The following is a 72,089-nucleotide window of genomic DNA, read 5'->3' on the forward strand; positions in this document are numbered from 1 at the left end:
TGCGAGAAAAGGATAGAAGCCAAGCTTCAGGTTATTTAAGCACTGAAGCGCAGGTGAGGGGATTGAAGCTCGCAGATGGGGTTTTGAAAGCCGCCATCGCCAGGCCCACAGCGCTGCCTCCCTGGTTTTGTTGTTCAGAGACCATGATGCTCGAGGGGGAGAGAGGTCCACGCGGGCGGTAGAGGGCTTCCCAGCATTTGTGGATTAACCCCTTCGCTGCCAGGCCTTTTGCCCCTCCTGTGCCAGGCCTTTTTTTGCCTATTTGGAATAGTTCTTGCTTAGGCCCTCATAACTTTTGTGTCCACATAAGCTACCCATGCCAAATTTGCATCCTTTTTTTCCAACATACTAGGGATTCGAGAGCTAACCAGACTTTGTGGGTTCCCCTGAAGGAGACCATGAAATTAGCCAAAATACAGTGAATTTTTTTTTATTTTTTTTTAAATGGAAATAAGGGTTGCAGAAGAAGGCTTGTGGGTTTTTCCCTGAAAATGGCATCAACAAAGAGTTTGCGGTGCTAAAATAACCAGCTTCCCAGCTTTCAGGAACAGGCAGACTTGAATCAGAAAACCCAACTTTTAAACACAATTTTGGTATTTTACTGGGACATACCCCAGTTTTACAATTTGTTGGGCTTTCAGCCTCCTTCCAGTCAGTGACAGAAAACGGTGTGAAACCTATACTGGATCCCAGAAACCTAAATATTTCTGAAAAGAAGACAGAATTCTGAATTCAGCATTGGGTAATTTGTGCAGATCCAACAAGGGTTTCCTGCAGAAAATAACAACTGAAATAAAAAAATATTGAAATTGAGGTGAGAAAAACAGACATTTTTCTCCACGTTTTACTCTGTATCTTTTTCCTGCAATGTCAGAGTTCAAAGCAATATACTGTTACGTCCGCTGGACTCTTCTGGTTGTGAGGATATATAGGGCTTGTAGGTTCATTAAGAACCCTAGGCATCCAGAGCCAATAAATGAGCTGCCCCTTCAGTGGGTTTTCATTCTGCAACGGGTATACAGCAATTAATTTGCTGAAATATAAAGAGTCAAAAATAGGTATCAAGAAAACCTTTGTATTTCCAAAATGGGCACAAGATAAGGTGTTGAGGAGCAGTGGTTATTTGCACATCTCTTAATTTTGGGGTGCCCATACTAGCATGTGAATTACAAGGCATTTCTCAATTAGACGTCTTTTTTACACACTGTCTTATATTTGGAAAGGAAAATGTAAAGAAAGACAAGGGGCAATAACACTTGTTTTGCTATTCTATGTTCCCCCAAGTCTCCTGATAAAAATGGTACCTCACTTGTGAGGGTAGGCTTAGTGCCCCTGACAGGAAATTCCCCAAAACACAACGTGGACTCATCACGTTTTTCCACAGCAAAGAGAGGTGTTTTTTGCAAAGTGCCAACCTGTGGATTTTGGCCTCTAGCTCAGCCGCCACCTAGGGAAACCTACCAAACCTGTGCATTTTTGAAAACTAGATACCTAGGGGAATCCAGGACGGGGTGACTTGTGGGGCTCTCACCAGGTTCTTTTCCCCAGAATCCTTTGCAAACCTCAAAATGTGGTTAAAAACAATATTTTTTCCTCAAATTTCGGTGACAAAGAGTTCTGGAATCTGAGAGGTGCCACAAATTTCCTTCCAACCAGCGTTCCCCCAAGTCTCCCGATAAAAATGGTACCTCACTTGTGTGGGTAGGCATAGTGCCCGCGACAGATAATGCTCCAAAACACAACATGGACACATCACATTTTTCTACAGAAAACAGAGGTGTTTTTTGCAAAGTGCCTATCTGTGGATTTTGGGCTCTAGCTCAGCCGGCACCTAGGGAAACCTACCAAAGCTGTGCCTTTTTGAAAACTAGAGACCTAGGGGAATCCAGGACGGGGTGACTGTGGGGCTCTCACCAGGTTCTGTTACCCAGAATCCTTTGCAAACCTCAAAATGTGGCTAAAAATACTTTTTCCTCACATTTCGGTGACAGAAAGTTCTGTAATCTGAGAGGAGCCACAAATTTCCTTCCACCCAGTCTTCCCCCAAGCCTCCCAATAAAAATGGTACCTCACTTGTGTGTGTAGGCCTAGTGCCCGCTACAGGAAATGCCCCAAAACACAAAATGGACACATCACATTTTCTCAAAATAAACAGAGGTGTTTTTTGCAATGTGCCTACATGTGGATTTTGGCCTCTAGCTCAGCCGCCACCTAGGGAAACCTACCAAAGCTGTGTATTTTTAAAAACTAGAGACCTAGGGGAATCCAATATGGGGTGACTTGCCAGGCCCTCACTAGCTTCTGTTACCCAGAATCCTTTGCAAACATCAAAATGTGGCTAAAAAAATACTTTTTCCTCACATTTCGGTGACAGAAAGTTCTGAATCTGAGAGAAGCCACAAATATCCTTTCACCCAGCATTCCCCCAAGTCTCCCAATAAAAATGGTACCTCACTTGTGTGGGTAGGCCTAGTGCCCGCAACAGGAAATGCCCCAAACCACAAAGTGGACACATCACATTTTCTCAAAGAAAACAAAGGTATTTTTTGCAAAGTGCCTACCTGTGGATTTTGGCCTCTAGCTCCGCCGCCACCTAGGGAAACCTACCAAACCTGTGCATTTTTGAAAACTAGAGACCTAGGGGAATCCAAGATGGGGTGACTTGTTGAGCTGTCACCAGGTTCTGTTACCCAGAATCCTTTGCAAACCTCAAAATGTGGCTAAAAAAAACACTTTTTCCTCACATTTCGGTGACAGAAAGTTCTGGAATCTGAGAGGAGCCACAAATTTCCTTCCACCCAGCGTTCCCCCAAGTCTCCTGATAAAAATGATACCTCACTTGTGTGGGTAGGCCTATTGCCCGCGACAGGAAATGCCCCAAAACACAAAGTGGACACATCACATTTTCTCAAAGAAAACAGAGGTGTTTTTTGCAAAGTGCCTACCTGTGGATTTTGGCCTCTAGCTCAGCCGCCACCTGGGGAAACCTACCAAACCTGTTTATTTTTGAAAACTAGAGACCAAGGGGAATCCAATATGGGGTGACTTGTCAGGCCCTCACTAGGTTCTGTTACCCAGAATCCTTTGCAAACATCAAAATGTGGCTAAAAAAATACTTTTTCCTCACATTTCGGTGACAGAAAGTTCTGAATCTGAGAGGAGCCACAAATATCCTTCCACCCAGCATTCCCCCAGGCTCCCAATAAAAATGGTACCTCACTTGTGTGGGTAAGCCTAGTGCCCGCAACAGGAAATGCCCCAAACCACAAAGTGGACACATCACATTATCTCAAAGAAAACAGAGGTATTTTTTGCAAAGTGCCTACCTGTGGATTTTGGCCTCTAGCTCCACTGCCACCTAGGGAAACCTACCAAACCTGTGCATTTTTAAAAACTAGAGACCTAGGGGAATCTAAGATGGGGTGACTTGTTGAGCTGTCACCAGGTTCCGTTACCCAGAATCCTTTGGAAACCTCAAAATGTGGCTACAAAAACACTTTTTCCTCACATTTCGGTGACAGAAAGTTCTGGAATCTGAGAGGAGCCACAAATTTCCTTCCACCCAGCGTTCCCACAAATCTCCTGATAAAAATGATAGCTCACTTGTGTGGGTAGGCCTAGTGCCCGCGAAAAGGAAATGCCCCAAAACACAACGTGGACACATCAAAATTATCAAATAGAAAACTATCTGTTTTTCAGGGGGCACCTGCGTTTTTGGTCCTGGGCTCAGCAGTCATCTGGAGAAACCTACCAAACCGAGACATTTCTGAAAACTAGACACCGAGTGAGTCAAGGGAGGTGTGACTTGCGTGGATCCCCCAATATTTACTTACCCAGAATCCTCAGCAAACCGCAAATTTAGCTAAAAAATCACATTCTTCCCACATTTCTGTATGGGATCACTGCACCAGGAAAAATGTCCTACTACCCAACGTTCCCCTCTGTCTCCCGGTAAAAATGATACCTCACTTGTGTAGGTGGGCCAAGTGTTTGTGACAGGGAAGAGCCAAAAACACATCGAAATTGAGGGGGAACCAAAGTGCAGTTTGAAAAAAAAACATTCTTAGGCTGACAAATGCAGCAGACATTTTATCAGTATAGATGAGACAATGCTGGGTGGTAGGATTTTTGTGGATTACTGCATATTCCGGAAGGTTCCATCACAAAAATGTGTGCTTTCCAGCAAAGTTGCAGGTTTGCAGGGCATTGTAGGTAAGGAATTGGTGCGGGGTGCATGTGAAGCACACCACCCTGGAATCAACTAGATGTTTAGTTTTCAGATGTTTCTAGGTCTTGTGGATTTTTATACATGGCAGCATCCCAAAGTAAAAAAAAGTGCAGCCCTCACCATTCCAAGTGGGACGATTTTGAGAGTTACCAAGCTCTCATGGCCCAAATGTAAAACAAAAACCAAAAATAATCAAATGTCCTCCTGCTTGCTATGGGATAAGATGTATTAGTGTGCAGGGGAGAGCTGAAAGACAGTTAGCCCCTTCAGTTCGGGTGGGGGCATAACTAGGCCCATACTGGTTGGTAGACACCACCCCACTATTTTCTTATATTTTTTTTTATTCCCTGGCATCTAGTAGGCTTTCTGTCCCCCCAGGGTGTGTATCGGGGGTAATTGCCCAATCTGCCCACTGGTGGGCAGAACAACTTTGGCCTCATTTATTTGGGATGGGGGTAATGTCATACCCCCAACCTCTTATTTTGAAAGAAAAAATCTTCCCTGGTCTCTGGTGGGCTTTCTGCCCCCCTTGGGGGCAGACGGGTCTTCCAAAATAGGCCAATCTGCCCCCAAGGGGGGAAGTTATGGCCAACAGTAATGTGCCCCCATGGGGAGAGACCCTTGCCCAAAGGGCTGCCCCCTCCAAACAAAACACACATGTACACACACCAATCCATGGTGTCTAGAGATTTCTGCCCCTTTGGGGGCAGATTGGCCTAACAAAAATAGGCTGATCTGCCCCCAAGGGGGGCAGAAATGGCCTAAATACAATTTGCCCCCAGGAGAGCGACCCTTGTCTAAAGGGTCGCTCCCCATACATAAAAACATAAAGTAAATAAAAAAATAGATATATCCCTGGTGTCTAGAGGTTTATGCCGCCTAGGGGCAGTTCCGCCTAATTATGTTAGACTGATCTGCCTCCGGGGGGGCAGAAAAGGCCTAAAATATTTCCCCCCCCGGGGAGTGGCCTTTGCCAAAGCGGCCGCACCCCTTATGCGTTAATATAAAAAAAAAAAATCCCTGGTGTCTTGTGGTTTCTGCCCCCGGGGGGCAGAAATGGCTTAATAATAATTTTCCCCCCCGGGAGCGACCCTTGCCTAAAGGGTCGCTCCCCAAAAATAAAAGTAAACAATTTTTTTTTGATCCCTGGTTCTAGTGGTTTTCTGCCCCCGAGGGCAGATCGGCCTAATAATATTAGGCCAATCTGCCCCGGGGGGGGCAGAAATGGCCTTGAAATAATTTGCCCCCGAGGAGTGGCCCTTGCCCAAGGGGCCGCTCCCCTTACTTGAAATAGCCCACACAAAAAAATATTCCCTGGTGTCTAATGGTTTCTGCCCCCCCTGGGGGCAGATCGCAAGGCCGATCTGCCCCCAAGTGGTGCAGAAATGGCCTAATAATAATTTGCTCCCACCCGGAGCGACCCTTGCCCAAGGGGTCGCTCCCCAAACATAAATAAAAACAAACAAAACAATAAAAATATTTTCCCTGGTATCTAGTGGATTTCTGCCCCCCGGGGGCAGATCTGGCTAATAATTTTAGGCCGATCTGCCCCCGGGGGGGGCAGAAATGGACTAGAAATAATTTGCCCCTGAGGAACAGCCCTTGCCCAAGGGGCTGCTCCCCTTACTTCAAATAGCCCACCAAAAAATATATTCCCTGGTGTCTAGTGGTTTCTGCCCCCCCGGGGGCAGATCGCAAGGCCCATCTGCCCCCGGGGGGGCAGAAATGGCCTAATAATAATTCCCCCCCCCCCCCGTAGCGACCTTTGCCCAAGGGGTCGCTTCCCAAACATAAAAAAATAAAAAAAGATGTATATTTTCCCTGGTGTCTAATAATTTTAGGCCGATCTGCCCCCGGGGGGACAGAAACAGCCAAAAAAGAAATTGCCCCCCTGGGCAGCAGAAATGCTCAGAGAAGTCTGAAAGGAGAGGAAAAGCCTTTCCTCTCCTTTCAGGCTTCCCTGACCCCCTCCACGTGATCGGAGGAGAAATGCTTTGCATTTCTCCTCCGACTGGGCGCTGGAAGCTGAGCTTCCAGTGCCGGAGGGAAGGCCTCTGATGAGGTCAGCACGCAAAAGCGCGCTGATGTCATCAGACGCCACAGGGGGGTCACAGGGGGTGGGGTGAAAGGGGAAGCGTTTCCCTTCCATCCCTGCCTAGGGGAGGGGTGTGCCTGGCCATCGGGGGGATCGGGGGCCCCTAGCAGGACGAGGTGATCTTGTCCAATGTACAGGGCAACCGGCGCCTTGGACAAGATCACCTCGCCCTGGGCACACAAGGGGTTAAGTTAAGTTCCACCCAGGAATGAAAGGCCTTTGTTTCTCTGCTCTATTATTATGATTGATTATGATGCTTGCCCTATGTTTATAATCTGAAGTATTCAGCTCATTTATATTTTGCTTCCTGAACATCTTAACGTGAGCTTGCTGCAGTAATTGAAATATGCGTTTCGTATACAGTTCATACAGTTAATCAAAGCTTATATCTGTCAATGAACTCTTTGCTCATATGTAAATAGATGTCAATGAACTCTTTGCTCATATATAAATAGATGCTCTTTATTGCTGGTTTTCGTTCTACGTCGTTGATGTGCCAAATGCATAAATTTTCCTGAAATTCTAGGAAAGCTAAATTGTGTTCATAATTGGCATGTGATCCTTCATTGAGCGTCCTTATTGACTTGTATCGAACAGATCAGGTGTCAATCAGTCACCTAGATAAGACAATTTGGTACCAGGAGTGGGGTATAAGTCAAAAATGTCTCTTTGGGGATGTAAGAAAAGCGTGCAGAGAGCGGAAGGCAGCATGGGGCAGAAGCCTGAGCCATTCCTGGGTGGTTAGCAACTGACCCGTTCTCTGGTGTGGCAGGACTCATGAACCGGTGGGTGGCGCCAATTTTATGGGAAGCACTAGATGAGAAAGTGACTCCTCTCTTAGTGGAAGATGCGGTCGAGAGTGTGAAACTCAGAGGGGTGAAGCTGAAAGCAGCAGGGCAAGTGGGATGGCTTTTCCTGTCTGCGCTCCATACGGTATACAGGAAAACAGTAACCCAAGATGCAGAAATAAGAAAGCTGCGGGATGAGGATGTAGCCTTGCAGGAAATGCAGTTACTTATGTAAGAGACTATAGAAAGTGCAGTGACTCGGGGTGATCAAATGGAGGCAAGGTGCACCACATTAGCAGTACGAGTAGGAAAACAGAAGAGTAGGCAGAAGCCTAAAATACCCTCAGCTGTGCAAGGGAGGGCATTGGTATGAAAAGAAAACTGGGATCCTTATACTTGGGATGGAACAGTCTCGGATAATGATGATGAGTGGAATTGGTAGGATGAGGTGGAAGTACGTGTAGCAGAACTAGGTGGAGTTGAAAGTGGAGAAGGAAGTGTATGTGAAGTTGAAGGTGGAAGGGGAAGAGTAGTGGAGGTTTGCCCACTCGTGCAAAACAAATCAAAGGGAGTGAATGGTGGGCAAATACAGAATTCTTATTTGGTAAGAGATTATACACAGAGTGAGTTGTTGGAGATAACCCGTATGTTTAGGCAGATGCCTGCAGAGCCTTTGTTTAAATGGTTGGTGAGATTGTGGGACACTGGAGCAGATGGTACATATTTGTCACCAACTGAACTTTTGAAAATGGGATCAGTAACTACACATGCCATGTTAGGGCAACGGTTATGAGGTGCACAGGGGCAACAAGCTTTCTCTCTAATGGGTTGGTTGATGGAAGGAGTGAAGCAATTGTACCCAACTGCTATAGATGTGGAAGAGAGTTGGGTGACCTTGGCATACAATTTCAGAGGCAAATGAACAACTGCAAGAAATGGGGATGCAGAACGCAGTGTATTCTCAACAGTTTTTAGGGCCTGACGTTGAACCTGTGACAGCAGGGATCAGGGCACGGTTGATCAGGAATGCCACTCCACATATGAAAGGTGCCTTGTTGGCTCTTCTAGGACCCGCTCAGGGAAGACCAGTGGAGGATGTGGTATTATTAATGGCACAATTGGAAGGGCTTGACAGGCAAAAATCAGAAAGAGCCGTGGGGCAAAACAATAAGTATAAGGGAGGAGAGTCTACAATCAAAGTGACCAGATGACAGATGTGGATAGATGTATTGAATGCTGGGGTGAAGAAAGAGGAGATAGACGGGAAGCCTACCCCTTATCTGCTTAATAAATGGAAAGAATTGCAGCGTTGGCAGAAAGAAAAGGAGGCATTCGATGAAAAGCAGCCCTCAGCACCACCAATGGAAGAGTCTGTGAAAGAAAAAACAGAGTCAGGGAAAAGTAGGAAGGTGCCTGTCTTAACTCTATATCCCGACTTGTCCTGCAATGGCTGGGAAGTCCCAGACCCCTTATTATGAAGGTCAGGCCAAACCCCAGGAGTCAGAGCAGTGCCAGAGGTAAGCCCCTGGGACAGGCGGCCATATGTACCTCTCATCATTTATTGGCAAAAAAAGGAACACAACATGTTATGGCACTGCTCGATACAGGTGCAGGAGTAACTTTGATTAATGGAAACCCTAAGAGGCTGCCAGGAAAGGGTGTGATCATTAATGGTTACAGGGGTGCTGAGACAAAGGCCAAACCAGTTAAACTCAAATTGTCAATTGGTAAAGGACCCCCGTTCTTGGCAGAGGTATTAATAGCTGAAGTACCAGAATACATTATTGGCATGGATTTGTTACAAGGCAAAACTATTGATACTCAATGGGGAACATTTACTTTTGGTGTGAGGAGCGTGTGTAGGAATTGAGCCTCTTTCTAGCCTTGTTACCCTCACTTTTGGCCTGTTTGCAAGTGTGTGTCAGTGTGTTTTTACTGTCTCACTGGGATTCTGCTAGCCAGGGCCCAGTGCTCATAGTGAAAACCCTATGTTGTCAGTATGTTTGATATGTGTCACTGGGATCCTGATAGCCAGGACCCCAGTGCTCATAAGTTTGTGGCCTGTATGTGTTCCCTGTGTGGTGCCTAACTGTATCACTGAGGCTCTGCTAATCAGAAACTCAGTATTTATGCTCTCTCAGCTTTTAAAATTGTCACTGCAGGCTAGTGACTAATTTTACCAATTCTAATTGGCACACTGGAACACCCATATAATTCCCTAGTATATGGTACCTAGGTACCCAGGGTATTGGGGTTCCAGGAGATCCCTATGAGCTACAGCATTTCTTTTGCACCCATAGTGAGCTCAGACAATTCTTACACAGGACTGCCACTGCATCCTGAGTGAAATAACGTCCACGTTATTTCACAGCCATTTTACACTGCACTTAAGTAACTTACAAGTCACCTATATGTCTAACCCTCACTTAGTGAAGGTTAGGTGCAAAGTTACTTAGTGTGTGTGCACCCTGGCACTAGCCAAGGGGCCCCCACATTGTTCAGGGCAAATTTCCAGGACTTTGTGAGTGCGGGAGACCATTACACACGTGCACTACATATAGGTCAATACCTATATAATGGTGACTCTGAACATGGCCATGTAACATGTCTAGGATCATGGAATTGTCACCCCAATACCATTCTGGTATTGTGGGCAACAATTCCATGCATTCCCGGGTCTCCAGCATAGAGCTTGGGTACTGCCAAACTAACTTCCCGGGGTCTCCTCTACAGCTACTGCTGCTGCCAACCGCTCACACAGGTTTCTGCCTCCCTGGGGCCTGGGCAGCCTGGTTCCAGGAAGGCAGAACAAAGGATTGCCCTCACACCTCTGCATCCAAGATGGCAGAGGTCTGGGACACACTGTAGGATCTCTGGGCACCTCCCCTGGGGAAGTGCTGGTCAGGGAAGTGGTCAATCCCCTTTCCTTTGTTCAATTTCATGCCAGAGCAGGGCTGGGGGGATCCCTGAACTGGTGTAGACTAACTTATGCAAGGAGGGCACCATCTGTGCCCTTCAAAGCATTTCCAGAGGCCAGCAGAGGCTACTCCTCTCAGGCCTTTAACACCTTTTTCCAAAGGGAGAGGGTGTAACACTCTCTCTCAGAGGAAATCCTTTGTTCTGCCTTCCTGGGACTGGGCTGTCCAGGCCCCAGGGGGGGCAGAAACCTGTCTGAGGGTTGGCAGCAGCGGTAGCTGCAGAGAAAACCCAAGAGAGTTAGTTTGGCAGTACCTGGGCTCTATGCTGGAGCCCCTGGTGATGCATGGAATTGTCCCCAATCCCATGATCCTAGACATGGTACATGGCCATGTTCAGAGATACCATGGTGACGCTACATATATATATTGTCCTATATGTAGTGCACGCGTGTAATGGTGTCCCCGCACTCAAAAGTCCGGGGAGATTGCCCTGAACAATGTGGAGACACCTTGGCTAGTGCCAGGGTGCCCTAACAATAAGTAAATGTGCACCTAACCTTCACTAAGTGAGGGTTAGACATATAGGTGACTCATAAGTTACTTAAGTGCAGTGTAAAATGGCTGTGAACTAACGTGGACGTTATTTCACTCAGGCTCCAGTGGCAGTCCTGTGTAAGAATTGTCTGAGTTCCCTATTGGTGGCAAAAGAAATGTTGAAGCCCATAGAGATCTCCTGGAACCCCCAATACCCCTGGTACCTAGGTACCATATACTAGGGAATTATAAGGGTGTTGCAGTGTGCCAATGAGAATTGGTAAAATTAGTCACTAGCCTGCAGTGACAATTTTAAAAGCAAAGCGAGCATAAACACTGAGGTTCTGGTTAGCAGAGCCTCAGTGATACAGTTAGGCACCACACAGGGAACACATATAGGCCACAAACTTATGATGACTGGGGTCCTGGCTAGCAGGATCCCAGTGACACATATCAAACACACTGACAACATAGGGTTTCCACTATGAGCACTGGGCCCTGGCTAGCAGGATCCCAGTGAGACAGTAAAAACACCCTGACGTATACTCACAAACAGGCCAAAAGTGGGGGTAACAAGGCTAGAAAGAGGCTACCTTCCTACAGCTGCTGATCTAAAAGGAGTGGGAAGGCCATATTTAGTATGGCCAAAATGATAATACAAAATCCTGCTTACTGGTGAAGTTGGATTTAATATTACTATTTTAGAAATGCCACTTTTATAAAGTGAACATTTCTCTGCACTTAAATCCTTCTGTGCCTTACTGTCCCCGTATGGCTAGGTTCAGTTGACAGCTCCCTTGTGCATTCACTCAGACAAATCCCAAGCACAGGATGCTCATCCTCACTTGCACACATCTGCATTTTGAATGGGTCTTCCTGGGCTGGGAGGGTGGAGGGCCTGACACTTACATGTCAAAGGACAGTAGCCTGCCCTCACACAAAGGACTGCCACTCCCCCTACTGGGACCCTGGCAGACAAGATTGAACTGAAAGAGGACCTTGTGTACTACTAAGCCACTCTTTGAAGTCTCCTCCACTTCAAAGGCACATTTCGGCATTTAAAGAGGGCCTCTGCCCCTACCAACTCAGACACTTCCTGGAGAAGGGAACCTGAACCAGAACCTGCAACCTGCCAAGAAGAACTGCCTGGCTGCCCAAAGGAGTCAACTGACTGCTTTCTGTGAAGGACTGCTGCTTTGCTGTTGCCCTGATGCCTTGCTGCTGTGCTGAGAAGTGTTCTCCAAGGGCTTGGCTAGAGCTTGCCTCCTGTTCCCTGAAGTCTCAGGACCAAAAAGACATCATCCCTACAAGAAGGGCTCCCTGTGCAGCAAAAATTGATGCACAGCCTGCCAGAAATGACACACAGCCTGCATTGCAGTGAAAAATTTGCCGCACGCCAAACCAGAACAAAGGTGCCCAACGAGAAGATCGACGCAATGTCAGCATGGCGGCCAGAAATTCTACGCACATCCCACGGGATCGACGCACAGCCAAACCGGAATGACGCAGCCTGACTTCCAGAGAGAAATTGACGCAGCGCCTGTCGTGCGGTAGAATTTTCCACGCGACGCCCACCGGATCGACGCAGCCCTTGTGACTGTCCTGCCAGTGCCAGATTTCAATGCATCGTCCCGGGGGCAACCAAAAACCCCGCAACCTGGAGATGATCCAAGACTTAGCGCCGGAAATCGACGCAAAACCTTCCCTGGGTGAAAAATAAACTACGCATCGCTGTGTGCAGCACGAGAAATCTACGCACACTTCCCTGTTTTGCACGCATTCCCCATCTAAGGTTCTTTGTAGAGATTTTGAACGCAAACCAGGTACTTTGTGCTTGCAAGAGACATTTATTGCTTTTAAGAGACTAAAGACACTTTATATAATTTTTACAGTGATATTTCAAAATATACTTATTGCATTTTAATTGTTTTGACCTGCATTTTTACCAGATAAATATTATATATTTTTCTAAGCACTGTGTGGTGTATTTTTGTGGTGTTCTACTGTGTAATTGCATGATTATTGCACAAATACTTTATACATTGCCTTCTAAGTTAAGCCTGACTGCTCACTGCCAATCTACCAGAGGGTGGGCACAGGATAATTTGGATTGTGTGTGACTTACCCTGACTAGAGTGAGGGTCCTTGCTTGGACAGGGGGTAACCTGAATGCCAACCAATGACCCCATTTCTAATAATGTCTATATACAAATACAAATGCATATATCAAGTGGTCAAGACTGAAAAATAAATTTGCAATATGTTAACAAAGCATGGATACATAAGCTAAATAATCAAGATTTAAAATTCATCACCACTTGGGTTGTTGACATCCTCCTCGCCAGTGTGACTGGGGTACCCTTGATCAGCCAAGGAAGGAGACCCCTGATTGGCATCAGAAATCAGATCCTGGGCTCCACGTCCACTCCACAGGCGAGCTGCTGTCTTAGCTCCAAATCTCCCTGTCTTTTATAGCTTAAACCACCTCAAGAAGAAGGTTCCAGGAACCCCCTCCCCTCTGTTATGAAATTAAACGCTGGCTCTACTTCGTCTGTGTCAAAAACACCCATAGAAACTGACCAGGCTCCAAATGTTTGTTCTGAGGCAGACTTGTACATTCCTCTGATAAAAACAGTCTCAGCCTTGTGAAATCGTATCTAGTCAACATCCCACATAATATGTTCCAGCACTGTCCGACTCTTCACAGGTGAAGAGAAAAACATGTTTTGTAAGGAAAAATACTTGTGCCACTCTACAGCTGAAGAAGTGCATACAATGGAGTTACTCAAGCAAAATAGAGTCAATGGCCAAATAGTGGTTAATTGTAAAAAGCATCACACTTCCCTGGCTGCAAAAGTAGAATTTTTCTCACTCTGAGATTTTGCCACCAAAATTAACAGCTTCTTTGGGATCTCATTTAAAGGCTACCCATTTATGAGGATGCTTCCCCAGGTACAGTCTGCAACCTTGCACATCTGGAAGATGTTGATTTCCATTTTGGAGACCAAGTCCGAAAACAAAATCTCCCACCAAGATAAACCTGGGTGATGTGTCTGACTCATGCTCATGACAATATACTATTATTTAAGGCTTTTTGGTGATATTTTTCCTTTAATCTTCTAAAATTCATATCTCCTGTTTACTTTATTGGATTTTTACCATTTTGGTTTCTCTATTTTCATAAACTGCAATGGCATTTTGTATTGTGATAAATTTTTGTCATTTTTGTTTGACTGGTTTGTTACTTCTAAATGTTTGACACATTTTATTTAGGTTAACCCTGTATGCTCAGTGCCATAGCTACCAGTGGTTGACCTCAGATTTAAATTACTGAAACTTTTTACAGGACTTAACAGGTTAGCAACTTTGTGGTGGGCTTCAACTTGATGTTGATTCAACTACATGTCTCGGATATATATGACTTTGTTTAGCTCAACTACTACGACTCGTCAGTGTTTACTGCAACATTGCGTTATTTATGTGAATTCATATAATTCCACTTTGAGCATATGAAGGTCCAAAATGCAATATGCAGAATTCAGACAGCGTCTTTGCTGCAAAAAGAACTTAAAGTTCCACATCAAAACTACAAACTCCCAGAATAGAAACATGGTGGTCATCAGTACTGATTTTCTTGAAATATAAACGGGCCTGGAAATTGAGCACTTTCTTCGGAATTTTAGATATCATTACAAAGTGCCACAGACAATTGACTCTATGCAATTAAATAGCATGGTGTTTAATAAGGTAATTATTCTCTGCATTTATCCTTCTTTCTTCAGAGAACGAACGTATCGTTATTAGAACAGTATTCATGAAAATTAAAGACACAAAAGAAATGAAATCACAAAATGATTGGGACATAAAAGTACTGAGAGGAAGCAATTAAGTGACCTTTCTATAGAGCCTGACTGCTGCGGACAGAGGCGCCACTACATATTGCAAACCTGCCCAATAATGAGGTTCGCTAGTAGACTACATGCTCTTCATAAAGAAAATCACAATTTAAATCCTTGAATTAGATTGGAAAATGTTTTAATATTTCAGAAAGTTTCCGAAATGCAATTAAAGGCAATGAGAATCAAAATGTTCATAGTAATGCTGCATTTTCCTGATTTTTCTACTTTGAAATAAAAACAATACAATATTGATTGTCAATTGACTCCCAGCGAATCTAGAAATTGGGATGCATTCAAACTATGAAGGGACTGCAAGTCTTTCTCTAAAGGAGAGACACCGTTTTTCACCACTTTGGCAAATATAAGCATGTATATGATCATCTGAACGATTAGAGGAAGTGGTAGGCAGGCAGCAGCAGAAACATTAGTGCGCATAACCGTAACAGTATTATTGCATATTGTTACAGTAACCAATAGAGGGCCACCGACATTCATGAAAGACGTCACTTCAACATTGCAATTGACCTGTTCCCACATAATTATGTTCCATGAAAGGCTTTTTAATACCAGTTGCTTGACAAATAATAAAAATGAATTTATTATATTGTTTTTTTTGAGAAATTGGTCTCAGAGCAATAGAGCATCTTACTCAGACACAATTGTGGGGCTGTGTAATTCGGAATGAACAAACATGACAAGAACATGAGGAAGAACGGACTTACATCGGTTACCGTTTGTGAGTCCTTAATCTCCTCTAAATAATTTATCTGATCTACTTCGGTTTATGGTCCATTATTTATCACAAATTACCACATACTGATGATTATCCAAAGATTTTGAAAATGGAGAGCCGAATTCGATGATATGGAAACATTTTAAGGTACTCTGGGGGTCATTTACAGTACTGCAGACTGGGAGTACTACTGGGAATTGCTGATCCCCGTGGTTTGAAATGTCTCTTTCTTTTTAGGGTCGAGCCTGCGTGGCATGCGCTCGTGCATGCGTATCGCTAGGGAGACGCTTTAGGTATTAGAAAAGGGCTCGGAGCCCTGTCGACGTCACGTCAGTGTCTTTCATTGGCAAGTTGGCTTGCCTGTTAGAATCCGCTTCTTTTGATTAGTGGAAGGCACGCATACGTCATGCCTTTTCCGGTGGTTAGCCCTCCTCGAGCGCAGCGACCAAGTACAGAAAACATGCAAGGCTCGCTGGGTTTGTGGACTACTTTTTTTCTATTTTCGCAGCGCGATCTCGCTGGGCAGAAGTCGAGCGCTTCGCATACTATCGACCTTGTTACAAAGTTAATTGCACTTTTGCCCGTTACGTTCATAATTGCACTTTTGCCCATAGGTATTATTACATGTGAACTGAAGCAACGCAATCGAGATGTTTTTTTTTTCTTTTAATGCAAGAAAAATCTGGTTGGGAGTTTACAACTGGGAACAGCTGTAACTCCGACAAATGCGAGACCCTAGTGCATTGCAAACGCTTGTTAATTCTTGAAATGACAGCTTGCTCACCACAGGGCCATTAGATCATGGTGAATGGCTTTGTCTTGTTTAGGGTGGGACAACCATCACTCGCTTTCCCTACTCTGACCGTCAGTGCTGATTAAGGTGGTCTGTGACAGAAAAATACACAATGGCCACCATGCATTGGAAAAAAAAAAAAACTCCTGTTATGTCAGATCCATTTTTTTTCTACAATAAACTCCAAATTTCAGAGAACTAAAACTAAGCAAAATAATTGCAGAGTAAGCACATAGTGACACTCAGAAAAGCTTCACTACCGCCATGTCCCTTGTCCTCGACCCATTAATTACAAGTGAGGATTGCCACCTCACAGGAATGAAAACAAGAAACACTTCACTAACTCCACCCACCTCGGGCTATAAGATCAGAGCCTCACCTGAGCACTTGCTGTTGCTGATTCACCTGCTGAAGGACCAATATGCAGCCATGGCTGTGTCTGCGCCCTGATTAGGCTGAGCTGTTTTGTCGACCAGAAAGTAGCTGAGACTATTTTGAATTTGCTTTTGCAGAGTTGAGCGGTTCTGCCTACCAGAAATGACCTGAGACTGCTTTGTATTTGCTTTTCCACCTCACCTGGAGAAATGATGGAAGAGAGTGCTATATCTTCATTGAGAGCGGCGTTGAGAACTTAAATGTTTTTTCCCTTCTCAGCACAGTTCAGATCCAATGATGAATTAACAATTGCTCAGCCTGCTAAATATTTCAGCACTGCTACATAATGGAGTCAATTGCAGAAGCGAGTGCACATTCTAATGACGCTACGGATGACATGGAATGGCACACAGAAACAAAGAGAAGATGCAACTTTTGCCCAGCCTTGCCAGAAAAAAGTGCTGAATCTTTCCCGTACACCACCCAAATGATTTGAAACTGGAAAGCTCTGCAACATGTAGAGGATAGTGACACCAATCTACAAAACAACAGAAGGATCAGAACTGAAACAGTTTCATGGCCCAAAAGGCGACTGCGGATCCCACCAATCATTTTGAAGAACATATCCAGTCACAGCGATCTTGTGGAACTATTGGAGTAAGACTGCACCCCCACTCCACTTTCACTATCAAGCCCCATAGGACCACACCAACATAATGTTTACAACACCAGAAGATTAGAGGAGTGTGACCAGAAAACTTACTAAGCGAAAAATGAAATATCGTACTTTCTCCTTCACCACAGTAAAAGTTCAGCACTTTGTAATATAGCAACTGCCAATAAATGCATCCCTTGGACACATCACTCGCAATTTATCAGAACTTGGAATAAAGAATAAACCCAGATGGCCATCCCTATAGACAAGAACAAGAACATTATAAGACTGTCTGCGAGCCAAGATGGAAACCTGCTGATCTTTCAGTGGTCACAAGACGTTGCAGCTGCATGGTCACCACAGAAGCATCTAAGGCGAGACAGGGCCCAGTCATGTGGTCCAACTTCCACTGCTTGGGGCACACCTCTTCATTTTGCTGTCAGAAACCAAGTGTGTATGCTGTGGAGGGGAGCATACCTCCAGACAATGCACCAGGAATAGAGAAACAGAACCAGCAATTTGTGCAAACTGTACAGGAAATCCCCCTGCAAGCTGTTGCGGCTGTCCCTACCTGCAGAAAGCAAAGAAGGACAAACCACAGAAGCAACAACTGCAATCACAAAAGGTATCTTGCCAATCACTGCCAACAGACGAGGACCAACCGAAGATAAATGCCCACAAACCAGGAACATCACACAGGATCCCAACCCACACCTCAACAAACAACCATAGGCATTCACACATGGATGGACGGGCTTACACCACAGATGTTACAAAGCTCAAGCAAGGCAATTCACCAACAACAAACACCCTAGTTTGTCTCTCGAAATAAGCACTGCTGTCAACTGGCAGGAACTCATCGCAAAGACTGTAAAAGTATTTGCAGATATGAACATCTACCCTGTGGTGACAAGAATGGAGAAACTCATTACCAGACTTCTCCATAGTGAAGAAATCAGCCATCTTGGCATCCAATACTAAGGAAAACTCTGTCTTCTTGATGTGGAATGCCAGCAGCATTCAGAGGAAAACTGACAAACTCCTGCACCTGATGGAATTTAAGGATGTGAGTGTAGCATTTATCTCTGTGACCCATCTCCAAGGAAACCAGAAGTTCAGTTTAGCACATTATAGAGTATATCATACAGACTGCTCAACTAGAGTCAAGGGCAGAGGAACATCTGTGATCATCATCACAAAAGTGAAGAATCGTGAGATTGGACTACCACCAGTGTGAAAGCATTGACACAACTGGTATACAGATCCAGACAACTGCAGTCCCACTTCATTTGATTGCTGCCTACTCACCCCCAAGCCAGTTAATCCCAAGTTACATAGATGCTTTACTGGACTCCAGTATTCTGACATTATGTAGAAGTGACCTTAATGCCAAGCACCAGTGCTGGAATTCACAGACTGTAAACAGCAAAGGACATGCTCATCTTGCCCATTCGAGAAAGAAGGACTTTGTAGTTGCTTGCCCAACTAATCCAAAACACTATCCAGGCACTGCATGGCATAAACCAGACACCCTGCTTATTGTTGTCATGAAGAACATCTCCCAGTTCATGGAGCTGGAGACTTTAATAGCACTGACATCCGAGCACAACACAACAGAGATCACCGTTGAAGATGTCATCAAAAACCAACAACAGGGCATGAGGTGCAACTTTAAGAAGGCAGACTTGTGCCACTACAAGAAGAATGTGGCTGAAAATTGGCTTTTGATCCATTATGCTGTATTGAAGACATTGAACATGTGGTGACCGTTTCACACCTGCGAATCACACTGATATCAAATGCACCATTTCTCAACAGAAGCCCCAATGCTGTTCCATCTATGTCGTTCGTTGGCATCAAGCAGTCAGTAGCCAAGAAAAACAGAGCATGAAGACTGTGGCAGAAGTATTACACCCCTGACCTACTGAAGAAGTACAACATGTTGACAAAACTGCTGACGACACAAATGAGCCAGCAGGGAGGTTAAATATGAGAAGCAGCCACAGCTAACTTGAAGTACTCAGACAACTCTGTCTGGAAAATGACCCAAAGCTTGACTGGAAAAAAGTAACCAAACCCACCGATACAAGGGAAGACGCACCTGCATGCAGCAACAGACACAAGACAGAAGTTCTTGCTGACCTATAGAGGGATCCTTCAAGCCTAGCCATGCTAAAAGCCTGCCATTTGGCCTATCAAAGCTCTTCGAAAAGTTAATTCTTGCACATCCCAGTGATGTTGAATCAAGCAAAAACCTTCTACATTCTGCAAACCATAAACTTGTAAGAGTTGTGGACAATATTAGCCATGGATGTATCATCTTCAAATCAACTGTCTTCCTGGACATAGCCAAAGCATTTGACCAAGTATGACAAAGAGGACTGATCTACAAGTATATTAAGCTCATGTTTTTAAGCTTCCTTGTAAACTTGCTGAGTAGCTACCTGTCAGAACACAGCTTTCACATGGCAAAACAAGAGAAATGTTCAACTGTATGCCCTTTTGTTGCTGGAATGCCTCAGGGATCAATTCTTGGACCATATCCCTATAATCTATTTGCAACCATTATTCATACAGACTTAAAGAAAGCAGACCTCCCTCCTTACACCAATGATGTTGCAGTCACATCCAAATTTTTCAGCAAAAAGGAACCAGCTAAAAAGCTTGAAACATCGCTCAGCAGAATCTCCAGATGGTACAGTGACAGGCAAGTAACCCTTAACACAAGCAAAGCCACAGCAATATTGATCACTGGAAAGCAGATCAAAAAACCTCCACAGATCCACCTCAAGGGAGAGCCGATTAAGTGGGAAAACAGCAGCTTCTTCCTAAGGGTAACACTAGACTCCAAACTCAGCTGGAGAAACCAAATTGAGAAGACTTGCCAGAAAGCATCAATCAAACTAGCTGCATTGTACCTGGTTCTGAGGACTAAGTCAATGCCTAGTCGGAGGAAGGTGCATGCAGTCAATGCAATTGTTTGGCCAACAATGAAATATGCTTCACCGGTGTGGAGCAGTTGCCAGCCGGAGTATCGAAAGCCTCTGTAGACACTACAGAACAAAGCCTTACAGATAGCAGCAGATGTTCCTTTCTTCACAAGAACAGCAGACCTCCACAGAGATCTAGGCACTGAGATGTTGGGCAACCTTCTCCACAAACTCAAAGAGAAATTCTACAAAAGATTAAATCAAAAGGAAAACCCACTGATCAAGAAATTTGCTGACATTTCTGCAAACCCCTTTGACAGCTATCCGCAGCCCGTCACAGTGCTGACCATGTAAACTAACCTCACCTGTGACAAAATGTCACAGATCAATAAGTAAACAAAACAACGACTTAAAATTTCAAAACAAATGCGGACTAATGAGGCTATCACCTCAGTATCCACAACACACCACTGTCAGAAGCAATCTGACAGCCAGAGAAGAAGACAACAGCACTTCCTGTTTTGTTTACTGTTTGGACTGATTTTGAGAATTGGGGACAATGATATGCAAGGTAGGCGTTCCCTCCCAAACAATTATGCTAGCCGTCCAGCGCCATATTTACAGCCTGATGCAAAAGCAGTGCACATTAAGGAACTGGTCCCAAAAATGACACATTTCCGATTAGCGTCAAATTTTAACGCCTGGTCAGACCACAAATTAAAATGAGGCTTGCACATTACTACTTAAGGAAAACATACAGAAGGAGCATTGACAACATCCTGGACAACATGGAACTATTAATGCTCCATCTTGGTACACGTCACAGATGACAGCGACAACAACAGGTCCCACCAGCACTACTGCAGCAATCCCAAACACCTCCACAGCAGCCACAAAGGCAGTGCAGAAGACGGTAGAGGATATTTCGACAGAGCACAACCATCATTGTGCTGAGGGAACAAGATGTCATCCGTCTGAAACGGGAGTCCATTGTGCACCTGCAGCACCACATTGCACCAGAGATCACAGCAAGGATGGAAACTCCAAGAACTATTCCACCCATGACCAAACTCCTGGCTGTCTCCCATATGCAGGCATCAGGATCATTCCAAGCAGTGGGCGCACAAGTGGCTTCCATCTCACAGCGATCCTTCTGGGCCTGCCTACCAAAGGCTCTGGGCGCAATCATCTGCCTCACACCCCACCACATATGCTTCCCTATCACCCAGCAACTGCAGCAGGAGACCAAGCAAGGTTTCTACCAAATTGCTGGGTTCCCACATGTGCTGGGTGCAATGGACTACACCCATGTCCACGGAACACTTCTACGGGAACTGCAAACACACTGATACTATAAATGTGCAAGCCATTGTGGACCACCATGGGCTCATCACAAACATCGTAGCCAAATTTCCCAGCAGCGTCCATGATGCCTACATATTCTGGTACTCCACCGTTAACAAGCGGTTCCAGGATGGGGAATATGGCAATGGGATACTCGTAGGTAAGTCACCATACCAATCATTACACAGACAACACACCAACCTTGCAGGACAAACAATACATGCACCACCCTAAACACACATGGAAAGGAGAACACTGATGTACAGACAACAACACATATGCCACATGCCACACTACATCACATTAATTGCGCATCACACACACATACACCCATATGTACATAATACAACCACAACCTGACTGGCACACCACATGAAGGACAGGTGGAGCAATGTCCTCTTTGCATAGAGAAGCTGGGCCCGAACCACTACATGTGTTCACTGGTTGACCACTAAATACAGATCCCACCCACATAACACCTAACAATGAAAAGCTCAGCTATGTAAATGGCATTGGCCATGTCAAGGTAAAGAAAGGCACAACTCCACATTTGTCATAGCGTCAAAGCTTTCGGCGGCACCAGTATCAAATGCTATCCAAGTGTTGCCATCACCAACTACATGTCTGGTGCATTGTGCCAAACAGATACAAATACAACATCACTAGCCATTAAAGTCCATGGGGCAGATACATGGAAAGTGGCACTGCACCTAGTCCAGTGCCACTTTTCTTGCTCCCCATAGCACCCCTCTACCACCACAATGTGTGTGCTGTATACAATAAATGGTGCACCATGGTGCAATAGTCTCAAGATAATGGATGCATTGAGAACATACCTGACCATTTCATGCACAGTACATAGGTACCCATTCACAACTATGGTGTGCCCCTCATAATGCCTAGTCTGTGCATGTTTTGGAAGTGTCTCTGATAAATCATGTCTAAAAACGTTGGAGAGTCCTCTGTACCAATTTTGCTACTCCTATTGTGTGAATCTCACCCTTGATCACTATGCGTTGCACTGCATGCGTAGTGCCACATGGCAACATGGAGGCCTGAGTTTGCCTTGTACGGCTACCATAGTGTCAATAAAAATGACACTATTGTGGTGCAAGGAGGTGGTGGGTTCCACTAACAATAGGACACAGCCTCAAATATTATCAACCCAACACATATTTTGTATGGTCGAACTGTCTGTCCAGATTTAATTTGAGAATGACCAGGTTCCTGGGTGACAACCCATGATTGTATTGTCCACCACCACACCAATGCAACCAATCAACAAAACAGGAGAACACACAAAATACCAGAATCAAGTCTGAGTCACCACTCCACCTAAAAATAACATCTGCCATGCCACATGTGAAACCAATAAAATGCATGACTGACACATGTTCTCTCATTCCTGTGCAGCCAACCAAGGTTACGGTATCCAGCCATGGGTAATGACTCCTTTTGGCAACCTGACAATGGTGGAAGAATGGGCATACAATGAAGGTCATAGAAGGAGGAAGAGGACATTTGAGCTCCTGAAGTCAAGGTTCAGGTGCCTGGCCTCTGAAGGAGGAAGCCTGTTGTATGTGCGACCCCTGGTATGCAAGATGATCCTTGTATGTGCAATCTTGCATAACATATGTATACAGACTAATGTCCCTGGGATGAAGTGTTAGATGTCTCCAATGATGAAGAGGATGGCAATGGTGCTGCACAGGGGTAGGGAGAACAACAAAACACTACTTTCACACCTAGACACTGTACATATGCCATTGGAATGTTGCTCATATCTCAGAGAGCAGTAACAATACACAACAATTACAAAATAGGTCTAGCACCCCCATGCCACACATCCGCATTACATAACTCACGCTCATGTGGCTCTCGAAGGCCCAGATCCACGCACCAGAAAAAAGTGGCATTAATTAGGCATAGTGCAATTTTCTACCCCTTTCACCACATCATGGCTGCACCAGGCAAGATGTATGCAAAGGGGGTGTCCATACAGTAGGGGCTGTTTCCAAATGGTGTATTTGAAAATAATGAAATAAACAGTGTCACATTTCAGGCGGGTAGCTGTAAAACATCACTGAGCACGTGTGACAAGTGGGAACACTATTGGTATCAATGGACCTTCATGGACTGTTAAGGGTTAGGGACAAAAGCTTGAGCCTCACCCTGCACTGTAAATCAAAGGCGTTATAAACCATGAGCGCTATTGGCCCCGGCCCTGCCACATGGTGTGCTGTACGTCAAATATAGCACAACATGTTGGTTGTAGAGTGTGCTATGGGTCGCTAGACAAGTGAAGTAGCAATGCGTGCTGATCGACTCTCCACACATTTGCCCCTTAGCCAGAAATTATCAATAAAATGAAAGAATGCACCACCACGTGAATGTGTGGTTAGACTGTAGGCAGAGTCTGTGGCACTCCCTATACACATTCTAACACATGTCACACTGTGCTGTCTTGACATATGCCTGCAGCTAATCTGGAAATACATGTGAAGACAGATGTATTCGTGTGTGGGCTATGTAGGAAAGGCTTTGCAATTACCTGCAGTATAGTCTGTATGATACCATCGCACACCATATATGAAAACACACCTCTCATTGACACTCACATGCCTGACCAAGTGAAAGTGACCTACTGGGACCAATACCCTAAAATGTCTAGGTCTCCCACATGCCAATCTGGTGTGGGATGTGGATGTAAGTCTAGCAATGTTCAAACATGTCACAGACCTACCCTAAATTGTATGGGCGAAGAAGGAGACAGATATGTTGCATGTGGCAAATCAAAAATTCATATCTGAGATGGTTTCACACACTAATAAGATACACTCATGGTGACAGTGACATAAGTTGTGGGATGCAGATGTGAGTGCATACTCATGTACACCAAAAGATGTGGAAGAACAACCGAGAGACTCCCTCAGACACTTGGAGATACAACATGGGGAGGTCACTTGGTCACTACACAAGTGCTATGGCTGGTGTACTGTCTTGTGTGTGTGGAAGTCATGTAATCTCACAAAGCCTGGAAATGAGAGGGAAACTATCCCGCAGACAGTAATAGAACATGTGTACATCTTCAAATTACACAAGTCACACGTAGCATCCTGTTCATGTATGACCGAACAATGTTGCAGTTGAAGATGTGTACAAAGTGTAAGCAGCTTCAAGAATGCCAGCAATGTATGAACAAATCAATTCCAAACAAGATATGTTGTTAATGTTATAGAAAGTACACACTTAGACCAATACTGACATCAACACAACAATGTCACCATGTGACCCTACATATGTTCACAGAGCATATCAAGGTCAGTACGTAACCCATTCACGTTTGCAGCAACAACAACAATGTAGTTTCCCATCGCATACTATTCTGACAGAAGGCAGTGACAGATGACTTCATCTGTTCCCTGGGTTGTAAAACATAAACAAGCTACACTAAAGATACATGCCATAACCAAGCTGCATATGGAAAATACTAACAAAGTATAAACATTTGTTCAGACTATGCCAAATGATGAGACACATCCTTCATGTACAAGCAGCTAGTCCCTGCAAATGGTAGTGCAAGCCTGACATCAAGTACCCCAAAGGAAATTGAAAATCCCAGGCCATGGGATCACATTTGTGCAGGTGTCTGCCTGCAGGGGACTGCGCATTGCGCTGCTGAGAACTATCATGATGAGGGTAGATCTCTGCCCAACACTTCCTAACTCCCATGCTAATACAGCATTGATTCATGGGAAAGTCAAAGCCTGATGCATGTGCACAGTGGACTGAGCTGAGTGGAGCGCTGTCAACATGCATCAAAACATGCAACCATGGGTCTCTGTGAGCAAACAAAGTCCCACAGGAGCAATGATGACTAGGGTGCCATCATTGCCTGACTGCAACCCTGTTACACAGTTGTATGCCATTGTATGTAACAGTCATATCAAACATGTTGTAGTTGATTGAATATACCTAGTTAGTGCCTAGCACACATATGTCAGATTTCTCATTACACATGTACCACTTCAGTGGCGCAGGCCCGGTATTGTGTATTGGAGTATGCACAAAAGTCTACTTTCCACTCAAGAAAATGTATTTGTATCACATGATCATGCATGGACTTAAATGACCTCCAGATGTGTTCCCATCAATGGAAACATAGGTAGCACTCATATGACTACACAGCCATCATACAATGTCTAACTTCTATCCATGCAGGAAGATAGATTTATGAGGTTTCATATTCTATTAAAACACTTCTTTGGCATTCTTTACACATTTTACACTACACATGTCTTTCCACACAAACGTCACATACCAACCTCCATTGAATTGTGAGTACACTATCTCCTGCATCATAAATGCATGGAGAACCATATGTTAAACTTGTGGCATAGCATCATGAACCCTGAACCATATAACACACCGCAGTGTGTACACACATGTAGTCACATAGCCATGGATTATGTGAAATCGACCCAGCCATAGTCCACTGTATCCTCTGAGTACAAATTGTCAATGGTATCACATGCATGAACATGTATTGGACATAGCCCATCATACCTAACGTGTTGTTGTCAAAAGTACATCTGGAAATCAGACATGACATTGTGGTAGACCAAGAAATAATGTGTTACATGACATATGTACACTCCCAGTACACATGGAGTAATATGTATGTTGAAAAAGTCTATCAACACATGCACATATGCAAACAGTATCAGTCACCACATGCATCACACACACAAACATATGGTAACACATTCCGATGTTACTGTTACAATATGAATACACATGCACACACACGTAGCCATACAATACTGACTACATACATTCATAGCCCCTGTGACATGGTATGTGAATCTGGGTGCACTGTCAGCCTATCCACGCATTCCCGTTATGCGCAAAACATTTTGACGCAAATGGCAGTACTCCATACTATGCTATTCCAAGAAATGACGCATTGCCCCTGCACATCAATTGCAAGTCAACTGGCCTTGTCAGTCTTCATGGGAACGAATACAGTGCATTCCCGCTTTGCATCTAAATTTTTGACATAAACGGCAATACTCCATACTACGCTATTACAAAAAATTATGGTGGTCATTACAACCCTGGCGGTCGGTGTTAAAGCGGCAGTGAGACCGCCAACAGGCCGGCGGTAAAAATTTGAAATTACGACCGTGGCGGAAACCGCCAAAAAGACAGCCACTTTAACACTCCTACCGCCTCGGCGGTACAAACAAACAGCTTGGCGGTCACCGCCAACATGCAGGTGGAGGACAATGTACCGCCCACAGTATCACAACCTACCAATCCTCCACCTTTTCCGAGGTGGATTCACTGCAGACAAAAACACGTCGGACACAGGACTTCGAAGGGAAAACGCTCACCTCTGCACACCCCACGAGGAATCCGGACCCCATGGAACCCGAGCTCCATGTCCTGCCAGCCCTCATCTTCTTGCTCCTCTACCAGGAGCACGAATGCCGGCGGCGAAGACAACGGTGAGTACTGCACCTACGACACAGGGGAGGAAGTAGGGGAAAAACAGGGACACACACGGGCAACACCTCCACCCCCACCCTCACCCACTACAACACACACACTAATACAGCATGATACATCACAGTTACACCCCTAAACTCCCCGGAAGAATGCAAAGACAAAAGCAAATGAGTGTAACCATTGTAATCTATTAAAATCCAGTACGCAAAAATATATATACATTATAAATAAATATATACACCAAGAATAGTAGTCCAGGTAGTGCTCCATTGAAGTCTGTGGAATACTGGGCCCATACGGTATGGGCGAGGCCCACACTCAGTCCCCGAACATGATGGAGAGAACACTGCAGGGGCATCAGATAGCAATAAAACAGGCACCTCAGGGGGAAGGGAAAGGGAAAGGGGGGGGCACCTCAGCCGGTTGAGTGCACAATGCCAAATCCACGAGGGGGCCACATGCCCACTGTTCAATCCTGGGGAGTGCAAAGCCACAGTCTCTTAAGTCTCTCCAGTGGGTGAGTTGCCCACTGAATTATCCTGGGAAGTGCAAAGCCACAGTCTCTCAAGTCTCTACAGTGGGTGGGTTGCCCACTGCTTCATCCTAGGGGGAGTGCATAGCCACGGTCTCTCAGGTGGATGCCTTTCTCCACTGGTTCTGGAGGGGGCCTTGTGCCCAGAGTGCTTCTTCCTGCCAAGGACAGAGGTAGTGGATGCATCTCTCCACTGGTTCTGGAGGGGGCCTTGTGCCCAGAGTGCTTCATCCTGCCAAGGACAAAGGAAGTGGATGTATCGCTCCAATGGTTCTGGAGGGGACCTTGTGTCCAGAGTGTTTCATCCTGCCAAGGACAGAGGTAGTGGATGTATCTCTCCACTGGTTCTGGAGGGGACCTTATGCTCAGAGTGCTTCATCCTGCTCGTCACGGACTCAGTAGTGTCAGTGCCCTTGGCGCTCATGGGCCAGCAGTGCTTGTTGCAGCGGTGTCCTTGGCAGGGGTGCTTGTTGCGGCGGTATCCTGTTCAGCGGTGCTTGTGGCGGCAGTGTCCTGTTCAGTGGTGCTTGTGGCGGCGGTGCCCTGTTCAGCGGTGCTTGTTGCGGCGGTGTCCTTTTCAGCGGTGCTTGTGGCGGCGGGGTCCTTGGCAGTGATTCAGCTGCTGGCGGTCTTGTCTGGCCCATCGAGACTGGTGCTGGCGGTCTTTCTTGGCCCAGCAGGGCTGGTGTTGGCGGTCCTGTCTGGCCCAGCTGGGCTGGTGCTGGCTGGCGGTCCTGTCTGGCCCAGCCGGGCTGGTGCTGGCGGTCCTGTCTGGCCCAGCGGGGCTGGTGCTGGCGGTGGCCTCCTGGGCAGCTGGGCTGGTGCTGCCGGTCCTGTCTGGCCCAGCGGGGCTGGTGCTGGCGTGCGCCTCCTGGGCAGCTGGGCTGGTGCTGGCGGTGGCCTCCTGGGCAGCGGGGATGATGGCGGTCTTCTCAGCCGTGCTGCTCTTCCCAGACTTGCTGACTTTCTTGTGGCCCTTCTCCACCTTGGAAGGTGTTGCAGCTGACTCCCACCTGTACCCCTGGGAGCGGCTTTGGTGGCTGGAGTCATCCCCCTCTCCTGCCGGGCACTGGCCAACTTTTGATGCTTGACAGGTGGGGACTGTCCGTGCTGTGGCTCCGTGCCACACTCGCTGCCCTGGTGGCCGGTGCACTCCAGATTCCGGTGACTACAGGCACCACCGGTCCAGGAGATGTTGTGGCTGAGGTGCTAGGTTGGGACCTGGAGAGTCGGGCCCTATGAGACGGACGGGGTGGGGGAGGTGAGGGAAAGAGGTCAAGGTTGGACAGGAAAAGTTTCTTAGGAACACTGGAACGGGTAGCTGGAGGGGGTTTGGGAGTGGAGGAAGAGGCTGTGGTTGTAGGAGGTGTTCGTTTGGTTACTTTGGGTGAAGGTGCATGCACTGTAGGCTGTTGTGAGGTGAATGGCTGTTGGGTGGGTGTGTGCCTGCGTTTGTGATTCTTGGGAGGTGGCGTCACAGACACACTGGGAGATGACACAGGGATGTGTGAATGGCAGTGGGGGTGGTGACTGCACGTGAGCGGGGTGTGGTGGTGTGTGTGCTGGTGATGGAAGTAGTGGCTGTAGATGTAGTGCATGCATGTGTGAGTGTAGACTAGACTGGGAGGGAGGAGGGAGACGAGGAGGAGGGGGACGCAGTGCAGGCAGTGGATTTTGGTGTATCTGCATGTGTGTGATACTTGCGTCAGTGCCTGTCGGATGTGTGGTGCTTATGTTTGCCAGAGCTTCCCTTGTGTGTTGACGTGTGTGCATGCTGGTCTGAAGGTGTGCTTGGGATAGGCTGAGGTAGAGGGGATTGGGTCTGGGTGGAGGAAGTTGGAGGGGGAGGCTAGAGACAGGGACAATGGCTGTCATCAGTGCTGAGGCCAGAGTTTGAAAAGCTCACTGAAGGGCTGCCTGACCAGAATGAATGCCCTCCAGGAATGCATTTGTTTGTTGCAACTGCCTTTCTACACCCTGGATGGCATTCAAAATGGTAGACTGTGCAACAGTGAGGCACCTGAGGAGGTCAATGGCCTCCTCACTGAGGGCAGCAGGGGTGACTGGGGCAGGGGCTGAGGTGCTTGGGGCGAAGGTAATGCCCACCCTCGTGGGTGAGCGGGCATGGGGCAAAGGCTGAGGGGCTGCTGGGAGGGCGGTGCTGGTAGCGGGGTGGCAGCTGCACCTGTAGATGCGGGGGCACAGATGTTACCGCCACCACAAGGGAGCTCCCATCAGAGGACGAGTCCGTATCACTGGTCTCAGCTCCTGTCCCCACCATGGAGCTCCCCTCGCATTCCATCCCACTGGTGAACTCCGAGTCCGTAGTGTCGCACTCCAGGGCCATGTGGGATGCAGCCCCGTCGTGCTCCGGTGCCACTGCTCCTCCGCCTGATGATGCTAATGCACACAAGAACAGGGAGACCATAAAAAGTGGGACAACGACAGAAGAAAGACATGTTGAGTGCATGCATTACTGCTACTGTTGGCGGACACGACAGACACAGAAGCCCCCTGCACTACGCCGCGCACTTGGGCTCCACTGTTCAATCCCTGGGACATGGCCTACAAGGCTATGGCCGACATCTGCACACATGGATGACACAGGAGCCTGACTAGGTGTAGTTGGCACAGTACACAGGTGGGGTCGGGTGCCACAGGGCCTGCCAGAACAAGGGGACCTAAGTAGCACACTCACCCTGGCCTAGGGAAACCCACAGCCCATCTCCCCCACCCAGACACCTCAACTGCACCCCATGGGGCTGCTGTGATGCCCTGAAGCATCCATCCAACTCCGGGTACGCCACCACCAGGATCCTGAACATCAGGGGGGTCATGATGCGACGGGCACCCCTCCCACGTTGGGAGACCATCCCCAGCTGGGCCTCCGCCGTCTTCTTGCTCCAGCGGTGAAGGTCCTCCCATCTCTTACGGCAGTGGGTGCTCCGTCTGTGGTAGACCCCCACGGTCCGGACGTCCTTGGCGATGACACGCCAAATATCCTTTTTCTGGTGGGCGCTGACCTACATGAATTGTACACGGGGAAAAGAAAAGTTATTACCAAATGCACCGTCACCGTCATTGGCCCCCATCCCTACCCTTGCCATGTGGCACATGCACTCACCATCGTTTAAGCACGCCTCAATCTCCCCCCCATCTTTCATCCACCCCACTCCACACAGGCATTGCCCATACAGCATGGTAACGGTGTACTTACCTGTTTGTCTGGAGGACCGTAGAGTAGCATGTACTGGGGGAGGACCCCATCCACAAGTTTCTCCAACTTCTCCGATGTGAAGGCAGGGGCCCTTTCCCTAGAAGCACGAGCCATTGTCTCTTCCAGACCGAGGTCACAGCAGCACTTGCAGTGTAGGTCCTCTCCTGTCGAAGATCAGGTATTGAGTGATTGAACAGATAGAAAATGGCGGTCACGTCCGCGCGGTGCGTACCGTCACCGCCGGCTTACATCGTCATTGGCTCCTGGGACCCATAAGGTCCAATATAAACCAATGCAGAATTGTTGTCTGCCCTACTGAAATACATGCAGAGCTACATCGTTTTCCCTCAGGTGGAGGATTTGCCTACAGTGAAAGGTGACTTCTATGCCCTGGGACATATCCCCAACACCATAGGTGCCATTGATGGGACACTTGTGGCTTTGGTACCCCCCCGCAGGAGTGAACAGGTGTACAGAAACCAGAAGAGTTATCATTCTATGAATGTGCAGATGGTGTGTTTGGCAGACCAGTACATCTCTCATGTTAATGGCAAATTCCCTGGCTCAGTGCATGCCTCTTACGCTTACGCTGCGGAATAGCAGCATCCCTTATGTGATGGGGCAACTCCAGAGGCACCGTGTGTGGCTATTAGGTGAGCACCTGGAAGCAAGTCAGTGGGAATGTCTGTCTGGGTCTGGGGATATCCCTACAGGTTAGTGCGTGTCTAACAGTTGTCCCTCGCCATTTGCAGGTGACTCTGGTTACCCCAACCTGTCATGGCTACTGACCCCAGTGAGGAATCCCAGGACAAGGGCAGAGGAATGCTACAATGAGGCACATGGGAGAACTTGGCGGATTATAGAGCGGACCTTCGGCCTCCTGAAAGCCAGGTTCAGGTGCCTCCATATGACAGGTGGATCCCTATTCTACTCACCAAAGAAGGTGTGCCAGATCATCGTGGCCTGCTGTATGCTTCACAACTTAGCTTTGTGACGTCAGGTGCCTTTTCTGCAGGAGGATGGTCCAGATGGTGGTGTTGTTGCAGCTGTGGAGCCTGTGGACAGTGAAGACCAGGAAGTAGAAGAAGAGGACATTGACAATAGGAACTTGGTGATCCTGCAATATTTCCAGTGAGACACAGGTAAGAATACAAACCTGCTTACTACATGTACTTTAACACTACTACCTCTCAACTGTCTGTCATTTTCACCCAGTGTATGGTCACTGAGTTGTCACTTTCCCTTACGATTTCACAGATGTGGGTCGTACTGTGTGGCATCTGCTTTGTTTCCTCATGGACTAGAGCTGTGTGACATAGGTATGTTGCCATTACATTTGAAAGAGCATTTTGACACTAATTGCTAATACACTATTTCATAATCACAGACTGACTCCAGATTGTTTTGTGCTTCAAGGGTGTTTATTTAAGTGCTCAATATTGGAGGGGGTTGTAAAATGGTGAGGGGTGATGGTGGAGGAATGTCCATGGCAGAGTCCAGTCTATTAGTCTCACAGGTGCATTGCCCAAATGGACATAGGAAGTGGAGCTGGGGCAGTTTGAGGATGGACAGGGTGACAAAGTGGGACAGAAGGATGACATTCAGGGTGGTCTAATTTCTTGGTGGGGGTCTTGGCATCATTCTCTGTCTTTGTCCTGGATCTCAGGGTCCGTTTGCAGGGTGGTGGTCCTGTGGCGGTACCTCCTGTCCACTAGCGCTGGGGGAGGTGGTGGGCAGTTCATTGTCCAGGCTAGTGTCAGGGGCCCGTTGTTGTGCCACAGTGTCCCTCCTGGTGTTGAGGACTTCCTTCAGCATCCCTACAATGGTGTCCAGGGTGGAATTGATGGATCTGAGTTCCTCCCTGAAGCCCAAATACTGTTCCTCCTGCAGACGCTGGGTCTCCTGAAACTTGGCCAGTACTGTTGCCATTGTCTCCTGGGAATGGTGGTAGGCTCCCATGATGTTGGAGAGGGCCTCGTGAAGAGTGGGTTCCCTTGGCCTGTCCTCCCCCATCGCACAGCAGCCCTCCCAGTTCCCCTGTGTTCCTGCGCCACCGTCCCCTGGACCGTTTGGCCACTGCCACTGCCCCAGGTCCCTGTTGTTGTTGGGGTGGTGGGTTAGCCTGGGTTCCCTGTAGTGGTGGACACACTGCTGATTGACGTTTCCTGGGGACAGAGGTATGGGCCCGCTGGGTGGGTGCTGTGCTGGTGTTTCCAGAGGGGGGAAGCTCTGTGGTGGCTTGTGACTGTGTCAGGGGAACAGACTGTCCACAGGTCACCGATGGGCCGGGTTGGTCATCTAGATCCAGTTGGACAGAGCTGCTGTTGTCACTGTGGGCCTCTTCTGTTGGTGGTGTGGACATGTGTTGACCCTCCTGTCCGGTGACGTTGGGTAGGGGTCCTGCAGGGGTATAAAAGGATGTTTATTACATGTTTGTGTGGCATGGTGTGCAATGGGTGAGTGACCATGTACCCCAGTGCTTCCATTCATGTGTGGGTCCTTGTGTGATGGTGGTTTAGGGGGGTGTATGGGTATGTGCAATGGCCATGCTTTGGTGATGGGTGTCCATGCTTTGTTGTTGCATGCAGGGCTTGGGTTTGGGATGTGTGGTTTGTGATGTTGGGACATTTGTCAGGAGTTGGAGTGATGGGGGTCAGGGTGAAGGTGGGGGTATATGATAGCATGCAAGTAGGGTGGGGGATATAATAGTTGAGATTTGACTTACCAGAGTCCATTCCTCCATCTACTCCTTCGAGGCCCTCAGGATGCAGAATCGCCAAGACCTGCTCCTTCCATGTTGTTAGTTGTCTAGGAGGAGATGGGGGTCCGCCGACAGTCCGCTGAACCGCAAGGTGGTGTCTTGAGACCACGGAATGCACCTTCCCCCGTAGGTTGTTCCACCTCTTCCTGATGTCATACCTATTTCTTGGGTGCTGTCCCACTGCGTTGACCCTGTCCACTATTCTTTGCCATAGCTCCATCTTCCTAGCAATGGAGCTGTGCTGCACCTGTGATTCGAATAGCTGTGGCTCTACCCGGACGATTTCCTCCACAATGACCCTGAGCTCCTCCTCAGAGAACCTGGGGTGTCTTTGCCGTGCTATGGGGTGGTGTGGGTGATGTGTGGGGTGGTGTCTATGGTGATAAGTTGGGTGGTATTTAGTGGTGTGTTGTGTGAGGTGCGTGGACGTTATATGGGTGATTGTATTGTGTGCCTGTGGATGCTTGGTAGTTGTTTGTAGTGTCTCTCTCTGGTCTTCTCTCTGCAATTTTGTCAGAGGGGTTTGTGGGTGATGTGAGTGTGAGTTTTATAGTGTAATGGGTGTGTGGGAGTGGTGTGTGTATGTGTATCAGGTGTGTGTATTTGGAATTGTCCAATGTGGCTGTGTTTTGTAGATGTGTGTGTATTTTGAGCGCAGTGGTGTGTACCGCTAATGGAATACCGTGGTTGGAATACCACCGTGTGGATTCGTGTGTTGTGATAGTGTGGGCGTATTTCTGTTGGCGTGAAGGTGGAGGTTTTGTTTTCACCAGTTTATCACTGACCTTTGGTGTGGCGGACTTCTGTGGGTGTCTGAATTTTGGCAGAATCCAAGCAGTGGGTCATAATGACCGTGGGGGAATTCCACTGCCGTGGCGGTGTGTTGGATGTCTTCTGCACGGCGGTAAGTGGCTTTTACTGCCAATGTTGTAATGAGGGCCTATGTCTGGCCCCTGTGTGTCAATCGCAAGTCGACAGGTCTCTTCAGCCTTAATGGAAAAAAGCACACATGATTGTCATGTGTCAAGAAAAACAACACATCAGAAAACATGACGTCCACGCCCAGGAAGTGATGAAGCAGGACTTCCTTGCTGCATACATGGTATAGTGATTTCACTTTCACTTTTACTTTTCAGTCTTTTTGTCTGTGAATGTGAAAGGGTATGTGGAGCTGGTGCTGGTTGAGGATTGGTGGTTTTTGAGTGCTTTGTGCTATGTCCTGTTGCTGTCCTGTGCATTTTGTAATTTTCCTGAGTATTGTGTAGTGTTTTTGTCTTGTTATTGTTATTGTATTGTGGGGTAGCATAGTCTGTTGGGGTAGGCAGGGAAGATTCTTATTTTTTTTGGGAGCTATTTGATTTGCATTGAGGGGAAACTGCAAAATGTCATGACTGCTGATGAACTGGGAGGGTGGCTGGTGAAACATTACCTCCCCATGATATTGACTTTAGGTAGCCAGGTCATACAGGGTGAATATCTGTCAGAACAACGCATGCTGGAACCATGCATGCCTAAACAATGCGGTCGAAACAATGACACATTGTTGCCACTGATGCCTTTACCACAAATGTCTTAACAACGATTTTTCATTGTAAAGGCATGTGTAGAACGGCATGTGCGGTTCCAGCATGCAACCTCCATGGCCTCCCACCTCTACCCCTAAAACTACTGCGACCCCCCATACCGTCCCTAAAACCTAAAACTACCTTATCCCCCATCCCCACCCTTAAAACTACCCGACCCCCATACCCCGCCCCTAAAACCTAAAACTACCCTGATCCCCCAAACTGCCCCTAAAACCTAAACTACCCGAAACCCCCACCCCTGTCCCTAAAACTACCCTGACCCATCTACCCCCCCCAAAACCTAATACTACTGTGACCCCCACCCCTAAAACCTAAAACTACACCGACTCCCCTTCTAAAAACTATAATTACTGTGACCCTCCACCCCGCCCCTAAAACCTAAAACTACCCGACCCTTCACCCTTGCCCCTAAAACCTAAACTGCTCCAACCCTCCACCTGCCCCTAAAATTACCCTGCCCCCCCACCCCTGCCCCTAAAACCTAAACAACCCCAACCCCCACCCGCCCCTAAAAGTACCACAACCCCCACCCCTAAAACCCAAAAGTACCCCAACCTCCCACCCCTGCCCCTAAAATTTAAAAGTACCCCGATCCCACACTGCTAAAACTATCCCAACCCCTCACCCACCCCTAAAACTACTGTGACCCCCACCCTGCCCCTAAAACCTAAAACTACCCCAACACCCCACCACCACCCCTAAAACTACCTGACCCCTCACCCCACCCCTAAAACCTAAAACTACCACAACCCCCCACACTGCCCATAAAATATAAAACTACCCCAACCCCCACCCCTGCCCCTAAAACTACCCTGACCCCCACCCCGCCCCTAAACCTAAAATTACCCCACCCCTAAAACTACCCCAACCCTACCCCAGCCCCACTTACCTGACTGCGTCCTCTCCGATCCTTTGTCTGTTTGCCTCTGCCTTAACCACGCATGTTTGTTGTTCAGACATGCATAGTTCAGGAAAGCGTTGTTCGGCTTTAGTGGACAATGAACCTTGTTGTTCCCGCGTCGTTGTTCAGGCTGCGTCCCATCCAAGAATATATTTTGGAACAATGGATTCTGGAACCACGCATGCCAGGACAACGCAGTCGGGCTACCCAACAGAGATATGGAAGCTGCCATGGGGCAAGGTGGTCTGCAAACTACGTTGGATATTTGGATTAGTGCGCACCAACCACGAGATCAAACACCATAGGCAGACCTAATTGCATGAGAGCAAGATCTAATGAATCACCTGGGGATTCAGATTGGTGGACCAGTTGGAAAGTACCCCATTTGCTTTGCAACAGCCTTATTTGCATATGGATGACAGTGGTACATAATTTTGACTGCAAAATTTTTTGTCAAGGGTTAGGACAGGAAGTTTTGGGGCAGATTTAAGAGCCCTTAGCACCACCTTAGCACCGCCATGGTGTAATTATTTTTTACACAAAGCGGCACAACAGTGGAATTTTCCTCACCACATATTTACAAAGTGGTGAACGCATGCATTGTGCCACTTTGTAAACACTTGTGCCACAACATGCCTGCGCCAGCATTTACGTATGCAAGGGGGGGGGCAAACAAATGGTGCAAGGAAATCTAAGAGATTTCCTTCTGCCATTTTTTGGGCACTTTTAACGCCTGCTCAGAACAGGCATTAAAAGGGGGCATACCATTTTGTATAATGGGCCCCTATTTACTCTGCAGCAGAAGCGCCAAATTTATGGCGCTACTCCTGCAGCGTACATCAATATTGTAAAAAACCAATCACACTGTTGCCCCCTACCCCGCATCATGGTGCGACGTATTGTAATTACGAGTTACACATGGTGGCAGTAGGAGGGAACTAGTGGCTAAATTTGCCCCTTTGTGTCTTAAGCAAACTGCATTTAGGTGAGCTTAGCTATGCACAAGGTGCAGACTTCTTGCACTTTCCTCTTTGTGTACATTGTGTATCACATACACCCCATAAAGTGTAAAACACACATGTGCTGATTTCCTAACACAGCCCTGCCCCGTATTGCCAAGAATACGGGGCAGGTCTGCGTCTGTGCCTGCTATTGCACATAACTCAGCAGCCTATGCCAATGCAGATATACTTGGGCCACAGTGCAAGTGTGTCTGTGTTGAGGGGATTGTGTGTGTGCAGGTTGGTATCCCTTCCAGGAGATAAACAGTATACAATAGTGACAATGGCTGTCTACATTGTAGCGCCAAGACATCTGTTATATCATTTTGTTAATGTGCAGGAAGGGACGCCTATGTGCACATAAGCAAACATCCATGCCAATTTAGCTGTACTGTGTTTGCCTTCAAATGGCACACACATACAAGAAGCAGGAAACAAGGAAGTATTAATGCATTCTGCAACACTTTGCTATGCTTACAGCACCCCTGAGCAGTTGTTAGTCTTTTGGCGCTGATAATAAGTAAGATGTCTTTAACATCTGGGGCAGCTTCAAAACAAATGTGTGTTACAATGGGACGGCCACTGCAAAAACCATTGCATGCCCCTCTGATGCAGACTACTGTGTCATACAGCCCCACATATAAATGGAGGTGTAACGCTACAAAAAGCTGCATGATAAATCCTTGTACCTATGGTGCAGTGAAATGCATCAGTGGAGCGTCAGGGGTGCCAGGGCCTCCATTATCTGGCCCTTTGTCTTACTGGCAGAATTGCAATGTTTGGCAGTTGTTCAGTCCTACCACAAAGTTGTCTTGCTTATTCAGCTTAAAAAGTTGAATGTTTAACGGTTGTCCTTACACATAAATGTTCCAAAATCACTAAGGTAAGAGTTCCTGTCATATCTTGCATGTGGGCCTCTACCCTACACTGTTGGCAAAGTGTCCCAATTTAAAGCCCTGATACAGCCAGTAGGTGTCACCTTGTGCATCACAAGTGTCATTCAAGGGTTTGGTGTGAGAGGGTGTGATGTGTGCAATGCAATGTTGAAATGTAATATGTGACCAATGAGATGACATCATCCGAGTTAAGATATGGACATCATGTCTGATGCAATGTTGAGGATGGAGAATAAATTGATTGTTCCACAAGTGCCAAAGTGTGCTGCTATGGTATTGTGTGTGTTACGAAAAGGAAAGCATGCTCATATATATAGTGATGTCAGACAAGATATGTGTCAGAGGTGCTGCTAATCTGAATAGCATGCCTATTGCCAACATATTTGTCACAGCACTTTTTATAGCACTGTGTGCAACACGTTGCTTTCAGTTACTCAGGAAATGGTACAGATAATGAACATGTGTTGAGGTCTCTTGGGGCTTATGTAGGAGACACTTGCACCACCAGTACTTCACTACTCTTCAGAATTTAAGTGAGTACACTATGATAATACAACTCTGCTCCAGATGGATGTGGGACATGTCTACGGATTGTGGCAAACTAGATGTGTGCAGATTTGCCAACATGATCTTCCCATCATGACAATTATGAGTGAGCTTGGTCACATCACGTATGCATAAAATGTGAATGCTGAGTGTATACTTGGAGATGTTAGACATGCATGGGCACAGGCAGTTCAATAAGAAGGAATACTGTAGCTGCACCCAGTGCAGTGCCACTCTTCCTGTGCCCCTTAGGACACCCATACAGCCACCATGTGTGTACCGCATTAGACATGTTGCACACCATACCACAGGATAGGGGTCAAAAGGTACAAATCTGTAAACAATATGGATGTACTGTTCAGGCTTAGGGCAAACTATATGGGCAATAACCCTGAACTGTACATAGGGGCCCATTGTTAGAAATGGTGTGCCCCCTTGAAACTAATGTTCTGAGCAGGTGTTAACTCAAGGACACATGAATGATGCACGGGCATTCCTTAGAATTCCTGGTCCAATTTTACTGTCCTACTACCGGATGAACCCCACCTTGCATCCATGATGCCTGGCCAAGACTTGATGTAGCACTAGGAGTGTCAAAGTGGTGGCTTGCATACATTGCACTGCTTTTTGTCTATGGCACAGGGATCTGGGACTTTTTGGTCCTCACTAGTATGAGGACACAAATGCTGTGCAAGGACGCAGTAGTCCACTTACCTCTGGACCCCAATGTTAAACAATGGGTATCCATTGGCCCAGTAACATGTACATGATAATGTAGATGGTTGGTAGGAAGCTTAGCTTTGATTTGGGGATTGACATTGTTGTGGAATGTTTGGTGGACAGCATGTGTCATCTGAGAATGCTGTGTACATTGCATGTTTGTTGAACCTCTACCGAATGCTGTATTTGATGCCATGTTATCCTCATATTTTAGCTTCCACCATGACCACAGCACAGAAACGTGCTTTTATAAAAAAAAGGGCACAACATTGCCGCCACATAACTGAGGTACAGGCCGGGTACCATATGATGGCCAGGAAGTATCGGTGAAAGAAATCTTCAAGGGCATGGCTTGCCTTCCAACATGGGGGACCTCCGCTACAGGCTGCAACTAAGGAGGCCACATCAGGCACAACATCTGGGCTCAAGGGTGCCTCCGCTGGTCCAACTCCCTCCATTTCATCAGCACCTATTGGTACTCAGGCACTGCAACAGCCACCTTTGTCTGCCACATCATCAACCTTTCAGGGGGACATGAGGAGTCACATGGCAGCCATAATGTCAAGGTTGGACCAACTTGAGGAGGACAATGGCAGAAACTACAAGTTGTTGAAATTTTGCTAGAAAAAAATAAAGAAGATATAAACATGTTGTTGTACAGCCTCCCAGTTCCTTCCCTTCTCTCGTTTTATATTGGTATTCATTTCTAGTGGGATTTAGGTGGGTAGTGCTAGGTTAGTTATATAGTGTATAGAAAATTCCATAAAATATATACTTTACGCCAATCACTTCCACCTAGAGAGACCAGTGCACATCCGTAGGAAGTCAGAGACCTGCTAATATAAATTCAAGCAATGCCGTACCAATCCTACGAACATCAAAGGAGAGCACTCCTGGGCTGGGGTTTTGTAAAAGTTTTTTATTTAGAAATGTGTTTCGATCTCTACGATCTTCGTCACAACCAAAAAACAACTTGTGCCCCATCTCCCTTAAAAACAAGTTAACAGCGTCATCACCGTAAAGGATGAAAACAAAAAACAGACCTTCGTCATGAGTTACATATCAGAACACAGACGTGCACCACATATTCTTCATGTTCTTTGATGCCCAAGTGGCCAGACATTTTGCAAAATAAGTCATGAATAACAAGGATAACAACAAGCCTGTTACTATCTTCCAAACACTTATATCATAATATAAAATAGAGATTTCCCCCTCCATCCGTGTTAATGCTCCAGGCTTCCTTAATATTCCTCATTGTCCATGTCTTATTAATCATTAATCATCCTTCCTGCCAAAAAATATTAATAACAAAAGATATACATATTCAAAACTCTCCAGGGAACCAGAAATATATCATTTGTCTCATACACAAACATTTCATTCTGTTCTTTATACTTCTTCATAATAACAACACTTATTTTCTAGCCAATATGAACAAAAAGTTCCTCATCTGTGTTCAGTCCTCCAGGTGTACGACTATTCAACTGGATTATGTACTCTAATTCCATGATCCTGAGTCTCTTTTTCCTTTCTCCTCCTTGTTTTTTTAATACAACCCTGTAAATACAATAAAAAGATAGGTACTCAGCATTCTGCTTAGCTCCACAGACCAATGTCTTTCCATAGGATAATTTTGATCAACATTCCTAAAGGCCCTCATATTTCCAATATCCTCTTCCCAACTGGGAGTATTGTGCTGCCCACATATAGCACTCCACAGGGGCACCTCAATACGTAAACACAAAAATCACTGCTGCGCGTTATGAATGTATTAATGTGTCTTATTCTCCCAGTAGGTAGTGAGTAAATTTTCATATTGTTACTCATTTTACAAGCCTTACAGTGACCACATTTATAAAACTCCTGTTGTTCAGCAAGCCATCCCACTTGATCTTTTTGTGAAGTTCTATAGCTGTGTACTAACATATCTTTCAAGGAGGGTGACTTTCTCAGGGTAAAACAGGGATTTTGTGGCATATTACGCATGGAGGTGTGTGAGTTGTTGTTGGGTCATCATGTGCAGGTTGTGTTCCACAGGTTTCACACTTAGGCCTTGATTTTTTCCCAAGTGGCACAGCTCGGTGCAGCAGCAATATTAGTTGCACAGATCTGTGCAGCTTTTGAAGAACAGGGATGCGCCATGTTTACTGGAATATGGTACCCCCCTGTGTTTACCCCAGCATCTGTGCAGAATTGTTCTCCCTGCACCAATGCAGGATTCCTTGCACCTTAGTGGGTGCCTGCCTTGAGGGGATAGATTGTTTTTATACTGGAAGGTGTCCCTCACTGCACATAAACAACCTATTATGGCAAGGTGGCACTTCTATGTGTGCAACAGGTTTTTCTGTTCAAGCTCATCAGATGTCATTGCAGGTGAACAAATCATCCAATTGGAGAGAGCACTGCACTACGCCAAGCCCATGTGGATAGTTGTAGGAGGCTGGACTGGCTTGTAGTGAGTACCAAGGGGTACTTGCACCTTGCACCAGGCCCAGTTATCCCTTATTAGTGTATAGGGTGTCTAGCAGCTTAGGCTGATAGATAATGGTAGCTTAGCAGAGCAGCTTAGGCTGAACTAGGAGACGTGTGAAGCTACTACAGTACCACTTAGTGTCATATGCACAATATCATAAGAAAACACAATACACAGTTATACTAAAAATAAAGGTACTTTATTTTTATGACAATATGCCAAAGTATCTTAGAGTGTACCCTCAGTGAGAGGATAGGAAATATACACAAGATATATATACACAATAGCAAAAATATGCAGTATAGTCTTAGAAAACAGTGCAAACAATGTATAGTTACAATAGGATGCAATGGGGAAACATAGGGATAGGGGCAACACAAACCATATACTCCAAAAGTGGAATGCGAACCACGAATGGACCCCAAACCTATGTGACCTTGTAGAGGGTCGCTGGGACTATTAGAAAATAGTGAGAGTTAGAAAAATAACCCTCCCCAAGACCCTGAAAAGTGAGTGCAAAGTGCACCAAAGTTCCCCTTAGGACAAAATAGTCGTGTTAGAGGGAGAATGCAAGGAAAACACAAATCAGCAATGCAACAACGATGGATTCCTGTCTGAAGGTACCTGTGGAACAAGGGGACCAAGTCCAAAAGTCACAAGCAGCTCGGAGATGGGCAGATGCCCAAGAAATGCCAGCGGTTGGTGCAAAGAAGCTCTTACTAGGCTGAAGAACTGTGAATACTGCAGGAACGACAAGGGCTAGAGACTTCCCCTTTGGAGGATGGATCCCCCACGCCTTGGAGAGTCGTGCAGAAGTGTCTTCCCGCCGGATGGATGCCAACAAGCCTTGCTACACGCAAATCGTGCGTTTGGCATTTTTGGACGCTGCTGGGGCCCAGGAGGGACCAGAAGGTCGCAAATTGGACCTGCAGAGAGAGGGGACGTCGAGCAAGACAAAGAGCCCTCACTGAAGCAGGTAGCACCCGGAGAAATGCCAGAAGCAGGCACTACGAGGATGCGTGAAACGGTGCTCGCCGAAGTTGCACAAAGGAGTCCCACGTCGCCGGAGACCAACTTAGAAAGTCGTGCAATGCAGGTTAGAGTGCCGTGGACCCAGGCTTGGCTGTGCACGAAGGATTTCCGCCGGAAGTGCACAGGGGCCGGAGTAGTTTGCAAAGTCGCGGTTCCCAGCAATGCAGCCCAGCGAGGTGAGGCAAGGACTTACCTCCACCAAACTTGGGCTGAAGAGTCACTGGACTGTGGGGGTCACTTGGACGGTGTCGCTGGATTCGAGGGACCTCGCTCGTCGTGCTGAGAGGAGACCCAAGGGACCGGAGATGCAGCTTTTTGGTGCCTGCGGTTGCAGGGGGAAGATTCCGTCGACCCACGGGAGATTTCTTCGGAGCTTCTGGTGCAGAGAGGAGGCAGACTACCCCCACAGCATGCACAAGCAGGAAAACAGTCGAGAAGGCGGCAGGATCAGCGTTACAGAGTTGCAGTAGTCGTCTTTGCTACTATGTTGCAGGTTTGCAGGCTTCCAGCGCGGTCAGCGGTCGATTCCTTATCAGAAGGTGAAGAGGGAGATGCAGAGGAACTCGGCTGAGCTCATGCATTCGTTATCTAAAGTTTCCCCAGAGACAGAGACCCTAAATAGCCAGAAAAGAGGGTTTGGCTACCTAGGAGAGAGGAAAGGCTACCAACACCTGAAGGAGCCTATCAGCAGGAGTCTCCGACGTCACCTGGTGGCACTGGCCACTCAGAGCAGTCCAGTGTGCCAGCAGCACCTCTGTTTCCAAGATGGCAGAGGTCTGGAGCACACTGGAGGAGCTCTGGACACCTCCCAGGGGAGGTGCAGGTCAGGGGAGTGGTCACTCCCCTTTCCTTTGTCCAGTTTCGCGCCAGAGCAGGGGCTAAGGGGTCCCTGAACCGGTGTAGACTGGCTTATGCAGAATTGGGCACATCTGTGCCCAACAAAGCATTTCCAGAGGCTGGGGGAGGCTACTCCTCCCCTGCCTTCACACCATTTTCCAAAGGGAGAGGGTGTCACACCCTCTCTCAGAGGAAGTTCTTTGTTCTGCCATCCTGGGCCAGGCCTGGCTGGACCCCAGGAGGGCAGCTGCCTGTCTGAGGGGTTGGCAGCAGCAGCAGCTGCAAAGAAACCCCAGGAAGGGCAGTCTGGCAGTACCAGGGTCTGTGCTACAGACCACTGGGATCATGGAATTGTACCAACAATGCCAGGATGGCATAGAGGGGGCAATTCCATGATCATAGACATGTTACATGGCCATATTCGGAGTTACCATGGTGAAGCTACATATAGGTAGTGACCTATATGTAGTGCACGCGTGTAATGGTATCCCCGCACTCACAAAGTTCAGTGAATTGGCTCTGAACAATGTGGGGGCACCTTGGCTAGTGCCAGGGTGCCCTCACACTAAGCAACTTTGCACCTAACCTTTACCAGGTAAAGGTTAGACATATAGGTGACTTATAAGTTACTTAAGTGCAGTGTAAAATGGCTGTGAAATAACGTGGACGTTATTTCACTCAGGCTGCAGTGGCAGGCCTGTGTAAGAATTGTCAGAGCTCCCTATGGGTGGCAAAAGAAATGCTGCAGCCCATAGGGATCTCCTGGAACCCCAATACCCTGGGTACCTCAGTACCATATACTAGGGAATTATAAGGGTGTTCCAATGTAAATTGGTAAAAATGGTCACTAGCCTGTTAGTGACAATTTGAAAGTAATGAGAGAGCATAACCACTGAGGTTCTGGTTAGCAGAGCCTCAGTGAGACAGTTAGGCACCACACAGGGAACATATACATGCACACCTATGAGCACTGGGGCCCTGTGTGACAGGGTCCTAGTGACACATACATATAGGCCACAAACCTATGAGCACTGGGGTCCTGACTAGCAGGATCCCAGTGACACATAACAACCATACTGAAAACATGGTGTTTTCACTATGAGCACTGAGGCCTGGCTATCAGGATCCCAGTGAGACAGTGAAAACAGTGACAAACACCCTGACATACACTCACAAACAGGCCAAAAGTGGGGGTAACAAGGCTAGAAAGAGGCTACCTTCTCACACAACCCCCCCCCCAAACGAAGGACAATAAGGCTAACCTTGGCCAGTTGAGACTTTATTGTCTAAGTGGTGATAAGTAGAGAGTAGCTCTGCAATAGACTGGTTACTCCCTTTATCATCCACTATATGGTTACTTCCCTGTGGGGATGTAAACCACCCTGTTTGAAGTTTTTTAGCTAAGCAACAATGTGAAGATGTATTTTCAGAGTTTCTATCAGTAAGTTTTAGTTTAGAGCAGTGGGAATTGTCCAATGAACCTATTTGTAGTGATGGAAATGCCAGACAGGGATGCTGTCTCAGAAAAGCCATAGCTGGGCAAAAACTTTGTCCATCTGGCTGGAAGAGAGAACAGGGATGCTGTTTCTCTTGAGTTGGAGCAGGGCAGGGATGCTGTCCTATGAGCTCCACACTAGGGCAGGGATGCTGTCCTAAGTGTTGTGAGGTAGTGCAGGGTTTCTGCACTAAAGTTTCTCTGGGAGGGTTGGAGGGATGCTCCATGTTAACTAAAATGGTGCTGTTTTTCTCACCAATGTTAGTTATCCCACAGAGAGGTACTTCCACCTCAGGGAGTCCAGCTTTGCCAGCTGATGATTCCCTTGGAACAGGTGCCACCCCAGGAGAGGTTTCTCCCACCACAGGAATAGTATCCTGAATGGTAGGGTGGTTAGGGGATACTGTGATACCCTTTTTACCTGTTGATGGAGAGGGATCCTGAGTTTTCAGGCCTTCTCTCCTTTGCTTTTTCATTTCACTTGAAATGAGAGGGAAAAATTCCTCAGGGATGCCCAGCATGGCTGCATGGGCATAAAACTCTACATCAGCCCAACCTGAGGCCTCTAGGTCATTACCTAAGAGACAGTCTACAGGTAAGCTAGGTGATACCACCACCTGCTTAGGGCCAGTAACTCCACCCCAACTAAACTGAATTATAGCTAAGGGAAGAAACTTAGTGGAGTTATGGACATCAATAATCTTATACTGTTGTCCAATGATGTGTTGTTCAGGAGGCACTAGGTTTTCAGTCACCAAAGTGAAACTGGCACCTGTGTCCCTGTAGGCCAAGGCCTCAACACCATTTATTGAAACTGTCTGCCTGTACTTATCCATTGTAAGGGGACAAGCAGCCAGTGTGGCAAGGCCAATGCCACTAGGTGTGACAGAAACTGTCTTGGGACTGATGACATCAGTTTTCACTATGGACCCATAAGTGAACCCAACTACACCCTTTGCTTGACTGTTGCCAGCAGTCCCACCACTAGTACCACTACTGCTAGGGGCACTAGAGCTTGATGTATTAGTGGTGGTAGGCTCAGGGGGTTTACCTGGACAGGACTTATCCCCTGGCCTATGGCCTCTGTTTTTACACACAAAGCACCAAGGCTTTTTAATGTGTGCAGGTTGGGAAGAAGAGGAAGAATTTGTTTTATCCCCACCCTCTGAAGAGTGTTTAAGATTTGAAGTGGGATCTTTGGTTTTACCCTTATCCCCATGCTTATCTTGAGATTTTTCACCATCTTTCTTCTTATTGCCATCTTTGTCACCCCCTGTATGAACTTTTCTGTTCACCCTTGTTCTGACCCATTTGTCTGCCTTCTTTCCCAATTCTTGGGGAGAGGTCAGATCAGAGTCTACCAGGTACTGGTGCAACAAATCAGACACACAATTATTAAGTATATGCTCTCTCAGGATTGTGTTATACAGGCTTTCATAATCAGTAACTTTACTGCCATGTAACCACCCCTCCAAGGCCTTCACTGCCTGGTCAATGAAATCAACCCAGTCTTGTGAAGACTCCTTTTTGGTCTCTCTGAACTTTATCCTGTACTGTTCAGTGGTTAAGCCATAACCATCCAGGAGTGCATTCTTAAGAACTGTAAAATTATTGGCATCATTTTCTTTCACAGTAAGGAGCCTATCCCTACCTTTTCCACTAAATGATAGCCATAGGATAGCAGCCCACTGCTTTTGAGGGACATCCTGTACAGCACAGGCCCTCTCAAGTGCAGCAAACCACTTGTTAATGTCATCCCCCTCCTTGTAAGGGGGAACTATCTTGTGCAGATTCCTGGAATCATGCTCTTTTGCAGGATGACTATGGGGAATACTGCTGCTGCCACCATGGGTTTCTAAACCCAACTTCTGCCTTTCCCTCTCTACTTCTAAAGACTGTCTATCCAAATCCAGCTGTTGCTTCTTGAGCTTCAGTCTGGTTTGTTCCACTCTCAATCTATTGAGCTCCCTTTCTAACAATCTGTCATCAGGGTGGGTGGGAGGGACATTTCTAGATACAGAGGTATGATGGGAATGAACAGAAGGAGACCTGTCCCTTACAGAGGGCACCCTAACAGCTTGGCTACCAGTATAATGTGAGAGCACACCATTAGTATGGTGTGATTCAACCTCTGTACCAACTATGCTAGACTGTCTAGTAATGGGCAGGCTGAGAAGTTTCTTTCCTGAACCTTTTCCTGGGGGAGTCCCTGGATCAGATTGAGAACCAATAGCTGCTTTTTCACCAGATTGGGCACTTATGGCCTTATCCTGTACTCTAAGCATGTTAATTAGCAGTTCTAAGGAAGGATTCTTCCCTACACTCAAACCTCTCTCTATGCAGAGACTCCTTGCTCCTTTCCAGCTAAGGTGATCATATGCAAGTTTGGCCAGTTCAACATTTTGGCCTGTGCCAGACATTTTTAGAGAGAGTTAAAGTGATAGGAAAAGAGAAAAAAGTTTTCAGAACTTTTTGGAAAGACAGAAAAAACTTTTTTAAACTTTTAAGAACTTTTTGAAAGTTTAGAAGTACTTTTCAGCACTTAGAAAAGAGTGAAAAGAGGAAATGCAAAACTTTTTGGCTATGTGTATATACACTGACCTTGTTTTGTATATTTTTCTCTTATGAAAAGTACAATGACAAGAGTGGTAAGTAGTCTCAAGCACTTATCCCACCACTGCACAACCAATGTAGGAGGCTGGACTGGCTTGTAGTGAGTACCAAGGGGTACTTGCACCTTGCACCAGGCCCAGTTATCCCTTATTAGTGTATAGGGTGTCTAGCAGCTTAGGCTGATAGATAATGGTAGCTTAGCAGAGCAGCTTAGGCTGAACTAGGAGACGTGTGAAGCTACTACAGTACCACTTAGTGTCATATGCACAATATCATAAGAAAACACAATACACAGTTATACTAAAAATAAAGGTACTTTATTTTTATGACAATATGCCAAAGTATCTTAGAGTGTACCCTCAGTGAGAGGATAGGAAATATACACAAGATATATATACACAATAGCAAAAATATGCAGTATAGTCTTAGAAAACAGTGCAAACAATGTATAGTTACAATAGGATGCAATGGGGAAACATAGGGATAGGGGCAACACAAACCATATACTCCAAAAGTGGAATGCGAACCACGAATGGACCCCAAACCTATGTGACCTTGTAGAGGGTCGCTGGGACTATTAGAAAATAGTGAGAGTTAGAAAAATAACCCTCCCCAAGACCCTGAAAAGTGAGTGCAAAGTGCACCAAAGTTCCCCTAAGGACAAAATAGTCGTGTTAGAGGGAGAATGCAAGGAAAACACAAATCAGCAATGCAACAACGATGGATTCCTGTCTGAAGGTACCTGTGGAACAAGGGGACCAAGTCCAAAAGTCACAAGCAGCTCGGAGATGGGCAGATGCCCAAGAAATGCCAGCGGTTGGTGCAAAGAAGCTCTTACTAGGCTGAAGAACTGTGAATACTGCAGGAACGACAAGGGCTAGAGACTTCCCCTTTGGAGGATGGATCCCCCACGCCTTGGAGAGTCGTGCAGAAGTGTTTTCCCGCCGGATGGACGCCAACAAGCCTTGCTACACGCAAATCGTGCGTTTGGCGTTTTTGGACGCTGCTGGGGCCCAGGAGGGACCAGAAGGTCGCAAATTGGACCTGCAGAGAGAGGGGACGTCGAGCAAGACAAAGAGCCCTCACTGAAGCAGGTAGCACCCGAAGAAATGCCAGAAGCAGGCACTACGAGGATGCGTGAAATGGTGCTCGCCGAAGTTGCACAAAGGAGTCCCACGTCGCCGGAGACCAACTTAGAAAGTCGTGCAATGCAGGTTAGAGTGCCGTGGACCCAGGCTTGGCTGTGCACGAAGGATTTCCGCCGGAAGTGCACAGGGGCCGGAGTAGTTTGCAAAGTCGCGGTTCCCAGCAATGCAGCCCAGCGAGGTGAGGCAAGGACTTACCTCCACCAAACTTGGGCTGAAGAGTCACTGGACTGTGGGGGTCACTTGGACGGTGTCGCTGGATTCGAGGGACCTCGCTCGTCGTGCTGAGAGGAGACCCAAGGGACCGGAGATGCAGCTTTTTGGTGCCTGCGGTTGCAGGGGGAAGATTCCGTCGACCCACGGGAGATTTCTTCGGAGCTTCTGGTGCAGAGAGGAGGCAGACTACCCCCACAGCATGCACAAGCAGGAAAACAGTCGAGAAGGCGGCAGGATCAGCGTTACAGAGTTGCAGTAGTCGTCTTTGCTACTATGTTGCAGGTTTGCAGGCTTCCAGCGCGGTCAGCGGTCGATTCCTTATCAGAAGGTGAAGAGGGAGATGCAGAGGAACTCGGCTGAGCTCATGCATTCGTTATCTAAAGTTTCCCCAGAGACAGAGACCCTAAATAGCCAGAAAAGAGGGTTTGGCTACCTAGGAGAGAGGAAAGGCTACCAACACCTGAAGGAGCCTATCAGCAGGAGTCTCCGACGTCACCTGGTGGCACTGGCCACTCAGAGCAGTCCAGTGTGCCAGCAGCACCTCTGTTTCCAAGATGGCAGAGGTCTGGAGCACACTGGAGGAGCTCTGGACACCTCCCAGGGGAGGTGCAGGTCAGGGGAGTGGTCACTCCCCTTTCCTTTGTCCAGTTTCGCGCCAGAGCAGGGGCTAAGGGGTCCCTGAACCGGTGTAGACTGGCTTATGCAGAATTGGGCACATCTGTGCCCAACAAAGCATTTCCAGAGGCTGGGGGAGGCTACTCCTCCCCTGCCTTCACACCATTTTCCAAAGGGAGAGGGTGTCACACACTCTCTCAGAGGAAGTTCTTTGTTCTGCCATCCTGGGCCAGGCCTGGCTGGACCCCAGGAGGGCAGCTGCCTGTCTGAGGGGTTGGCAGCAGCAGCAGCTGCAGAGAAACCCCAGGAAGGGCAGTCTGGCAGTACCAGGGTCTGTGCTACAGACCACTGGGATCATGGAATTGTACCAACAATGCCAGGATGGCATAGAGGGGGCAATTCCATGATCATAGACATGTTACATGGCCATATTCGGAGTTACCATGGTGAAGCTACATATAGGTAGTGACCTATATGTAGTGCACGCGTGTAATGGTATCCCCGCACTCACAAAGTTCAGTGAATTGGCTCTGAACAATGTGGGGGCACCTTGGCTAGTGCCAGGGTGCCCTCACACTAAGCAACTTTGCACCTAACCTTTACCAGGTAAAGGTTAGACATATAGGTGACTTATAAGTTACTTAAGTGCAGTGTAAAATGGCTGTGAAATAACGTGGACGTTATTTCACTCAGGCTGCAGTGGCAGGCCTGTGTAAGAATTGTCAGAGCTCCCTATGGGTGGCAAAAGAAATGCTGCAGCCCATAGGGATCTCCTGGAACCCCAATACCCTGGGTACCTCAGTACCATATACTAGGGAATTATAAGGGTGTTCCAATGTAAATTGGTAAAAATGGTCACTAGCCTGTTAGTGACAATTTGAAAGTAATGAGAGAGCATAACCACTGAGGTTCTGGTTAGCAGAGCCTCAGTGAGACAGTTAGGCACCACACAGGGAACATATACATGCACACCTATGAGCACTGGGGCCCTGTGTGACAGGGTCCTAGTGACACATACATATAGGCCACAAACCTATGAGCACTGGGGTCCTGACTAGCAGGATCCCAGTGACACATAACAACCATACTGAAAACATGGTGTTTTCACTATGAGCACTGAGGCCTGGCTATCAGGATCCCAGTGAGACAGTGAAAACAGTGACAAACACCCTGACATACACTCACAAACAGGCCAAAAGTGGGGGTAACAAGGCTAGAAAGAGGCTACCTTCTCACAATAGTTTCAAGATTGTGATCCACTCAGAGAAAACTGTTAATGTTGCGTATATTAAGCATCAAGGCAGTACTCACAGTCACTTCCTGAATCTATTGGCGAGTACCTTGGTTCAGTGGGCGAAGATCAATCTCTTTTCTGTATCAGCAATCCACATCAGATTCCTGGACAATACAACTGCAGATGTGCTCAGTCATAAGTTTCCTTCTTCAAGCAGTCTGAGGTTGACCAGAAAGACCTTTTGGGGGATCTGCAGGAGATTCCTGTGATCGACCTCATCACATCCAAGAAAGATGCATTGCTCTTGTTTGTCCTTTTTAAGAATGAACAAAGTGGGGACATGGAGCTTGGATACCTTGACTCTGTCATGGCTTGCTCTTCTCCTTTATATCTTTCCCCCATTTCCTCTTATCTAAAATTTTCTGGGGAAGGTCAAGCAGGAGAGAGCACCAGTGGTGGCATTTCTTACCTTTTGGTCTCAGAGGTCTTTCTTCCCTATGTTAGAAAGTCTGGCATAGTTGCCAACATGGATTCTCCCTTGGATACCTTTTCCTCTGGAGTACCTGGACTTTAATTTCCCGGTTCCTTTTACCCTTGTGGTTTGGAAGCTCAGTGGAGAGCTTTACAGAGGCAATGCCTTTTATCTCATGTGGCTTTAGTGATAGAAGGGTCCTGGAGGGTTCTGCACTTTTGTCCTATTCTAAACACTGACTAATTGTTATAGATGGTTTACTTCTCATAATCTATGCTCTATTTCTTGTCCTCCTTCCGTTTTTCTACAGTTTGTTTTGAATGGCTCTGAGAAGGGTTATTCAATTTTAACTTTGAAAAGTCAATGGGCTGCAATCTGGGGTTTCAGGGATTCTCTTTTTTCTCCACCGGTAGCTTCCACTATTCCGGCATGGGATCTTCCTTTGGTTCTTAAACCTCTCCAATCTCCTTCTTTCAAACTTTAGAAACTATTAATCTTAAATCTTTGTCTTTTAAAGCTTAGCTAGGATTTAGATGAATTTTCTGCCTGACACTGTGCACCTCATTTTCTTTGTTTTCTTGTGGATGCTGCAGTTTTACAATTGGATCAGGGTTTTCTTACTAAGGTTTATTCTAAATTCTAGTCTTCTCAAGAATTAATTCTCCTTACTCTCTGTCCTTCTTCATCTGAGGAAGATTGTTTCTTACAGTCTCTTGATGTTAAATGTACCTTATCTGATTATATCAACTGATCTGCTGCCTTTTGGATTTCAAATTCATTGTTCGTGACTTTTGTTTTATCTGGTCATGACAAGAAGGCATCTACGGTTACCATCAGTCAATGGATCAAAAATAGTATTAAATTGCTCTATCAGGGTGTAGAGCTCCCTGTTCCATTGTGCAACCCTGGTCCACCAGGGGTTCCAGCTTCTTAGGTAGAACTCAAAGGTGTCCCTTTGGAGGAGATTTGCCAGGTTTGCATGTGGGATTCGAGCATACATTCGTCAGACATTATTGATTGAATTGTGAACTGTCTTCAAGTAGCATGTAAGAACTTTGGTTCTGGTACATTACAATCAGTGGTTCCAGATGTCTCTGTTTAAGCTCTATCGGTCTATCTGCTCAATCTCTTTGTCTCCTGGATATAGCTTTGGATTTCAGGACTTTGTTTTCATGAAATCACACAAGTAATTTCCAAAACTATTGAATAAGGGTGTTATTTGTTTGCTTCGGCATGCACCAATATTTCTTTGTACTTTAATTTGATTTTAACAATTTATAGTGATGAGTGGCCTGTAGTTTAACTATGGGTCTAGTTACTTATTTTACATTTCATTGATTTTTCATCATTTGTAAAGGAACATTGTTGCTCAGTAGTACCTGTACTTTTCTACATGTTTGTAACATTTGCAATATTATTTTACTATGTGACCTAGGTTTACTAAGGACTATCTAGCCAGTATGCCCAGTACTAGTAGTCATCAGTGCAATAAATACATATTTCAGTGGTATATGTTTTTAAAACTTCCTTAGGGCAGGGATGGCATGGGATTAAATAAAAAATGTTGGCTATTGTTTGAATTTTTTTTTTGTGCAAAAAGTGTATATGATGTGTTATAATATTTGATGGCATAGGAGGATGTGTGTACTGTGTTGAACTTTTTATAGCTCAGTTAATTTTTGTGTTGTGTATTGCTGAATAATATTAGTGTTTTCTTCAGTGTTGTCACTATTCCTCCTTATGGCCAGTGTGTGTGTGTGTGTTTCATCATCCACCATTGTCTTTATTCTCCATGTCATGTGGCCATTTTGTGTAGTCTATGTCCATAGGCCTGCATGTGTTCTTTGTTTTCCATGCCTCCTTGTTCGCAGTTGTTATTTGACCATGTGGCTGGTGGCCATTTTCTGCCTGCAGCCAGTGTACCTTTGCCTTATGCTTGCCTGTGTTCTTCTTTGTTCTCCTTGGTCTTTGCTCTTGTTGTTTGACCAGGTGGCTGACAGCCAAGTTGTCCACCTTGCCAGTGTCGTTTTGCCATAGGCTTGCATGGGTTCTTTGTTTGTCATTTTGTGCACGCAGCCAGTGTTCCTTTGGGATAAGCTTCCATGTGTTCTTTGTTTGTTCCCCATGCCTCCTTGCTGTTGTTGTCTGACCATATGACTGACAGCCAATTTGTACACCTAGCCAGTGTCCTTTTCCACAGGCTTGCATGTGTTCTTTGTTTGCCATGTCTCCTTGGTCCTTGTTGTTATTTGATCATGTACCATGCAGCCATTTTGTGCATGCAGCCAATGATCCTTTGCCATAAGCTTGCATGTGTTCCTTCTTTGTTCCCCATGCCTCCACACTCCTTGTTGTTGTTGTTTGACCATGGGGTGGCATACATTTTGTCCATCTATCCAGTGTCCCTTTGCCATAGACTTGCATGTGTTCTTTGCTTGTCATGCCTCCTCGCTCCTTGTTGGTGTTTTACCATGTGTCTGGCAGGTATTTGGTGCATTCAGGCAGTGTGTCTTTTCCAGAGGCTTATATACAAATATCAATAATTATTGGTCATTTGTTTAATTTGCATTATATTTATTTTGTTTTCTATTTTTTATTTTTCTAAGTTTTTTATTTTATATTATATACCTATTTTTTAAAATGTAATTACATTTAATTATTTATGTACTTTTTCCTTTTATTTTTGAAGTTTTAACTTTATTTTTTATTTTAATTTTAATTTTTTTATTGTTTTATTTTATTTTATATTTACATTTAGATTTTTGGTTTTTTTAATTTGTTTTGGTTTTTGCCTTTATCCATCCATTCATTCACATCCATTCCTCTATCTAACCATCTATCTCTCTATCTATCTATCTATCTATCTATCTATCTATCTATCTATCTATCTATCTATCTATCTACCTAACTATCTGTCTATCTATCTCTCCATCCATCCATCCACCAAAGGCGCATACCACACTACAGCATTCAGTTTCTTTAGGTGTATAATAATTCCATTTCCAATTCCATTTCCTCCTGGACATTCTGGCTGCAGTGCATTACATACAAATCAGCAGCATAATTCAGCATTTTAATTATTAATCCATTTCCCCTGGACCACCTTGCTGCTATAGGTTTTTTAAGGCTTATTCCATTTACCCATGCACCTCTCTCTGATTACCACAGATGTGTCCTTTAAAAAAATGGAGATAAAACAAAGGCCCATATTTATACTCTTTTAGCACCGCATTTGCATCACTTTTTTGAAGCAAAAGCGGCACAAACTTACAAAATACAATTTTATTTTGTACGTTTGCGCCGCCTTTGCGTCAAAAAATTAAGCAAATGTTGTGCTAAAAAGTATAAATATGGGCCAAAGAGCCCTATCTGCGTGCTTGGGTGCCTGATTTGAAATTAGATTTTAGAGTGTGCTTTGACTTTATAATGTTTAATTAAATTGGTATTTATTACATAAGTAACCAACCACACTGCGATTGCATTTGTCTGTACTATTCCAACCTGCAACATTGCCAGGTTTCAATAAATACATATTTCTCTCGCTTGGTTGCTTTTAGGTGCACAAGAGAAGAGACATTATATCACAGCATGAGTGCCAAAGAAAAGGCCTTTACAGTTATGTCCTCAAATCACTTCTGCTTGTGCAGCTTAGTGCCACTGCCTACTAAGACCCTTAAGATTGCCCTAAAGAAAGTTGCTCCCAAGAAAGTGGTCAGTTAGAAGTAGCAGCTTTCCACCGGTAGTGTCCTGAATGCAACCTTTTTCGAGAGACTTATGCTACCACACCTGTCTCCAGGATGGAACCTGGTGCAGCACTCCTGCATCTACAGCACCACTCAAAACTGAGTCCAAGACCATGTCTTTCAGTAAAGCAGCCACTGCAATCATGTTGACGCAGACAAGCAGTGATGTTAAATTGGATTTGTCTCTTTCAGCACCCACTTATTTTAGGAAGCAGAGCAAAGTGGACAGCAGCCAGCAGTTGTAGATCTTCCCAAAAGTGGACCAGCACAGTGGTTTCAGCTTCCTGCTAAGCAAGACCCTCCTCTTTTAAAATCAATGGCTCCCAGATCTCCAGCACAAAAAAGGAAAGGTACTACTCCACCTTCTTCTTCAAGCACCACTGCTCATGATAATGATAAGGACAAGGAGTGAACCCCGGCAGATTCTGGGAGACACCAGTAGAGGCAAGAGAAAAGTTCCAGAAAAAGCTTTAGAGGTTTTAGAGGATAATATTTGTGAAAATGTTTACCAGTTTGGGAGCTTGGTCAAACTCTGCAGGCTCTTATTAGCTTCCAAATACATTATTCATGTTCCCGAACACCAGACACTACAATCGACTGTAGTGAATATGAGAGTCAATGATTTCCTCAAACTCAGATGCACCATCCATTAAGGCTCCTAGATGATTATTGACTACACTAGTCATGACATGGTTAACTCCAGTGATGTGTGTTGGAATTGGCCCTCTCTGCTTTTAGCCTTCTTCCCTACTGTTTAGCTGAATTAATTTTTTGTCAGCCTTAGGACTCTGTGCACGAGTGCTAAAGTACTAATGCTCACTTCCTAAAATATGGTAACATTTGTTTACACCTGATTGACATGTTTAACTTACTAAACCCTAGTAAAGGGCAATTCCATGTGCCCGGGGCTGATAAATTAAATGCTACTACTAGTCCTGCAGCACTTATTGTACCACCCACTAAAGTAGCCATCTTAAAACATGTCTCTGGCCTGACATTATAGCCTGTATGTAGTTTTAAACTGCTGATTTGACGTTGCAAAATAAACTCATTGCCAGGCCTAAAACCCCTTTTTTTTACATGTAGGTCACCCCTAAGTTTAGCCCTAAACAGCCCATAGTCCTGCTGGTGAAATACTCACAAATTCATTATTCACTACTGTTATGCCTACTCTCCCTTTACTAACACAGTGGGTTACCGTGTTACGTTTAATAAGAGTTAATGTTTGTTTGGGAACAAGTAAAAATATCATGCTTGGTGTCTAAAGAATTGCAATTTAAAATGTACTTTAATCATAAAGTTGGATTTTAGGTCTCAATTCTGAAAATGTCACTTTTAGAAAGTTGGTATTTTCTTGGCCTAACCATTTGGTGATTGCAGCCTGTTCCATCGTCACATTACTAGGTGTAATTGGCGGTTAGCCTTCGTAAATTCCTTCTGGACCAACACAAAATAGGGGAAATGTGTGTTGCCATCTTGGCAGATGGTGGGGCGGAGCTGTGCGCAGCCTCACTTGCACATCAAAGACACTGCCTCAGCTCACAGACAAATAATTTCACACTAGCCTTCTGTGACTCCAAATATTCTGAAACCTGGGCAAGGAGGAGGGAAATTCCTGACACTTCTGTTGGGGGAAAAACACCAGAAGCTTCTGTCACTTCAAAGTTTGCACTAGGTGTATAACTAAAACCCTCTACCCACTCTTCATTTCACTTCTTGACCAGCAGAGGGACTCTTAGAAGACTACCCTGCTGTCTGTGGCCTGCTGTATGCTGCCAAGGACTGTCCTACTGCACCAAAGGGACTGCCCTACTACCTGAATCCTGCCTTGTGCTTTCAGATGGCTGCCTTGCTGTTTGAGACATGCTTATCTGCTTGAACCCAAGACTTCGAGAGTGATTCCAAGGGTTAGTTGGTTGGCCTTCTAATCCTAGCCTCAGAGATAGAAAAGACCCCAACCATCTTGAACCTGTGCCTGGACTCGCCCTGATTGGGTCCTGGCCCTCTAAGTGGTGCCCATCCCACCTGGACCATTGGAAGTGGTCCTAAATATGCCCAGGTAGCCCAAATCCAAAACTTGGGATTTGGTAAAGATTTCAGCCAGCAAGTGCCCTGAGAACCAACAGGGTAGTGGGATCTACCCACAGGCCCAAGGTGCATTCCTTCACAGAAGGAGTATCTGGTCTTGTCAGGCCCTCATCAGCTACAGCCTGCAGCTTCATCCCACTGGAGATTTTTCACCTTCCAAAAATAGATAGTCCAAAACGAAGAAATCTACACTTGCAACTTTGTCCACCGCTCTTCAATGACATTGCCAGTTCCTTGGACACCACCAGCTTGCTTGTCCTGCAGAAATTTACCTCAGACTTTTTTTTTTACAAAATGTCTTCTACATTCAAAGGTAAGCAGAGACCAAGTCCAATCCACTTTGTGTATCGGAACCATGCTCTATAATGGATGGCCATAACTTATGACCTTGAATCTACCTCACTCGGCTAGACGTCTGCAGTTGGAGGTTTGATCTTCTAGGCACTGTTTTTCAATTTAAAATGTAAAAAAATCATAACTCAGTTTCTACTAATGGAATCTTTGTCATTTTGTTGTCAATTTATTAAAATGTACTTTATAATTAGTGTGGTATTTTTCTTGTGTTATGTTTTCACTTCATTATTGTTTAATTGCTGTATACATACTTTACACATTGTCTCTACATTAGCCCTTATTGCTTTTGTGAAAGCTAACAGAGGGCAATTTAGTGACATGTGTGGATCACACTGACAAGGATTGTGGCTGTTGCTTAAAATGGGCTCACATCTCCCTCAACCAACAACCCATATATCACAGCATGAAATATTGGGTGCCTGTGCCAATGAGAGGATATTGACAGTTCTATGGCATAGTTTCTCACCTACCCTGACACTGAAGGTAACTCTACACATTGAGGTGTGCATTTGGAGTTGGAGCAGAAATAGTAAAATATTCCTTGGCTAACCACATATTGTACACTTTCTATTAGTTTGGCACTTTTCTATGCTGTCTATCTGCAAAGCATTTATAGGCTACATTTGCTTGTAACAGATGCTAGTGTGTCCATTCTGGATGGGTTTCTGTATTTGCAGAAAAGTAGCTCCAGTTGAATTGATGACCTTCTGTGGTAGCATCTGTGAACGCTATCAGTGAGAAATGAAGGCTTGTCTTAATTATGAGTGCAGTAAATTGCCCTATGCAAAATCCACTAAAGTAATCCATTAGTACCAACTGTCTTCATAATTCCTAAATATTGTTCCAGGTACCAATTTAACCATTCCTTTTGACTATTTGTCAATAGGTGATAGCAAGGTTAAAGTAAAATTCTTTGTACCTATGTTTCCATTAATTTCTACCAGAAAAAGGCAGTGACTTGAGTTCCTCTATCTGTAATGATGATTTCTCGGAGATCATGAAGTAAAAAATATGAACAAATGAAGTTACTTGCTAATTCTATGGCAGATGGACATTTCTAGAGGGGGATAAAGTGGCCCCTTTTAATGAAGTGGCCAATGACAACCATAAATCATTTTATGGGGTAACTCCATCAATGTCATGATCCATGGTTAAGTAGGAGTAGGCAGTGGTTGCAAAACTCCTGCTACAGGTGCTCATGAGCTTTATCATGTGCATACACTACACATATCCTAATGTACTCGTTGATGGATGTTCTGAAAGTGGGCTATCAACATTTCCTACTGATCAACTCTAACATCTTCCTCTGCCCAGGATACCTTTGAGCTGGTAAATCATGACAACACTGTATCACAAAGAATTGAGTCTGTTGGCATAAAATGAGCAAACTTCATTGCTGGAAATAGTGTTTTTTTTCAATGTCTTCCAAAATGTCATGAATAGTAACCTACAGGATGCAGTTCATTGGTCTCCAAGTCCCACTGTCACAATGCACCTCCAATTGAAAATGAAGATGTGTTTGATTCAATAACAAAAGGAAGTTGATAATTCATTCATATCTACCCAGCATATCTTTTTTTTCTAATTACATGTACAATGGACTGTATAGGGTGGGAAAGTTTTGATTGAACTGCCTTTGGGAAAAGTTATGAACCTTGGTACCTCCTTCATAGTCTTCAGGGATGGCATTCCAGCACTGCTAGATTCATACTAATTCCTTTTTCACAAATTTCAGTACTTTAAATGTTTATACAGTGTACCTCAGTAGATATTGTTCTATTGTAGGATGCAGGGAGCCCTTCTTAATCCATGTGAGGACATCTTGTACCTGCCATCAGTGTTCTTAGGGGATGCTGAAGTTAATTACAATGTCCTCCGGACATAGCACCATACATATATCTGCAAGATCAATATAGATGTAATTGACAAACTATTGGAAGGTGGTGGGTATGTTATGAATTCCACTAATTGCTTGGCAAGGTACTGAAAGGACCAAAAGAGGTATTGAATGTTGTCTTCCCCTCATCACCATCACAAATCCCTACTAGATGGTAGGTTAATCAAAGATTTACTATTGTAAAGATCTTGGCAGTTTTTACCTGCTTTAAATGAACAGAGATGAGAGGAGGAAATCAATTCTGAATGGTGGTGGCATTCAATGCTCTATAAACTATGGATATGAAACACTAGCATTTGCCTCGAAAAAGAGAAGTGCACTAGCAGTAAAGAAGAGTTGCCAGATTCTCCTCCATGTAGTCTTGTGAGATCGTATCTTCTTTTACTGTTAATGGGTAAATTCTGCTATCAGGCATAGTTTCTTCTAGGACAAGTTTGATCCTGAAATCATACTGCCCATGATGACGTAAAGGGACAGCTCCAACTTTGCTGAGCACTATTAAAAAATCTTTGTAAAGACCAGGAATAGCAAATGTTTCACCATTGTTTATTTCTACTGGACTAGGGGCTGCTTGCTCCTAAGGTTTGGGATGTTCCATTAATTTACTGGATTTAATCCTTCACAAGTTTCTTTCCATTCTAGATCTGAGCCTCAGTCTGAAAAATATTGCCCTTAAAACACTCAGTGGCTCTGTAATTCAAGAGTCAAAATGCAATAACAGGCCTTCTATGTGTGGTGAGTAATAAATCGAGGTGTTCTTCTGGTCCATTATTCAGGGTAAGATATGCCTTTTTATGGCAGCTGTGGGTAATTCCCTACAAAATGGCTTTCCTGTGCACAATAGAGACAGAGTCCTGTTTTCTTCAATGCTCTTTCTCCTTAGTTGTTAAGGCTCATGTACCTCCTCAATCTGTATTGGTTCTACTAATGTGATGCTGCAATTACTGCTGTCTGTAGCCCTTGAAATGCATACATGTTTGTTATGATCACTCAACTCAATGCACCAGATTTTTTTACCTGGTTAAATAGAACAGGTGAAGATCAAAAAATCCCATAGAACCAGGATCATATAAACACATGAAGAACATAGGTTCAAAGAGGAAATTCCAATTACGTTTGCGTTGCTGCACAATCAGTTATCAATAGAATCATTTCCTGAAGATAAAGAAGACTAGACCAATTTGTAAACTTTTAAAGAAGTTTCTAAAAAGTGGTCCATGCTGAAGTGATCTGCAGTGGGAGATAAGAAACCAGTGTACTAGTGTGTATTTTAAAAACAATTGAACAACACTGCAAGGTTTAGATCCTCAATATTCAAATACCAAAATAGTTCATAGATATTTCATCCACGTTGCCCTGATGGTTGATGGCATTTTGAACCATGACAATTTAAGAGTTATCATTGGTTCTAAAAGAGTTTTGATGAAGCAAGAGCAGAACATCTATAAGGAAATTAGAACTGTCAATAAAGTGCATAGTGTGCCCGGTTAAAGTTAATGTTTTTAATAATTCCAGCCTTTCCAATTTGAACACAAACCCTTTCAAATATTTTCATTTGACTGCACCTGTGCTGCTACAAATATGTTTAAATTTTTTCATTTACCACTCCATAGACATTCTCCTTTCAGGTAATATTGAACTAATACCAGGGCCCTTTTCATTTTAGTGGAGTGAACCTCAAAGTGAATTAATGACTTCTGGCACAGGGGCCTATTTAGATATGGAAAGGTAACCTGTTTCTCTGTCATAGGGATGGAGTAAATTAATCTGTTGCCTTGATGAAGGTATCATCCACCTAATTTATAAATAACTGCCAAACTGGTAGTCATTTCTAAATCATTGCTAGGAAGCATTGTCAAAGCATTTAGCAGTTTGCACTCCACCTCATCACCAAGGCTTTCCTGGTGTTAACGTACAGTGAAAACTGACCTTTAATTCCTCCTATCTAAATTAGGTGGGCAGAATAACAGGTCTGCTTCGGATGGCCTTTATTCCACTGAAACTTTGGAGGGGTTTAATCACAGTGGAGACAGAATATTCCCTATTGTGATTAAACCGTGGTCTGCCTGTATCTACATTTGGTGGTCAGATCACATTCTTCTTGACAGTAAGGATACTCTGTCATTGTTTCAATATGGTATCCTTTCTGCCAAGAATTAAATCAGGTCCGTAGTCTATCAGCAAGTGCCTCTGTGCTAGGTGATGGCTTACTCAAGCATGTTTTCTCACTCGAGTTGCTTGTTTTCAACCAAATAGTTCCTGGTCATTTAATTGCTTAAAAAAATATTGTTTTAATTTTTCAGACTCACTTATTCAGTAATACCTCAGTGAGTAACCACAAACATGGCACTTCAGTTCTTTGATCAGTGAATGACCCCATTCCTAACTCTTGCCATCATCCATTGTATTTGAAAACAGTTTGCTCCTGCTTGATAAGAACTTTTTTAGTCCTGATGATGACTGGTAAATTGTTGTAGGTTGAAATGTCATTGACCATCATGCCATTGTAAACAGAATATCTATGAACTGTATCTGCATTTCAAGCACACATGAGCTGTGCATAAAACCTTTATTGCTGTTCCATTGCTTTTTGTATTGTAGCAGGCTATTGTACTGTTGTTTATCACCCACTGTGTGATCATTTGAACATTTCGAAGTTGTTAATACAAACAGAACACTATAAAATTCTACAAATGGATCCAATTCTCTCCATCTTCAATTATTTATTCCATAGATAATTGATTCGCAAGAATGAAAGTGTAATTGCTTGTTCCATTTGGAATCTCTGTTCTTTATGTGTAAACATATTTACTGGGCTTCCATTTGCAGTCTTAAATCAATTAACTCTATTGAGGCAATAGGTATATTTACAACTAAGGATAATGCATCATTTAACCCTTCAAGCCATGCATCATATAGATCTATCATTGTGGATTCATCCTTCAGTACCATATGAACCATCTGTTGTTGGCATCGGCTAATATAACTATCAAGATCTTGATTACCCTGTTTAAAGTATAATAAGCCAGCATGAGCTAACTGCGTGCCTTGCAATTTATAAACAATGTTGTTAAACATTGACATTGAAATTTAGTCCATTTATTTAACCAAGGGCTATGCTTCATAATTAGAGATATTGCCCCGTACGTGCATATTGAATTTAAATTCATTACACAAGGGGTATTCTATCACTGTCATCAGAAAAATATAATGGTTTAGCCAAGGAGTATAACTGACACTGTGCAATGAAACCTTGAATGTTATACAGATCTTCACCAAACTTATCCGGGCACTAAATACAAAATTGTTAATGGTGGATTTGGGTTGATCCCGGTTCTTGGATGAGCATTATTCTTCATACAGTACTGTTAATCAACAAAGGATACATGAGAGTGAGTAACATTTGGACATGGAAAAGGCATAATCTATTAGGAGCTTACCGAGTCGCCCTTCTCTTTCACTAAAATGGTATGCAGGGAGAATTAGAGTTCAGATCTCTGTAAATATTTGCTTTAGGTATCTAAAAACATCTTGAACTTGTGAACTCAGGCACTTTGGCTTGTGAGCCAAGTAACTTATTTCTAGCTGGCCTATGTTGAATCTCATTAAGATCTCATTCAAGGGAACCATGCAGAAGAATAAGTGCTAGTCAATTTGGTTCTGGGATAAGGAAATGAGTGATAAAGAGGAGTTGCTTAATCCTACTTGGAGCACAGAGTAAGACCTTTATGCTGCCTTATCTTGAAGGAAAGACTGTGATTCTGAAGGTGTATGCATAGACCTTGTGAGCCAGGTTCAGTGCACATCTGAAATCTTGTGTTGGTAACTTAATGTGCACCTTATAACTTTGTATTGCTAATACAGGTCATTGTCAAGTGCATTTTAAACTATGGAGCCAAAATAAGAAAGGTTTTTGTCATTGCAAGGAATAGAGGAGTCCATGTGACCTGTTCGGGGTAGTTCACTAAAGCTAAATCCAAATCATTGATTTTGTTTGACAGAGGATATCCTGTGGTGGTGAAGGTTAGTGAGATAACATTTGAAATGATTAACCCTTATCATTGTAAAATTTAGTGAAGATATGAATATAAGTTATTCCTCTTCAGACCAGTTCTTTATTGGAAGAAAAGATCATTTGATTAAACAATGGCTTTCTTGAGAAATGAAGAAGAAGGGGTTTATCTTTGAGTGAGGTATCTCTTGTGGATACTAATGGGAACTCATTATCAGAAATCATACAAGTGAGTGCGACCAAACTGGAAATGACGAAGAAGGGGTTTGTCTTTGAATGATGTAAAACTGGTAGCTAGCAAGAGGTTGCAATTTGCTTCCTTGTAAGTATCTAGGTCTAACATAACCATATTTATTCAAGTTAAAAGGAAGGCTAGTTCTTTTCAATAGCTTAAGCTGGGTCAGTTTTAGGCCTGGTAACCTGTCAGGTTCTGAGTTTGTAGACCTGTTGAAAGCTCCTTCTTTTCTTGAGTACCTTCGTAGGTAGCAATGCTGAACTTGAGAGAGAGAGAGAGAGAGAAAGAGATGGAAACACTGCACTGGGTCTCATTCATCGGTACTTTAGCATTTCTCCTGATGAACATCAGTACACTATGTTGATGTTGTGAAGAAAGTTAAAGACTTAACCAGCTGCAAAGAAAGAGTGGATAACAGGTAATTAGGGTTTAGCGGCCAGTTGGGAATTAAGGGCCAGATGTAGCAAAGGTTTATCGACTCGCAAACGGCGAAAATCGCCGTTTGCGAGTCGCTAAAGCCACTTTGTAATGTAGAAATGCATTTTGCGAGTCGACTCGCAAAATGTATTTCCGACTCGCAAATAGGAAGGGGTGTTCCCTTCCTATTTGCGACCCGCAATGCAATGTAATTCCGGTCGCAAATGGACTCGCAGTTACCATCCACTTGAAGTGGATGGTAACCCAATCGCAAACGGGAAGGGGTCCCCATGGGACCCCTTCCCCTTTGTGCCTGGCATTAAAAATAATTTTTCAGAGCAGGCAGTGGTCCAATGGACCACTACCTGCCCTGAAAAATACCGAAACGAAAGGTTTCGTTTTTTTTTTTCAAAGTGCTGCTCGTTTTCCTTTAAGGAAAACGGGTTGGACTCTGAAAAAAAAAAACTGCTTTATTTAGAAGCAGTCACGGACATGGTGGTCTGCTGTTCCCAGTAGGCCACCATCCCTGTGAGTTCCCTGAATCGCTATGGGGTTGCAAATTGCGACCCACCTCATTAATATTAATGAGGTGGGTCTTTGCGACCCCATAGCGACTCGCAGAAGGTGTCTGAGACACCTTTCTGCATTCCAAATTGCGAGTTGCAATTTGCGAGTCGCTGGGACTCGCAAATTGCAACTCGCAATTTGGAAGATTGCTACATATGGCCCTAAGTGCAGAAATACTATATTTGTAAAGGTTACCAGTTTTGGCCGTGAGTGTTACATTGTCGAAAGTATGCTGCCCTTGAATACCGTGGAGCCTTGGGACATCACTGATAGCACCCCTGCGAGAATCCAGGAGCTTATTGGAAGAGGTGGCATACAAATACAAAAAAAGGAGGGAATGTAGGAGGGCTAAAGATGAACCAAGGGAACTGAGAGGGAAGAACACACACAACAAAATGTGATGGATAGTGAATAATTGACAGGCAAAGTCCATGAGCCAAATGAGTTCCCAAATATAGCTCCGTCACTATTTTGCTAAAGCAGAGGAAGTGAGTATCAGGCTATACTGTGGTAAACACTGTATTGTAATGAATCCTTGTAATTTACATTCTATTTTCTGTCATCTAAAAACTCTAAGGGCCTCATTTATAACAAAGTGGTTCAGAGGGGCGCTGTGCCAAATCTGACAGCGCCATGCTGCATCACTTCAGAAATGCAGGAATGCACTGTGTTTATGACAATATGGTGCACCCCTGTGTTTTCTGCAGTGCTGGCGCTATAATTAGCTGCCTAGAGGCAACACATGCACACTTTCACCATAGTGCCCCTAGCAATCTGTCGGGTCTGTGCCACCCTTCAGAGGATAAGTCTTATCTAGCTAACCCTGATAAGGAGAAGGAGGGCATGGGGAAAATTAACTTTACTAAGGGCCCAAAGGCAGCAAGACAGGATTAGGGCTGAATGGCTCTCGTAGCCCCTAGCAGCCTGTCGCATCTGCTGGCCCTCAAGTGATGAATCTTCTCTTATTAACCCTGATATGGGGAGGGAGGGTAGAGGGTTGAATGGACCTGTTGCTCCCTAGTGCCCTAACCCTTTCATAAGCCCTTCAAGTGCCCACACTTAACTAACGGTCTTCCTCTCAAGCTGAATAACAGAATGTTCTTTAACCATGTCTTTCAAAGTATCCAGATACAGCATCAATTGGACATTAAGCATTGGCATCCGAGGACTGAAGGCTTCTATTACCGCCAATCTGCATGATCTCAACCCCAGTAATTCAAACTCTTTCCTTAGCAGGGTCCCCCACTGGTGGGCTAATCTAGGAGAAATGCATAAACTATCTAACAACAATTTGTTTGACTGGTGGCACAAACAACATTACCTGTCCCCCTGCTGGGGTTTTTTCGGACACTTTAGTAAGAAGTCCAATGCAGGGATCACTCCCAGCCTTAACAATAGACATTTCTGTTTGGCTTTCAAAGAGTAGGGAGCTTCAAAAAGACAGGAAGTATTTTGTTCCTTTAAGAGTACAGCACTGACCATCCATGTGAGCATTTAGCTACTACTCTTTTGTCCTTTATCCAACTCTGCAGTTTTATAGTTTTATTTTCCACCCTTCTAAATTCTTGAGAAGATGAGCCCACAATACACCCAGTACAAGCTTCTTTATGCTATCATCAAGGTATTTCTTATAAGCACCCCCAGGCTTGCTAGGGTGCCATCTTGAGCAGATCTCAACTTGTGGCAGCATTTCACAAATGCTCCTGACCTGGCCAAGTCCTTTGAGGTTAGTGAGAATTCCAACCTAACTTGGGTCGGTGATGCTGATCTCGGCAATCAAAACACAGCTTTATAGATTTTTATTACTTTTTTTCTAAAACATTAGCATCTGAACCCACCCATCATTTTGCTACCATAAGAAAGGGATATTATCAGCCGTGCCTTCATAACTGCTGCAGCAGTTATAAATTGTGTCTTTGGAGCAATTTTGCCAAAGTTGAGAAGACAAAGTGCAATGCTAAGGCTTTATTTACCCCTAATAAGGCTTTACCCAAATAGTTTCTCTTTGGGGGTAAACAAATTATTTGAATCTATTTTAACCGCTAGGTATGTGTTCAACGAGGGCTCACCTGTCAGGTCAGCACTGAGATGCCATTTACAGTTATTCAAAATGCGTTGGTTTAATGTGATAACATTTGAGTTTTTTAGATTAATCGCAAGGCCATTATCAGCAGCGTAAATAGCTTGATCAGTCGCTACACACCTACACTGGTGTTATTGAGTAGGAGCAAATCATCTGCATACAGGATGTTAGAGAATGGGGTACCACCAAGACTTGGGGCATGTGACGGAGATGCCTCAAATGCTAGTGGAAGGTCAGAGATGTCTGTGATACCTGTAAAAGGTGAGTAGCATCACCAACTTTAACTTTTACTTAATTATCCATGTGAAGCAGCTGGATTGCCCCTAGATGGTTGCTTGGGAGCAATGTAGGAAAGTACCCTCTTTTTGGCATGTTACCGACAATTTCTGCCTGATGTCACAGCCATTTACACTGCACCAGGTCACTTTTAAGTCACCTATATGTCAGGCCTTCCAACCCTGAAGGCTGGGTGTAAAGTACCTGTGTTTGAGGGCACCCCTACACTAGCAGAGGTGCCCCCATGTCGTCCAGGACCATTTTCCCAGACTTCATGAGTGCGGGTGCCATTTTACATGTGCACTGGACATAGGTCAATACCTATGTCCAGCTTCAAAATGGTAACTCTGAATATGGCCATGTAACTTGTCTACAATCGGGGCATTGTACCCCAATACTGATTCTAGTATAGGTTTTTGCACCTTCATCCTGGTTAGCAGGGGCTCCTGTTCTTCCTGGACTCTTCAGTGCTTCTTGGACTTGGTCTCCTTCTTCTACAGGTCTTCAGGTCCAGGAATCCATTATTGGTGTCTTGCAGTCTCTTCTGGTTCTTGCATAATTTTCTATCATGTGTTCTTGTGTGTTCTAGGAAACTTACTGTGATTTACACCTGTTTTTTCTGGGCTCTGGGTTGGGTTCTATTACATACCTGTGGTGTTTTCTTACAATCCCAGTGCCCCTCTACACACTACACTTGCCTAGGTGGGAAATCGACTTTCGAATTCCACTATTTTAGTATATGGTATGTGTTCCCCCTATGCCCTTTGCAACTTATTGTGATTTTCACTATTTCCACAGTTTTTACAGCTATTTCAGTATTCTAGTGTTTATACTGTGTATATTACTTACCTCCAATGAGAGCATAGTCTCTAAGGTATTTTTGGCATTATGTCACTAAAAATAAAGTACCTTTATCTTTGTAACACTGAGTATTTTCTTTCATGCGTGTAAGCACTGTGTGACTACAGTGGTATTGCATGCACTTTCCATGTCTCCTAGATAAGCCTTGGCTGCTCAGCTACAGCTACCCTTACAAAGCCTGGCTTCTAGACACTGACTACATTTCACTAATAAGGGATAACTGGACCTGGTATAAGGTGTAAGTACCTTTGGTACCCACTTCAAACCAGGCCAGCCTTCTTCAAGCCCCCACTGCTGGAGTTTTACCCAAAGGTTATCGTACGGAATACTATCAGAAGCTGCCTTGAATTTCACAAAACACATATATGATGGTGTGCATTGGTCTTTTCTCTTTTAAGAATTAAACCTGTAGTCATGAGATTAATCAAGGTACTTTGCTTCTGCTAAAAAAAACATCTGATTCAGAGGGAGCCTACATGTTTTTGATGCCCATGACTCTAAATCCTGCAACAATAAAGTTGAGAAGTACTTAAGGTCAGCTTCCAATAGTGCTATGAAGCGGTAGTTACTTAACGATGTTGTGGCTCCTCCTTTGAAGATGGGATGAATGACTGAGCCCTTCCAGCTCCCCAGAATGGACCCTTCTGCTAGAGTGCTGTTGAACAAACCGGCCAAAAACTTAGCCCACCACGTTGGATATTCTTTAAAAATAGTTCTGGGAATTCTGTTTGGCCCAGGAGCACAATCTGACCAGAAATCCTTGATGATCTAGGCTAATGTGTCAGCCGTGTATTCTAGTAGTTCGAATGCATGGTTTTCAGAACGATCTCCTGTGGTGGCACTTGATTGGCTGGATTTAGCGCACTTCCTGAGAAGGGCAACATTAGATGTTTGACCCAGTCATCCTCCGTTATATTTGGATTGCAAGCTACCCTTGGACCTTTATCTCTCTCGTTGGCCAGCTTTCAAAGTGTCTTTGAATCTCTTAGTTTGGAGGTGTGGAATAATTTTGCCCATTGGGTTTTTTGCCTGTTTCGTTAAAAATTCATATTTCTTTTTTCAGGTTCTTTTTCTCGTTTCAAAGAAGTTGCAATAGCTCTGGTTCCTCTGCACTATGCCACAGTTGCCTGAGTATTCCACTGATTTTGGATTTCATCATTCCAATGTGCCTTGGAAGCACTGGAGTCTTACGGAGCCCTATGCAAACCCCCTTATTAAAGCCTTTGACTGGATATTTCAATCCTGATGGTCAGTCAGATGTTCCCAAGCCATAGCAAGTCAGTATCTCCTACAGGTAAGTTGCTTAGGGTTCCCATGGTATCTTCCACCAGTGTTTTTACAGAGCCTGAGCGCCACTTTAGACGCTTTACAAATTCAGTCCTGGCATCTTCAAGCAGGTCCCTTGCTGGTTCTTGTTTGAACTTATTAGCCCTAATTCACATTGGAGTCGGGTGATTGTCAGTCTTTTGCCAGTGCAAGATTCTAAAGTCCACCACCTGCTGATATAGTGGGAAGTTTACCAGCATACATGGCATAGACTTATCGGTTTACTTGTATATATGACATAGACTCACCGGTTGACCCTGTCTACGTTGGTGGAGTATCACCTGGAAAGCAGCCATTTAAAGTGATCAAGTTAAGGAGCTCCTCACATACTCTTATTAACTTTTCTCCAATCTTATCCTGACACTTGAAGCGTGGCAAGCATTGGTCCTAGGGGTCCCTATTGCCTTGATGTGTTCCTCTCTTGTGGGATGAAACAGGTTTAAATTGAAGTCTCTGGTAAGCAACACGTGTGATGAGTGGCAAATATTTTATTTGTGGAATGCTTGCAGTAAGATTTTCTACTGATTCAACCTTCCTCTTTAGATTGCTATAAAGATTTACGAGAATCAGTGGCTCACCCTGTGTCTGCATCCAGTTATCCAGGTGCAGGACCAGATTCCATGGCTCCACTGAAGCAATTTCCACAATATTTACGGCTAGACTGGAATGGATATAGATTGATAAGCCTGCTTTTGCACTTTTGTAGGTACAGCTTTTCTGTGCTAGTTTGCTAAATTCTTTGAACTCTATGAGTGGGACACAGACATGGGCCCACATTTCCTGGAGGATTTTTATATCAAAGGAACTTAAAAAATTGCACTGCAGCAGGATCTACAACTTTTGCCTGCAGCCCTCCAATGTTCCATGAACAAACAGTTAGGCCACCCCATTCCTTGGTGTTGACTTGAGCTACTATTTAATCCTTCAAGGCCGTCTTTGATAGGGCTGGTGGTAGCCAGCTGGCCTGGGGTTCATGCATCTTTATGGTCCTTTACTGTTCAGTGGATGCCCCCTCTCTACTTATTTGTACAATGAGACCGGGGTGGGTTACAAGATTTGAAGATTGTACCCTGGGTGAATAGCCCCCATCACACCTCTCAATACCCATCCAGAAGATCTGACTCCTTACAGCTCTGCTGATGCTACATTAGCAGGTGGGGATAACAATCTCCCTGAAAACAGTATTGCCTCTATTTCCCAGGTCTCCAACAATTTCCTGTTTTCTAGAAATTGCACTGGGAGACCTGATGCAGTAAATGTTATAAGCGTAGGTTCTGTGATCTGCCTTCTTCTGACTGGGAGAAACCTGATGGAAAAGATGTTATCTGATTCCACATGGTTCAAGCCAAGTAGTGCTTTTATCAATTTTTAAACATCTGCTCAATGCGTTCATCCTGTGTACCCCTGGATTCATACTCTGGAATCCATAAGAGTGGATTCCCCAGCTGTTCATGATCTCCTGCTGCTTGGCATAGGTCAATTGTTTGTAAAATGCCATGCGGCCTACCTACATGCTGAGCGAGGTTAGGGTGATTTCCAATACCGTTTTTTAAAGATATTTGTACCATGCTTGTTATCTCGGCACCCCTCCACATTTGCAGAAGACCATTTCCCTTTGTAATAGTAGCCACCTGCCTCAGCGGAATTGGCATCTTCATTATTCATACTTTGGTTCATCTCTGTAGTTTATTGCTTTTACTGGACTGTTGCTTTCACAGCCCTTGAGGCCGTGTGGGATCATCTCAGATAATGGAACTGGCCTGCCCCCAATCTCTTGGGTACCTACGAGAGGGAAAGTTCTCCTCATTGGCCACAATTGCCTCTTCTTTCCTAACGTAACGTGGCAGGTGGATATAGGTTTGGAAGCTATAGGGTGGGCTTTATTTCTGTCCTTTCTTGCTAGCTTGTGTTCTCTCTTTATCTGCTGAAGAGGCAAGGGTGTTTTCTAGACACTGAGTAGCTGTACAACCAGCCTCTTGTTGTGGGCTGGATGTTTGCAACCGCTCCCCACGTCTATCTGCTGACTCAGCACATCAGAAGCCTCCTTTCCTTCCTCCTCCCAAGCACAAACTCGGTGTGGTGTAGGGCTGCTGATTATTTTAATTTCAATAGTCTGGCAAATGGTTGAGTTCAGACATTGAGTCTTTGGTGCAGACTTTGGTACAATTTTTGGGTCCCGTGCTTCCCATGCCACTGGATTCAAGCTAGCCTGGCTGATGAGGGGTGAAACCCTGAAACCGGTCCCAGGATGCTTGTTTCCAGTCCAGGGAAGACCTGGCCTAGCAGTTCGGGCTGGACTGTTCCCATGGGGAACAGGGTCAAGACTGATTTGCATATGGCTGGGTCCAAACTGGAATGGCATGGGCAGCAAAAAAACGATGGATTTAGGCCCAGATCACTGTACTGGGGGTGAATGTTTGACATTGTTCAGCATTCCGTCCATCACTTGTTGTTTTTGCTAATTTTTTGCTTTCTGCAGCATACCCTCGAAAAGTACCAGGTGCTGAATCAACCGATCAATCACCTCCTTGAATGAAGATCTTGTAAAGTCATTGTCCCTATTCACCTGCACCTGCATGATTAGGGCAGTTCTGCCTACATTATGACTTTGGCGGTAAGTACCGCCTACCACCTCGGCGATGGCTGCCAAAAGACCATCGCCGCGGCTAACAGCCACCTGCCAAATAACGACCACAGCTGGATTTCCGACACAAGAAGGGTGGGAATCCGGCTGTGGTGATACTGGCGGACGGGGTTGAGGTGGCGCTGCTACCACCAGCAGCGCCACGCCATTAGACCGCCGCCAGCCGTATTATGACAAATAATACGGCCTGCCAGTGTTCTGCTAGCGGGCGCTGCTGGCGGTAGCAGCGCCCCGTCCCCTGCCGGAAGACCCCCTGCATCCAGGTAAGTTGGGTTTCCAACAGAGGAGGGGGGTGGTGGGTGTTGTGTGTGTGCGGAGGGGGTGCATGCGTGTGTGAGTGTGTGCATGAATGTGATTGTATGTGTAGTGTTGTTTGAATACATGTATGCATGTGTGAGAATATTTGTGTAAGTATGGATTTGTGAATGTATGTCTGCGTGTCAATGTGAATGTGGTGCGGATGTGTGCATGAATGAATGGATGCATGC

The sequence above is a fragment of the Pleurodeles waltl genome, chromosome 3_1 (assembly GCF_031143425.1).
Source record: "Pleurodeles waltl isolate 20211129_DDA chromosome 3_1, aPleWal1.hap1.20221129, whole genome shotgun sequence".
NCBI classification, from domain to species: domain Eukaryota; kingdom Metazoa; phylum Chordata; class Amphibia; order Caudata; family Salamandridae; genus Pleurodeles; species Pleurodeles waltl.